Source organism: Pseudochaenichthys georgianus, chromosome 14 (assembly GCF_902827115.2).
Source record: "Pseudochaenichthys georgianus chromosome 14, fPseGeo1.2, whole genome shotgun sequence".
In the NCBI taxonomy this organism is placed as follows: domain Eukaryota; kingdom Metazoa; phylum Chordata; class Actinopteri; order Perciformes; family Channichthyidae; genus Pseudochaenichthys; species Pseudochaenichthys georgianus.
The window spans coordinates 18413584-18485672 of NC_047516.1; the positions used below are offsets into that span (position 1 = coordinate 18413584).

General features: G+C 41.6%; 1 protein-coding gene and 1 pseudogene across 1 annotated transcript; one reads left to right on the top strand and one right to left on the bottom strand.

Moving 5' to 3' along the window:
- Positions 1-21793: 21793 nt before the first annotated feature.
- On the bottom strand, positions 21794-55377 carry LOC117458085 (GDNF family receptor alpha-4-like; annotated as a pseudogene).
- A 6083-nt stretch (positions 55378-61460) lies between these two features.
- LOC117458873 (ADP/ATP translocase 2) lies at positions 61461-63828 on the top strand. Its single transcript, XM_034099575.2, has 4 exons — positions 61461-61675; positions 62532-63012; positions 63098-63238; positions 63395-63828. The coding sequence occupies exons 1-4, from the start codon at positions 61565-61567 to the stop codon at positions 63550-63552; spliced, it is 891 nt and encodes a 296-aa protein (XP_033955466.1). The 5' UTR covers positions 61461-61564; the 3' UTR covers positions 63553-63828.
- The last annotated feature ends 8261 nt before the right edge of the window (positions 63829-72089 follow it).

A 72089-nucleotide genomic window follows, 5' to 3' on the forward strand; every position in this document is an offset into this window, starting at 1 on the left:
TACCTCAAGGCTCCATCTTGGGGCCTCTTCTCTTTAACGTCTACATGCTACCACTGGCTCAGATAATGAAGAACAACAAAATAAGTTACCATAGCTATGCAGATGACACACAAATGTATGTAACAATTTCACCAGGAGACTATGCTCCAATTCAAACACTGAGTAAGTGCATTGAACAAATCAATGACTGGATCAGGGTTTCCGTTAGCCGGTAATTACCGTTTTTTAGCTGGTAACATTTATTAAAAACCGGTAAATTCAAAACCTGCCGGTCAAAATGTCTGGTAATAATTAGGGAGGCTCCGATCGATCGGCCGCCGGTCATTATCGGCCGATATTCACTCTTAATAGTTTGATCGGTGTTCTCTAGAAAGGCCGATCAGGAGAGCTGGATCTGATCGATATGGACATAAACGCGAGTGAAGTATAACCGGACACGAGAGAGAGATCAGATCAGCTGCTGAGTCTGACCGAGACACGCAGCTCTGTATAATCACCTGAAGCCCCGCCCTCTGTTTAGCGAGCTGCAGGAGCTGCATGAGAAACTGACGGGCTGTCAGGAGAGAGAGAGAGAGGAAAAGAGAGGATCCGTTTCTCCCATGTTATTATCCAATGTTAATGTAAACTTTTGAATAATGTACGTTATCTACTACAAGTAGTTTGTTTGAATGTAATAATTATGCTGTTTGTTGTTTGTGGAATAATTTATTGAAAAATGAATCTGAATTTTTCGATCTGTTACAATTATAAACTGAAGCAATATAAAAATGAGCCCTGTGAACTGAGTTTTAAACTGAAGCATATCTGCTCATAGTCCGGTGATTACCTGCTAACGGAAACTCTGCTACACAACTCTTATTATTATTATTGAAACATGACCGGTAAGTTTCAAATTTGTCCGGTAAAATAAATTCTGCCCGGACATTTGACCGGCGAGAAAAAATCCTAGCGAAAACCCTGGACTGGATGTGTCAGAACTTTCTCCAATTAAACAAAGATAAAACTGAGGTAATGGTTTTTGGAGCCAAGGCAGAATGTTTAAAAGTTAGCGCTGAGCTTCAGTCTGCAATGCTCAAAACAACAGATAAAGCCAGAAATCTAAGTGTAGTCATGGACTCTGACCTGAGTTTCAACAGTCACATTAAAACAGTTACTAAATCAGCCTACTATCACCTAAAGAACATATCTAGGATTAAAAGACTAATGTCACAGCAGGATTTGGAAAAACTTGTCCATGCTTTTATCTTCAGTAGACTGGACTACTGCAATGGTGTCTTCACAGGTCTCACTAAAAAATCTATTAGAAAGCTGCAGCTGATTCAGAACGCCGCTGCTCGAGTCCTCACTAACACTAAGAAAGTGGATCACATCACTCCTGTTCTGAAGTCTTTACACTGGCTTCCTGTGTGTCAAAGAATAGATTTCAAAACACTGCTGCTGGTTTATAAAGCACTGAATGGTTTAGGCCCAAAATACATTTCTGATCTCCTGCTAAATTATGAACCATCCAGATCTCTCAGGTCTTCAGGGACTGGTCAGCTTTCTGTCCCCAGAGTCAGAGCTAAACATGGTAAAGCAGCGTTCAGTTATTATGCTCCAAGTATCTGGAACAAACTCCCAGAAACCTGCAGGTCCGCTGCAACTCTGACTACTTTTAAATCCAGGCTGAAGACTTTTCTTTTTGTCGCTACTTTTAATTGAACTATTCATATCTTAGACTGCACTGTAACTTTTATCCATGTATGTTTATTTTATTAACTTTTCTTTTTAATGACTGATTTTAAATGCCATTTTCTGAATGTCTTTCATTTTTTGTAAAGCACTTTGAATTGCCTTGTGTTGAAAAGTGCTATATAAATAAACGTGCCTTGCCTTGCCTTGCCTTGTGCTGAAGCACCTCTTTTCACCCTCTGTCTGAAACCAGAGCCCAGTCTGCTCTGATTGGTTAGCTGGCAGGCTCTGTTGTGATTGGTCAACAACTTAGAGATGTCCCTCCCCTTATCCCCCTTTCACAAATAATTAGTTGGAGCACTAGCCAATAGGAGCGCAAGGGTAATATCATGATGTCATTATGTTACTCAAGTAAACAAAGGAGTCAAATGGAGGGGTTTCAGGCAGGGGGGGATGTTTGGGAGAGAAAGTCCCTCTGAAAGGGTCCCTGGGGTGTTAGCCTTGGCCGACCATTTGTATTAACAAAAACCTAAAAGCACAATAGGACCTCTTTAATTAAACTCCAGTCCATAACTATTTTTATATAAGATTTCTGCCAAGATTGGTTTGGTCATCCTAATTGACGAGACAACTTGTTCACAGTTTGGTCCTGATTTCCATATAAACACATCATCCCATATGTGCAGAAAAAGTGAGAATTTAAGAAACAGGAAATCACTGAACTTAATGCAAAATGCAAATACAAGGCATACTTTTCATAAAGTATGTTTCATGATTTAGCAACAGCATCTTCCTTATTGCTTATTTTTAAGTATAAAATACCAACAGTGTGTGCAGGCTACTTGCTCCTACACTCAGTACTGACATATTTGCATATGGCAGAGAAAACTGATACGCAGGCAACAGAAAAGTAAACGAGAATATTCAAATTGAATATTAGAAAATACAAATGCCTCACACTGAGACAGCCCTGGGTGTTTCAGCAGTCAAAGTGTGAGCATATCAAAATTAGCTTTGTCTTATAAATGTATACAGTAGGAGCTCTATAAAGTGGTGATGGGTTTTAGTCCACAGGTAATTCAAAATATATTTACCTGCCTTTAAAGTGTGAATTCCCCACTGTGTTCTTCAACATGAAATAATATGAACATATCTTCTAATACTTCAGGCTACACCATAGCTGGACTTCATGGAAAGTCCTGTTAGAGTACATTTGTGCATTTATGTTAGTATGTGTCTTTATTTATGACCGGCTGGGTGGAAAGGAATTAGAGTAAGAGGGAGGAAAAACCCACATTTCTTGAAGAAAGGAGGATTTACAGCTTTAAAGCCCTTGGCAGTATCTTTACCTCTGAGATATCCCATCTTCCCTTCTCCTCCACTCCCATTCTTATATCCCTTCATCCCCCAGTAATTCTCCACATTCCCACACCTTTCACTGTGTTCACTCCAACCTATCTATTTCAGCAGAGATGCATCCATTAAGTTGCATAATTTACCCGCAAAGCAAAAACCTCTGCCATTGTGCGTGTTTCAATGGAGAGGAAGTGCTTTGTGACTGTATGCTTTTTAGGTCTGACCACTGGACCTCAAAGGGCTGAAATGCCGGTTGGGAATCAGCTGACATCTTCCCTGAGACGACTTTTACTCCAGAGACAACATCACAAACAACTACATATAGTATGTTTGGCTTCAAATGGTTTGTAAGATTCTCTTAAGGATTTGTTGGTAAGCATCACCGCAGTGAAGTTATTTTCAGGTTGGATATTTGACAGACATTATTCACTCCATTTAGCTCTTTAACCCAGGGACCATTAAAACATTACAGTTTGAATGACACAAAACCAATGAAATGTCAATACCTCTGTGCTACCATGCCAATATTATTGAAACAAATCATAATGAATATGTCCTATGGCACACTGTTTGGCACACCTTTTTTTACCAACGTGAAATGAATTGATTAAGAAAATAGCTTTAATGCCATAGGAACCAGTGACCCTAAATGTATAACAAGGTATAACTATACTGGATTAATATGACACACCTCTTTATGGTGAATTTCTTGCAACAGCTTCCTTGTCATACGAGCCAGTGACTCAAATAAATAAAATATTGCATTTGACTTTAGGGGACACCACTTTTTATTAGATTGTATTCAATTAAATGTTTTACTCTCCATCAATGCCAGATTTGATTACTACACTGGACTAAAAAGTCAAACCTCGTTGTTATTGTATTTAAATGTGTCTCTTTATGAATACATTTGCAGTTTTTGCAGCTTCATGACTGATTGCATACATGACCCAGTGACTCAAAATCAATGCAGCATTGTGTTGCTACACCGGACAAGTAGGACGCACCTCTTTCTATTGGATTTGAGTGTTTTTGTTTTCTGTCTGACACTAAGAAGAACTGAGAGAATGTCGGTCAGATTTCCAACATAAAACTAACTTCATCGCAGCGTACGTTTCTTGGTTACAGCAGCAGTCTATGATATTGTGTATTTGTTGTACGTGCAGTGTGACAATATATTTGGAAGAACACAGGGTTGTCATGTCAGCTCTACATAAGTAAGTGCAATGACATCATCAGAGACACACTCTGCGTGGCATTTATAACTCATAACAGTCTTACTTTGCGTGTAGGTGGCTCAAGGTAGCAGCTTGTTTGTATTTCCATTTATGTGTCTGGGTGTTTTGGGTGTTTAAATATGAGCACTTTAAATTCAAGGTGGATTTTTAACCTCAAGGTGAAATACAACAAAGACAGAGACGTCTGTTTATAAAGATGCTGCTACAGGCTTTAGACTGAACTCACTGCTATAATCGTTGTTGAGACATTTTGAAGAGGCAGACAAACCAAAGGACCCTACTATTCTTTTGGTTGTTTTCCCTTTCCTGTGTTGTAGTGTGTTATATAGATTTGTGTGCATGTAAATGGTCTGCAAAGGCTAAAATGCCTGTGTTCCCTCCAGAGGGAGTCTCTCTCACACACTCCCCTCCTGCCTGAAACACCTCCACTGGACTCCTTTGTTTACTTATGTAACATAATAACATCACTATGGAACACTCACGCTTCTATTGGCTAGCGCTCCAACACATTGTACATGATGGGCTAAGGGGCGGGACATCTCTAAGTGATTGAAAAATCACAACAGAGCCGGCCAGCTAACCAATCAGAGCAGACTGGGCTCTGGTTTTAGACAGAGGGTGAAAAGAGGTGCTGCAGCACAGGTAGTATGAGAAAGATAAATACCTTTTTGAACATTAAAGCATGGAGACATGTCACAGCAGAGGCACACAATACTAATATGTACCTGAAAATGAGCATAATCTGATTTTTAGATTACTTCACATATTATTAAACCAACACTTTTATCTCATGCGTCATGTCTTGCCCAATGACACAGTTGTCAGTAGGTGGGTTGTAACTGCTGACCCTTGGATTTGCCGATCAGAGTACCTCATCAGCTACCACTGCCTCTTGGAAGACAGAATCTTTCTGGCTAAAAAAAAAAGGAAAACATTTAAAGGAGACAAAGTGAGAAGGATTCTTGATCTTGAATGTAATTGGTTCGCTTTAAAATGCTCATTGGACAGAGATGTATTTTATAAATGTATTTGAAAGCGCTGTGATCACACATGAGACATATAGGAAGAAACATGATGTTAGGATTTGTCTGTGTTTGTATTTTTCTTGTCCTTTTCTATCTTTGGGTTTCCTATTTTATTTTGTAAAGTGTTCACCCCCGTTTCCTGCCTGTTTGCTTTCTGTCGGTTTCCCTCTCTGATTACCCAATTGTGTTCACCTGGTACCTATGTGTTTTCTCCTCCCTCCTCACCTGTCTCGTGTTTATGTGATTAGTCCTGGGTGTATTTAAGTTCTGGGTTTTCTGTCTCTCTTTGTCGGGTTGTCTTGTGTATTGGCTTGTCCTCTGTGAGTGTTCTGTATTTGTCAGCATAGCCTTGAAATAAAGGAATTATTTGTACGTTAATCTGCATTTGGGTCCTACCTGCTTCACACACCGTAACATTACAACCCGACCTTAAATATGGGCCCAGCAGATCCTTTTGAGCAGGAATTATTGGATTTTACGTTTTCTTTGGCTACCTGCTCTGATCAATGGATAGGAGCGGTCATGGTTCAGCAGCGAGATGCTGCTCTGGCAGAAGCAGTCCACCTTACACTGAGGAATCAAAGTTTGGTGAAATTCTTACCTGCCAGGCTTTTGGATTACCTCACAATTTGTTTTCCCGATCCTGACAGACCCAGGTCTCCCAACTCCTGTTTTGACACCACACGCATTGGTGTGGTCCGTCTGGCGTCAGCCCCTGCTTCTCACCCAGTGTTTGCTACAGTCCAGGAGCCATTCGCTGGTACTCGTCTGGCCTTTGGAGGTCCACGGAGCCTCCAAACGGCTCCTAAAGGAAGGGGTCGCAAGGCCAGGTTAGCAGCACGAGCCCAAAGAGCCAGGGTTCCAGAACCAGTTCAGCCCCCAGCAGCCATGGTTACGGACCCAGTTCTGGCCCCAGCAGCCATGGTTCCGTGCCCCAGTACCATCCCACATAGCCATGGTACCATGCTCCAGTACCACCCCACACAGCCATGGATCCGTGTTCCGGTTCCCTGCCCAGCAGCCATGGTTCCGGCTCTAGTGCCGGTCCCAGCAGCCACGGTCCCTGCTCCGGAACCGGACTTTACAGCCATGTTTCCGGCTCCAGAACCGGACCTTTCAGCCAGGATTCTGGCTTCAATTCCGGCCCCAGTCCCGGTCCCAGCAGCCTTGGTGCCAGACCCAGATGTGGCCCCAGCTGCCACAGTCCCATCTCCAGTTCCCCCTCGAGTTCCCTCTCGAGTTCCCTCCTTTAGTCCCTCCTCGGGTCCCTCCTTTAGTCCCCTCTCTAGTTCGCCTCTCGAGTCCCCTCTCAAGTTCCCTTCTCTAGTCCCTCCTCTAGTCCCCTCTGGAGTCCCCTCTCCAGGTCCCTCCTCTAGTCCCTCCTCGAGTCCCCTCTCTAGTTCGCCTCTCGAGTCCCCTCTCTAGTTCGCCTCTCGAGTCCCCTCTCTAGTTCCCTCCTCTAGTCCCTCCTCTAGTCCCTCCTCTAGTCCCTCCTCTAGTCCCCTCTCTAGTTCCCCTCTCTAGTTCCTCCTCTGGTCCCTTCTGTAGTCCCTTCTCTAGTCCCTCCTCAGGTCACTTTCCTAGTCCCTTCTCTAGTCCCATCTAAAGTCCCTACTGAAGTGCTGTTGGAGGTCCCGCAGACTACTCTTCTGCCGGGGGTCCTGCCAACTCTTAGTCCTGTGCCGTTGGAGGCCCCGCCGACTACTCTCCTGCCGGGGGTCCTGCCAACCCTTTGTCCTGTCCCGTTGGGGGTCACGCCGTCTACTCTCCTGCCGGGGGTCCTGCCAGCTCCTTGTCCTGTCTCGTTGGAGGTCCCGCCGACTACTCTCCTGCCGGGGGTCCTGCCAAACCTTTGTCCTGTGCCGTTGGAGGCCCCGCCGACTGCTCTCCTGCCGGGGGTCCTGCCGGCCCTTTGTCCTGTCCCGTTGGGGGTCCCGCCGTCTGCTCTCCTGCCGGGGGTCCTGCCAACCCTTTGTCCTGTGCTGTTGGAGGCCCCGCCGACTGCTCTCCTGCCGGGGGTCCTGCCAATCCCGTGTCCTGGTCCTCTTCCGTGGGGGATCCTGCCGAGGCCTGTCCCACCAGCTCCGACACCGGGTCATGCCCGGCCTCCGGCGCTGTCCCGTCAGCGCCTTCCTGCCCGGCCTGCGGAGCGGTCTGGTCTTCGCCCTCGAGCCCGGCCCCCTGAGTGCAGCGGGCCTCGCCCTCGGGTCCGGCCCCCTGACTCTTCCTGCCGCTGCCTTCGCCCCTCCATGGTCCCCACCTTGGACTCTGTCTTGCCCCCGGGCCGTCCGCCCGAGTTCCCCTTTTTGGACTCCGCCTTACCCCCGGGCCGTCCGCCCGAGACCCCTTCCTGGCCCTCTGCCTTGCCCCCGGGCCGTCCGCCCGAATCCCCCTTTTTGGACTCTGCCTTACCCCCGGGCCGTCCGCCCGAGACCCCTTCCTGGTCCTCTGCCTTGCCCCTGGGCGGTCAGTTCAGTCCCATCCTCCTGACCCCCGCCTCCCACCCTGGTGGCTTAGTCATGCGTTCTGGGTTTTCTGTCTCTCTTTGTCGGGTTGTCTTGTGTATTGGCTTGTCCTCGGTGAGTGTTCTGTTCTGTATTTGTCAGCATAGCCTTGAAATAAAGGAATTATTTGTACGTTAATCTGCATTTGGGTCCTACCTGCTTCACACACACCGTAACACATGACTTAATAATTTGTTGAGTTCCTTAGACAACAGGTGCTTACAAGGCAGTGAAACCTTCAAACAAATGCTTCACAATGCTTGGTTATGTATTCAGATCAGGTGAAAGGAGAACGTTTTGAATAACTTGCAGAAAAGTCGACATGGCGCAGAATAACACTCCTTTTAGTTTTCTATCCTGTTGGCCTACATCATAACTGGCTGAAGCTCCTTTTCATCGTCAGTTTTATGAAATTACGGCTCCAAGCAATATTCAGAATTGCACATGATGATTGGACTGTGCTACTGAAAGGAATTGGAAAATTGGAGTAGTTTAGAATATCAATGAAAACTGTTAATCGAAGACAACTAAATATTTCAGCCATGGAAATAACACTTTCTTTTATTCATTTCCTGAATGATTATGCTAACCTAGACGGCAATTCTGACTTTCCTACACACCAACAATTGCATATAGATTTATATTTATTTAATATTGTTACACTCATTACCGACAGATTTTAAAAAGGTACCAAGAATAAAAGCAGGAAACCAGAGGTATTGTCTTTTTGTATACCATCCATTCTTCTTCCTTGTTAAAGCCTGCATTACACATGGAATACGTAAATGGGGGATTTAAATGCATTCTTCTTTAATTGTCATTCGTCACACACATGTGAATGTACACAGCACTGCACACACAGTGAAATGTAGTCTTTGCATTCAACCCATCATATGAGCTGTGAACAGTTTACAGAGTACAGAATACAGAGTAAACCGCCCGGGGAGCAGTGGGTGTCTGATGCGTTGTTCAATGAAAGCTCGGTGTGTTTACACCCAAGAGGTAAACTGACACCTCTCATGGTGCTAGTAAATATGTACATTTTCATTTAAATGTATCTAACTTCTGCCTTCTCATTGCTGCTACTACTGCTTTTATCACTGCTTTTATTTATATCTGCCTTTTTCTTTACTGCATTGAGAGAAGCCTACGGAATTTTGTTAAACCTAAGTACGATGATAATAAAGATATTCTGATTCTGATACCAGTCACTCTCCATACTTGGGCTCTGGACTTTAGTACTTGAACCCTCTGGTTCCAAGTCCACGTCCCTGCTGATTGAGCAACTCCCACCCACAATGCACCTGAGGTGAAGTCTGGAAAAGGTCTGCAACTGTCTAACTCCACACAGGCTTTTTATATGACATAGCCTTTATAAGCTAAATAATGTATTTTTTGGAAGTTTTCTGGTCACATTCTCCATGCTGCAAACAGTTTACTGAAATAAGGTTCTGAATCAGGAGTTCTTATTGGCTAAACATAGTGGGTCCTGCTTTAAAGGTCCCCCTATTATACTGTCTCAGATATATACAACACATGTCTCTGAAGTGTTTGGCTCTAAATACCAAACAGATCATTGCAGCATCCCATAATCCCCTCTGTTTCAGCCCTGTTTCAAAAGTGCTGATTCTCTGTCTGTTACTTTATATTAAAATAAGGAGCCACTCCCCACGCCCCTCTGATGCCCCTTTCACACCAACGCGGTTCCAGGGCCGGTTCGGAGCTAGAGCCTGATAAGCACCAGTTTTTCCTGTTCACACCGCAGCGGAGCCGGCTCTTTCCCCCGAAAACCAGTTCTTACCAAGCACGAAAGAATTGTCGGTCTATAAAGCAAGAACCGCATACGTCCCGCTTACGTCGGAGGGGGGCGAGATTAACCTGAGCTAACAGTTTATGGCAAGTACGGCAAATAAAAGTTGTAACAAGCAGTAGCGCTGAGCAAAGTGACTAGAACGCAACCACACACTTATAAAAAAATAAAACGTTATAAAGTCAGGCAACACTAACCAGGCTTCGTGTGATTCTGTTTATTTGTACCTTACTTTGACCATCTGTTCGCTGTTATTGATCATTGTGGAGAGCAGGCAGACGTTTTGTTTTGTGCTATCGGATGGAATCAATACATGGGCTACACAGGTTGTCATGTCCGACTATCACAAGTAGAATCATAATGAAAAATACGCCGGTAAAATGTGCCTGGAGAAAATGGCTTATGCCATAATAGGATAGCAACAAGTACCGTAGTCGAGATAGTCAGTTTAGCTTTGGTTGCTATGCTAACATCACCCATTTTATAACAGCGTTGTGATGCCAAACAGCCTGCAGCACTGCAGCGGTCGGTAAATGCCGCTGAATCACATTAATAAACAATGAACCACGGCACTCTGGAGAAAAGTATAAGGTTCTAGCTCCCTGTTGGAGAAGTCGTTATTTAATTTAATCTGGCTTCGTATGATTAAAAGTAACACGATCATCGACCCGACGCAGTCCCCCATTGTTGTTGTTGTGCGCGCCGTTGGGGAGAAAATCAGCGACGTAAACTGTGACGTCATGATGCAGCAGCGGCAGCACCAGTCGAACTCTGGGCGGTGTGAACAAAACGGGGGCTGAAAAGAAAAACCAGTTCCGAACCAGAGCGCTAGCAGGGAGCTAGAACGGGAACCGCGTTGGTGTGAAAGGGGCATGAGAGATATTTGGTTAAAAATAACACAATGGTGGGGGAGATTCAGGTGATAAGGTATGGGGGGGGGGGGTTACCTTGGTTGGTGATTGGCTAATGGTTACACAAGCCAAACAATCGTTATGACATCATAAAGTGGCCAAAATCTGATCAGCTCATTTTCAGACAGGTTTTTATATAAATGGATCAGGACAAAAAGAGAGAGAATCTTTTTTCCTGAAACATTCAGAATCTCTTTACACAGAGGGGACACATGTTGATGTAGAAAAGACATTCCCAGGCCTCTTCTCCACTCTGCATCCTAGAACATGAAGGTTTAACAGTGCAGAGCTCTCACTCATCGCCTTTTATGCTGACAGGCCCGCACTGTCCACTGGCAGACTAATTCATTGGCAGTGTTTTATCATGAAGGCCATTCTTGTTCTCAAAACATACATCAAACACTTAATCTTCATCCCCCTCCCCCTCCCCCTCCTCCTCCTCCTCCCTCGCTCTTTCTATCTCCCCTCACTTGAAGCGGACACATTCTGCTTGTACATTGTTGTGGAGTGTGCAATTTGGTGGAGGATGAGGCATAATGGCACACCGCAACCCGGCACCAAATATATATGCAATCTTAGGCAAAGAATAACCATTACTTTTTGAATATGAAATCAACATTTACATTATTTTTAAATCAGAATCACCACCTCAAGCCTAAGAGACACTAAACATCAACACATTGCCTGAGGGCAAATTTTAGAGCACATTTTTGATTTTCTTAATAAGGTTGTGATAGTTGTTCAGTGGACGCAGGGCTCCTTCTGTCTCTGGAGGATCACTGCTGCCTGGGCCTCTTCTCTCCATCTGTTGCCTCACATCTCTCACTATGCACTCTCTCACGGAAACATTTCCTTCACCACCCCATTATCCAACTCTGAAATCCCTTTCCTTCCTGCTTTTTGCCTATTACAAGATCCGCAAAATTGCAGGACGCCCTGTTGAAAAAAATAAACTAAGGCATTAGTTTCTAATTCTCCTTTCTACTCTCTTCACACACAGTTTCCTAAAGGTCTTGCTTTTCACTTTGCAAAAAAATGTGCCTGTTTTTTTTCTCTTTGTCTGTTATTCTGTGGGAATTGCTTCCTCTCATCATTGTGTTTCTTCTCAAGGTGGCTTTATAGCCTGCCTGCGTTATATCCTGGGCTTTCTTGTCTTATCTATCATGTCTGCATCCAAACATCCTCATGTGGTCGCTGCACGTGATCAATATTCAAACTTTTTAGAACAACTTATTTGCAGCACTTGCAATGTGCCAAACTTACAATGTACAGCTATTCTATGTGCAGCACAATCTGTTGCTCATACAACAGGATGAATCCCTAACGTCATAGATAATAATCAAAAACTTCAACTGCATGCTCACCAAGTATATAAATGAAAAATTAACCGATAGAAAGCCAGATGGAATTAGATCGCCACTGTTTGCAGAAGCCCAGCAAGACTTTAGGGACATAAAAAAGCGCCAAACAGCAGAATCAGAAGTTAAAGCCACCAGTGTGGCTTTGTATTGGCAGGGCAGGTAAACATATCCAAACTAATTAAAAGGTTTAAGTGTGTGAAAGTAAAACGTAAAATGAAACTGACAGCATTAGAGTCTAAAGATGAAATAACCGGAGCTGGCCACGGGGCCATTGGGGGAAAGAAATGGATACAGAACAAACACGGGAGGAAGCAGTGAGGCTTCTCACAGGAAACTCTTAGGCAAAGCAGGGTCAGAGGCTGAAATGTGAGTCTTTCGGTATTAAAAACACTACGATGTCTTCCTATGAAAGCACTCAATGTACTTTATTCAACTCGTGTGCTCACCATCCTCTTTAAATCTTCTCAACACTTTAATAGTCACTCTGCTACTCCCCATAGAGAGATATCAAAAGATCCTGGATCATTTGCCAAAGCCTTCCCCACGTGGCAGTCAGCTTCATGCTGACATCACTGAAAACTATCCAGTACAGCACAGATTCAATGACCCGTGTTATTGCAGCCTATGGTCAATAAAATTGGAATTGGCCCTCAGCTGATAAACGTACAATTATCACAAAGTTCGATTTATGACATTACATCTTCACTTCATCTTTCCATGGTGGATGAACACAATGTTCCCATAAATTTGTGTCCACAAAACAAAATCTGCATTTCTCAGGAAAACCCATTTCATAAAAAGAGTTGAACTAGCAGCGGTGTTTTACAGCCTCGCAGGCTTGAGGTGCAGCATTGACATAATGGATATTTAGCACTGCAGGGCAGGGTTTATATGCCACTACTGTACGTATAGAGGAAATCGTGTGAATGTTTTTCAATGTTGGCAATCAGCAGTGAGAGGTGCTTTCAGTGAGCCGCTGTGATTCTGAGTGTTTTGGTTTCAGAGGGAGATGTGTTTCTTTGCAAACAATTGGAAAGTTGTTTTATTATAAGTTAGATTTCTTGGATTTTCTTATGTCTGCAAATGTTTAACCATTGCTTTAATGTAATAGTCAATACAATACAATATAAAATATATTTAAAAATCTATAAACTATCAAGTAAAATGCAAACATTTTGTGAAATGTGCCCTTCTCTCTGGAAGTTGAACTAAAAGTCATGCTTCTTTGTGTCAGTGAATTGTGAGTAGTGGTATTTGTTGGAAGCTTACTATGTAGTCCAAAGAGGTGCATCGAAGAAATAAGAAAAGTCAACAACAAAACACAAATTGTTTCTCATAACAAGTAGCTGTTTAGTTGATGCCATTCGTTCATTGTGACATTAGTGGAAGGGGGAAGAGAGACAGGTGTGAAACTAGCTCCGTGACATTTAGGCTCTGAAAACACACGCATGCATGTTGGGATCATATTGACCTACACTCATTCTCACAATGCTAAATGTTACCCTTTAACCTTTAACCTAGTCATTATTGTAACTTAAAACCAAGTCTGAGCCTTAAAATAAAACTTTAACACATGCAGAGACTCACACACAAGCCACAAAAGAAACATTGAGACTGAAAGGCTTGTGTTTCCTTTGCAGCAGCTGACTTTATTACATCAACACACACTACAAATGGAGGATTGGTGTGTCAATGCTTTCCCACAAACAGTATCAAATTGAGCTCATCAGCCTGAAATCATCACATAAAAAAGAGCCATAGATTGATGATTTGGACATTACATGGACCAGAGTTCCCGTTAGCCGGTAATTACCGGACTACGACCGGTAAAATATGCTGAAGACCGGTAAATCTAAATCTCTCCGGTCAAAGTGTCCGTTCAAAAATAATTTCCGTTTAGCGCATGTGACAGACAAAAGAGTATGTGACAGACAAGAATAGTCCAAACTAATGTCTAACACTTAAAGGTGGGGTAAGTAAGTTTCAAAAACCTGAACGGCACTTTTCTCATTTTGTCCGGAAGATTTAAACTTTAACAGACATGTTGACCGGCGAAAAAATATTCTAATGGAAACTCTGACATGGACGCCATAATAGTTGTTCCAGCACTGAGGCTTCATTCACTGGTGTAATGAGATAAAATGCTCTGTAACTCAGTCGGTGAGACTTCGGAGACGCATGGATAATGAAAAGAAGAGAGGAGATGAACACATTTTGTTGACAGAGAGGTGGAAAACCTAATGGAAAATAGGGACTAGCTCCGCACAGCTAGACATTGGATTGGTAGAACAATAACTACAGACCTTTTTGCACGTCTGAGATAAAAGTGAATCTGGACCTGCAGCCAGTACTTTAGCAAATGAACCCCTTTTCACAAAATTGTAACAATGCATACTCGTTCTCTTAGTTTTTCTTTCTCAGTCTTTCTCTTTAATACAATTGTAAGAAACAAATTGAGCAATGTCATTTCTAAATAATGGGGCAGCAGAACCATGGCTGCGAACATCCTTTTGAGGAGAACAATGAAAGCCCACCATAATAAAATGAAAAGGTACAGCAGATGATTAAAACATATTTCTCATTTATTATCTCTTTTAAGATTGTTTTTGAAGCCGGCAGTCAAGGACACTAAAACTTTAAATGCTGAAGGAGGTGCATACGTTTTATTTATTCATTATGTATTTTCACATTATGTTCTTATTCTGTGAGAGTCTGCTCATTAATCTGCAGAGAGCTAAATAATAGTACCACATTTGAAATAAAACTCAAGGTTCCAGGTTCACATCAAGAGGACCTCTCCTCTTTCCTCACATGCAGTCACCATAAATGTAAGGAGGCCTATTTTCTTTTCAAAATGTCAGCGCACATTACAATCAACATCTACAATAAATAACTGGGGGTAAATAATGATTGGAAATAATTGTGCATGTATCACTTTTCTATATTTTTCTGAGAGATAACTGCTTTAAATTACTGTTGTTAATTTTGCAGAACATTTTGAGTCCATCAATGAACTCTTTTTGTTTGAGTTTTGTCATTTTGGTAAAGTGAGTATTGAGTAGTGGTTGATGCAACCGTGAATAATTAGTCAAATCGACATCGTGTAACCCTATTCGCCCATAAGACACGTTTATTGTGTCCCTATTATGCTCAAATCCCCAAGTTCTCTATAGGGAGTTTCTCTCTCACACTCCAAGCCCAACCCCGAATATGTCCTCTTTAATAACACTGTCTGTTGACACTTCATATGCAGCAAGCACACATAGTCGTATCGATTTTAACATCAATCTCTGAGCAAGAAAGCAAAAAAGCATAAATCCAAAATGTAAAACAGTTACTTCAAATAAAGAGGCACTGTCAGAAAATCTGCAAAGAAGAAGACAACATTCAGCTGTTGACCTCAGACCACTATCACAACATGAACCTCAATTTAAAAGCAATGCAGTATACCTTCAGAAAGTCCTTTTGCAGCAAAAGTAGAGCTGCATTGTCTTTTAAGAACAAAGACTGTATTTGCCTGATTAGTGAAGCCTTTCCGGCTCGAGGTGTGCTATCAGTGAAATAATCCAATGTTGTGTTACATGATGAAAGCTTGCAGACACCAGACCAGGTCACACTGTTTCCCTTTCATTGCTTAATTTATATATTTATTTTCACTCTAAAAAACATGCTTAAATGTTGTCCTTCTGCACAGTCAGTTAGTTGAGAGACCTTTTCTTATTTCATTGATGTCTGCCTGTAAGAGGATTTGTTCTTCAGCACTAAAGAGTTGTTGCTCCCTCGTTGGCTGCAGGCTGGAGAGCAGAATTAAATCTGATTGTTTAGAAGACTGTCAAATCTAAAAGAGAGAGACTTGAATAACAGTTGCTGTAGTGTTTGCTATATCTCTGAACCCATTCAGCTCCTGTTTAATAGAAAAATCCCCAGCACAACATGTGTACTTTAAGATACAATCATCCAAAGTAGCCTACTTTTGTCACTGAAGTTTGGATATACAAAATCTGTTAATATTCCCCTATATCAGGGCTTCTCAAACTCCAGGACAAAAAAATATATATATATTACAAAAAAAGAAAAAATCTGATTCTGATAAATTAAAGTGGACCTATTATGCTATATTGGAAAACATATATTGTAGGGCCATACCTATACAAATATAGGTCTGTGAAGTATTTTGCTTAAAATACCAAACAGTTCACCCATTTTAGCCATGCCTCATACTGCTCATACCCCTCTTTTGTAGCCCTGTTAGAGAAACGCGGATTTTGGGTCCTTAGCTTAAAAAAATAAAAAAGAGGAGGCGGGGCTAATGCCTGATCAGAATTCTACCGGAGATAAAGTTAAATTCTGTTGTGATAAAACGCCATCCTGTTCTTATCCACATCAAAGATTATTTCTGAAACAGTATGGAGCTCAAATGCTTTTTCTCTTGCGGGTTTAAGGTGAGTTCCTTTTTTGATTTCCTGCTTTTTAAACACATGTGTTTCCAGTACAGGTTAGCTCTGATGCCCCTTTCACACCAACGCGTTTTCAGCTCCGGCTCGGAGCAGGAGCCTGAAAAGTGCCGGTTTTTCCTGTTCACACTCTTAGCTCCGGAATCCGGTTCACTTCCAGCTCCAAAAAATTGTCGGCCTCGAGGCAAGAGCTTCGGAGCTAAGAGGTGGCGTCGCTTACGTCTCTCGTCGAGGCGTGCAGGAAACTAAACCCACCTCCCCTGAACATGGGTCGACTGTCATGCCTGCCTACAAGCAGTAGTGCCTATAAACACACTTTATAAAGTCAGGCAACACTAACCAGGCTTCGTGTGATTCTGTTTATTTGTACCTTACTTTGACCATCCGTTCACTGTTATTGATCATTGTGGAGAGAGGCAGACGTTTTGTTTTGTATTATAGCAGCTATCGGATGGAATCAATACATGGGCTGCACAGGTTGTCGTGTCCGACTATCACAAGTAGAATCATAATAAAAATACGCCGATAAAATGTGCCTGGAGAAAACGGTTTATGCCACAATAGGATAGCAATAGCAATTAGTCAGTTTAGCTTCGGTTGCTATGCTAACATCACCCATTTTATACCAGAGAAACTTTCATAACAGCGTTGTGATGCCAAACAGCGTCAATTCAGACTGACACACATTCACTTAGGCTAAGGGGAACTGGGGATATGTATCAGCTGCTTGTGTGAGTCGGACAGTGAATACTTTAGAGCGGCCGCTGCAGTGTGAGCTAACCGGGAGCTAACGGGAGAATAAACTCCCGTGGAAGAGCAGCCAGCACTGCAGCGGTCGGTAAATGCTGCAGAAACACATTAATAAACAATGAACCACGGCACTCTGGAGAAAAGTACAAGGTTGGAGAATTCGTTATTTAATTTAATCTGGCTTCGTGTGATTAAAAGCAACACGATCATCGACCCGACGCAGTTGTTGTTGTTGTTGTGAGCGCCGTAACGCCGTTGGGGAGCAAATCAGCGATGTAAACGGTGACGTCATGACGCAGCAGCGGCAGCACCAGTCGGGCTCTGGGCGGTGTGAACAGAGCGGGAGCAGAAAAGGGAAACCGGAGCTGAACCAGAAAAGCTCTAGCTCTGAGCTAGAAAGGGAAAAGCACTGGTGTGAAAGCCGCATGAGTGTTAGCGAGGCTTGCTAATGTAAACAAAGACGAGATTACGTCCAAAACGCGTCAGGCATTGTTTCTGATAGCAATTTTCTGTGGGTCCGCTGCCGATTTGACGTCAGTTCGGCAGAAAATCTGTATCTGCTCGTTGTACCCCTGTTTTTAAAAGATTTGGGTACGGAGGAAAAGAGAGCAGGTTTTATTTTCTGATGCTGCGTGAGTTCCCCGACGCACCGGGGACACATATTTATGTATAAAAGACATCACAAAGTGCATTTTGCATGATAGGTCCCCTTTAATGTATATTGTCTTGTGTCTGACGCGTTCTGAGAATGAACGTGCATATATTTACTTATGTGCGCGAGCGTGACACGCATTTAAGTTATCCACAAGTTTACCTTGACTTTCTAATGCTTCTATTTGCTGCCATTTTTGCAGAGGTTCAAGGCATTGGCTACAGACAAACAGTGCCATTTCTCCCACTAGTTCAAGCCATGATACTGTATGTATGTATTGAATGTCTGTGTGTATACAGGGGCGCCGTTTACCGACAGGCAAGTGCTTGGACCAGAAGGGGGCCCCCAAATAAAGTAGATTAATCCAATCCAATCCAACTTTATTTATATAGGACTTTAAAACCTCCTGACGAAAGTACATGCATAGCGCGCCGAAACTGCTTCTTAATTTCAGTTTCGTTGCTCCGCTCCGGGGGTGTGGGGGGGGACTTTACTGGCATTGATCCAGACCATTGACCTTGTATAAAATTCACAAGTGGACCTTTAACAAAAACGTTTGAGTACCCCTGCCCTATGTGATGACATTCTAGGAGCAACCAACTGGAAACACAAGGAATTCACTGAAGAGCTTCGAATTGATGTCGACACTGAAGATTTATTGGAAGATACCGTCGGGGAATTGACACAGACATTTGCTGAGAGACCATAGAGACACAGCCTCTGCCCAAATCAACTCTGAAGTTAACTTCCCCTCCCCCGACACTTAACCACTCCTAAGAGCATAATCAACATTAGAAAGCTGCAGGTCCCTGGTGGGGTCAAACTGTCCTGTTATTGTCAGAAGAAGAGGTGGTTGTATGGTCAAATCTAAGACGCAGCTGTGGTTGAAGACTCGGCGCAAAGAAAGGGCTGCATTATCATACCAGAGGAAACAGCTCTCCAAAGGCTTGTGCTGGGAGAGAGAGGCAAGTCAGAGGAGGCTAGAACGATCAGGACATAAAATAAAGGACAGTGGTGCAGGAATGAGCCCTAAAACCCAGAAATGACTCAGTATTTTACTACGTCTGGTCTCGAAGTCAGTGTTTGTTTTACCCCTGACATACACAAGCAAAGACGTTTTGTTCTATGACACAAAACACCCCAATCGTGAATATCCAAAGATTTTTTTTGGCAATAAAAAAGACCTACACTTAAACAACATCACTGCACCACTCTGCAGTCCCAAACACAACATTATAAAATCAGTAAAAACCCTAAAATACCTAAAGGACATCATAAAACATTCACACTGTTACCATCTGGAGAGTTGCGTTTTTGTTATAGACAGAACTCTAGGGAAGCAAGCATTAGCATTCTCCCCAAAACCTGTCCAGCTGTCTGTCATTAAGCCTTATGATGCCCTCAGACTCCTTCATTAGACCAGCATTTCACGGTTGAGCTGTTTGTGTAGAAAACTATCCCCCAAATAACTTTTATTTATCAACTTGTCCATATGCACTGCCCTTATAGCATCATGATAGCAATTGGGTTAAAATATGTTGTTGATCCACCAGATGATGTCTTTAAGACGTGTTCTTTTGTCGATTCTTTATGTAAATATTATTTATGTTACATGCCTGTGTGGAACAAATTCTTGGGAAAACATAAGAACAGCGACAACATTAGAACCTGAAGAGAAACTAAGTGTGTGATCTGATGAAGACTGTGAAGACTGAGCAGTTTTTGCACTTATTATCATATTAATAAGAAAATCTAATTTACCTCAGTGCTTGATGATTCAGGGTTCATGCCTGAGTTCATGTTAACACATCCCGTATACTGAAGAAAAGTACTGTATGTTGACACAGGATTATCTGCAAATGAGTGCACTGATTGTACTTAATTAATAACCACATTAACATAACTGCTTATCATATATTATAAGGACGGTGCTGGGATATTAGGCAGCTGAAGAGCCTCCTGGGGCGGCACACTGGCTCAGTTCTGATTACTGTCCCCTCACAGAAAGAAGTCCCCAGTTTCAACCCAAAAAGAGCTGCACAGTGAGAGCATTTCTCCTCCGTCTCTGCTCATTTTTCCTCAACGCCCCAATCTTTAAATGGACCACCAGTCGTAGGCTATTCCTGCTGTTGCCCTTCAAAGTGTATTAACAGGTCTAAGAATAAGAAAATCATGTGTACTCTACAATTGTTCTAAATACTTAGATTTTTCAATATAGTTTAGGGCTTTTTGGTATATTTGCTGTTCCAGAAAACTGTTGGTTTCCATTCATTTCAGTAGAGTTTGGAATTACATTAGCATGGCAGTGTAACCACATTAATTACAATAGCTAAAAATAACAAGAAATAGAATGATGGGTTTAATGGATAGAGAGAACTGCTTGCCCCCACATCTGAATGGCGCATCCATTGGGAGAAACTATTAAATGTTGCAATGGTGTTGAACAGGTTTGAATTCATAATTTGGACTTCAATTGAAAAAAAATTATCTGAATTTGCAAATCATATTTGAATTATTTCGGGGGAATTTCTTAATTCACAAATGTCAGTTCCTCATAATGACTCCAGTATGTATTGGTTTTCTCAATTAACCAAAACCCAACAATTTTACCAATCTCTGTGAACCTTAATTCCTGATCGGCCATTTGTATATATTTTTTTTGATTTGTTATTTTTCTGTTTTCTGTTCATAATACCATCAGTTTAAATTCAGATATATGAACATTGATGTGGTGTGCCTTTCTATGATGTCTTCTAAAGTGTTTTTCAATCAAGTAACAAAAGAAGTTTTAAATACATACACAAGGCAAATAAATAAGCAATTAACAGGATCCATGTTTTTTTTAAAGTTGGGAGCGACTTTATTTCTTCACCCTAAATTAGCAAAACTCACACATTGTTCTCTTGTTTACTTTCTGCTATTGTTTTAATTGGTTCAGAGATCAGGAAATGATGTATTAGTGGCATACTTTATAGATACAGCCTATGGTAGCATCCCGTGTGGTCAGCTAGCAGCTCTAGCCACCTTATCCTCCACGTCCTCTGCTTGAGCCTCGGAAAGCTTCCCCTTGAGTTGTATTTACACCTAACACTTCATTATATGAGTACACAATGATCACACAATGTGTGTAGTTATGTTGCATTAAAAACATTGTTTATTTAAATGTGAACACTGCCTTTGTTTAACTATCTATTGTAATAGCTATTTGATAGCTTTCCTGCTGCATTTATGCCAGTACTGTTTCTATTACTGTTTTTAAGCGGGTGAATTTTATGTGCATTATTTACGACATTTACAATTTAAGTAGAACTATTTACATATCATTTAAATGTGGTAGATGATGGCAATATCTTTTTAAGCCCTCATTTACATAATTGAATGTCTTTGGATGTGTGATGTCCTTTAAATAGCACTTATTAATTTCTACTGTCTTTCTGTGTCATTTTAATTTGACAAAAACAACAGTTAAGAGCTTTCATCTGCGCTCCAGTTTCTGACTTTCTCTTGAAGCAGTGAGCTATCTGTGGATCTGCGTATAGAGGCACACAGTCGGGCAGAATATTAGAAGTGAACGGGCTAAAAAATGCAAACCACAGATATGTTTTTCTCCTTTTTACTTTCTCCCGCTGCTCCTGAATAGTACGGATGGATAACATGCAGAAGATAATTCCTCCTCGGGGATAAATAAAGCAGAACTTAACTTTGTAGACAGTTGGCTGGATTTGGATATTAAAAACAAAGGCCCAGTGCCCTCATGCTGCACTTTTTATAATTAAAGCAAAGGCTGATGCCAGTTTCTATAACAATTCTCAAATTATTCCACTGTTTCTGCCACAATGGTGTCATTATGCATGAGGCATGTGGATTTTAATTAAAGCAAATGAATGTCTATAGTATCGAAGCTGTATATTTCAACATGTATTTCCAAAAATGTACATAGGTCATTAACTCACCAATTTGCACTGAAATTAACATTACACTTAACATAAATATCAACATGTTAGATGTTCACACAAAGCAGTCAGTGATTGATCATTAAAAGCCATTTTCTTTACCTGACAGACGTGGAAATGTGAATTTTATTCTTCTTTTTACCGAAACGGCACACTGTTCTGCTATGTCACAAAAATTACAGTTATTACACATTACAGTCAGAGTTATTTGGCATGTATGATATGTCTTTTAAAGAAGGTTAGCATGTAGAACATAGTACTGTACAGTGTCTCTAAACTGTATTCTCAAGATACAATCTAAAAACAGTCAAATGTAGGGAATATTCACATATTTTCTTAAAGAATTTAAATTGATGGATGAAGAATAAGCTTTCTTTTCTTTTAAACTCTTCAACTCATCAAAAAAAAAACAAGCCATGTTTAATGCAAGTGTTTACTTGTAGTTTACAAATATTAACAAACCTACTGAAATGTGAAAATACATGTAAACTCACATTCAGTCATTAAGGCCAGAGCTCACTGGATGATATTATTGACACGTGTTTCTCAATTCCGTTCATTTTAAGCTTCATTGACCACTGCGTTGTTACAGTGATGGGTAAAGTGTGTTTATCATTTTAATCCATCAACACATCTCTTCTATAGTGTCTATTTCACATACGTGCACTAGCTTTAAAATATTCTGTCCAAATTGTTTTTTGAACCCACTAAGCTTGCAGTCACACTTCAGAGCTTTGTTAACTGACCTTTCCCTCCTCCACTGCTTAGCTTCCTGTAGCCAAACTCTTCATAAAGTCTGCATGATGTCATGTCGCCCCGAGGTGTGCAACAGCCACCACAGGTCTCCCAAACTCACAGCTTCACTTTGACTTCTGGAAATTCAAAACCAAGTTTGAAGTGGTCATGGATCTGCATTTGCAAAAGCATAGATCATACAGACACTTCATACTTTTCTGCCTTCATACTTTAAGAGTTCAGTCCTCATGTCAACAAGTCATTGTGTAAACAAGTCCAGTAGTTGAGGCGCGATGAAATAATATTCAAGCACTCAAAAATGTTTTTCTTCAATGATATGTCTTTAGAAATCTCCCGTGTTGATGGTATACATATTTCTGTCATGAGAGAACATTTCCATTGCGGAGCTCAGGTAACTTCTTGTGAACTCATCCTTAAATTAGACGAGTTTACCCCTCCACCATACTTCTCTTTACCTACATCCCTTGCAGCTGCGTAATTTCACAAGAAAATGAGCCATAAGAGAAAGAAAATCATTAACATCAGCAGAAGCTATTTCAGGAAGAGAGAATGGCTCAATGTGCTGCTCAACGATGGGAGCAGCCAGCAGGCTTTAGAGTCTCCTGTGTCCATCCGTCTCTCCGCATCTCGCTCTCAAAACATCCAGAGCACATTACGGGCAAGGAGCACTAAAAACACACCTCCTCAGGACAAGAAAAAGAGAGGGGCGATGACAGCAGTACATTGGCTATTTCCACCCCTGAGCCTTACTCCAGACTTTCCCCCGCATGCTGAGCAACTTGAATTGTGCTGTAATTGCTCGTGTTGCTTTTAAGAGCTCGTCATTCCAACAATATAATTTGATCTCATTACTTTTGCGTATGGTTGGATTCTCAGTCTCTCACCCTGGTAGGAATAACACTAAGTGGTGTTTACACAAAAGGAGCACTGCTGCACTCTGCTTTTCTCCGCACAAAGGGAGCAGGAGGCATAAAGATGTGTCATACATAAATGCGAGAAAAAAAACAGCACTTTTCAAAACCATATTCTTCTCCAATGGAGTAGTTTAAGTGCGGAGAAGTTTCTGATTAGCTTGTTTTAAAGTGGATGATGTTACTCAGACAGCGTATGGAGCCGGGAGAGGAAGATCCGAAGGGGCCCACAGAGAAATGGATGTGACATGATTCATGAAATAGAAATAAAAAGCCGTGCTCCAGCCTGGTTGCAGCGGAGTGGACTGGTTATGGTTTTTGTGAGTGTGTATAGTGGATGTTGCCTTGGGCGATGTGCTTCTTTTTAAAAAGAGAGGATGTACTTTGAGTGTGAAGCAGGCTCTAGATAGAGTATTTGCCCAGACCGCATTTCTAAATCCACCCATGCACTCATTTATCTGCTCACGTTTTTCCGCTGTGTTTCATAGGAGAGGACTCGAGCAGATACTGCAGGACTACATATATCTTTCAGCTCTTGAGGAGGCAGTGAAAGGAGAAACAGAGTAATAAACTAAAGGCAGGGTATTTTAAAAAAGGAAGAAGAAGAAATGAAGCAATTTGTCCTCTGTGGCTCATTCTGAGATGGATTTGAAAGTGGTAGTGCGTGTGAAATAAGAGCGGAGAATGAGACGGAGGCTTCAGTAGCTCCAACAGGCCCCGTCCAGGATGAGAGTAGGCAGCAGCAGTAATGTGAGGAAGGGTAGTCCCCGGCCGGCGGCTCCTCGTGTGCTGCCTCTGGCCCCAGATTCAGTGTTAGTGTCCTTCTCAGAGTACGGAGGGATTACGTTGAATTCCTCGCTTTCCTCCTCTTGCTGCTGATCCTCTTCCTCGCTGTCCTCCATCTGTAAAAGCAGAGGAAAGAGTGATTCTACTGTATATGCTGCTGTTTTTGAACAGCAGCATATAGTTAGGTTTGGCGTCTAGGCTTCGGCCTAATCTTTCTTTCAATAACTTTGCCCCGGAGCTAGGGGTGGGCGATATGATGATATATATAGTCGTGACGATATTAGGTCTCCACGATATGCTTTTTCAGAGATATCGTATCTATCGTGATAAAAAAAAAAAACTATAAAAAAAATAAACTGATGTGAAAGACATGCTCTAAAGCTGTCTAGTCAGGATTCAGACAGTATTGCACTTCATTTATTGTCTTGGTTGATTCTGTTGGCTTATATTTTTATTTTATTTGCGTGCATATGAAACGCTAACCATTCCCATTGAGATCATTAAAACTGTCATTTGAACGGCGATCAAGCCTGAAGCCACAGAGACGGACACGATCCCCTGTCTGGCTAGGGTTAGGGTTAGCCAACACACTCTCACTCCATAATCGTCCAGGAGCGACGTTTGGTCAGTGTCCGTGGCGTGCAGTTGTGACGCTCCTAGGCTCCTTCAGCGTCATAAAGGGACGCAAATAGCTTTCAACTGATTGCAATGTATTCCCATCTGCGGCGGGATTTGACGCTCATGGAAGCACGGCATTCGTTTGTGTCGGCTGCCCTTAAAGGTAATGTGAGCGTCCATTCCCATTGGATAACGGAGAATTGTACACCCGGAAGTAAGTATTCCTCTTACTGTCGATTGATTTTACAGTGATATCTGCACTACTCATCGACTAAAAAACACCAGATTATCCTTGTTAATTACACAACATTGATTGGTTTAAATTGTGTGCAATGCTTTTTTTGATGTTTATTAATGTTCACTGCTAGTGCTACCTCAGAAAGTTCATTTTTATACTGAGAAACTGTGCCTTGAAGCCATATCAAAATGTTGAATTGTTCATTCAGGGATTCATTTCAGAAATAAAACTTGAAATGCTATTTTGGTCTGTTACTCCTTTTTGTTTTAGTTTCTGTTACCTTGTAGGTGCTTGTACTGTTAAGTAACTTGAAAAATAACCATAATAACCGACATGAAAAAATATCGTGATATATATCGTCTATCGTGATACTGCTTGAAAAATATCGTGATAATATATTTTTCAATATCGCCCACCCCTACCCGGAGCCCACAGGCGGATGCTGGGATGGTGATGGTTGTGAGGCAGAAAGCAGCGGGACAGCAGCTTTAGAGAGGCAGAGGGAGAGATGGCAATTCTTGCAGACTTTGTTCGATTGGCACTGTCGTTAAAAGTAGAGAAGAGCACTTGTTGGTTCTCAATGATGTTCAATTTATAGTCACTATTTAAGGGCAATTGAGTTTGAGGTTTTCCTTAAATATAATATTTTGTGATTCATTTCAGGAGGAATTCACATTGTAGCTGGCTTTAAAAACGCATCATCTCAACTTCAGTGCTACCTTTTTAACTACAAAACTCAAATGCATCATCTTTAAATTAACTGGAGTTTTTCTCTGCAGCCCAGCAGTGGCACGGCCGGTATAGAAGAACGAATGGGGACTATGCAGCAGATGGATGTGCATACATGAATATTAACCGTAAAGGTTGAGTCTAATACTGCAAACACCTACGGCTAATCCTCAGCCACAATGAGAGGCGGAGTACAGGAGGGTGGAGGAGCTGCTTGGTCCCCCCGATACCTTGGTGTTACCTCCTGATACACAGTCTACTGTTTCTAACACATATGGTGAGACAGAGAGAGGAGGTGCTTACACTGTTGAATTCAGGGAGAGTGTTAACACCGACATGGACCCTTTCCTGGTAGACGCGAGGGGGGGGGCGGAGACGCTGGCACCGGAGTGTTTTCCACAGGAGGAGGTGCGGAGAATCCCATGGAGCTGATGGCGTTGCCTGAAACACAATCAGCGGGGGACATCTTCAATAGGTTCACATGGTTATTCATCCTTGAAGCATCATCAGAGTATTATCAGTGACTTTAAAAAAGCACAGTTAGGGCAAATATGTAAGTACTGTGCATGATTGGGCGAAGTACATTTGAATAGGTTGGATAAACCACATTGTGGCTTAGATCGCAGGATTTTAATATTGTTATGTGGTCCAAGCTGATTTATTTCAACTATTGTGTGGTTTATCTTCACATGTGTGCAATCCAGTTGCTCAATGGGGAAGACCTCAATTACAAAGTGACAACAACAGCGTTTCTCTCTTTTGTTGCTTTAAACTTAAGTCGATAAAAATGATTGAAGTCATGTCCATATGTTTTTAGATAAATCGATATTGTACTTATTGTGACAGGCCTTTTGGTGCATCCATGTCCCCTGAAGGTGAATTGTAACACCTGTGGGGATCTTTGGAGTCTTCATGTACATAAACGTGAGGACAAATGAAAGCTTTAGCGCAAGTTCAATAAGGAAGACCTAACAATGAGTCACTTACAGTACATGTCACTCTATTGCTCTCTCCCCCCTCATTAAATACGAGGGCGTCACCCCTCAGCAGCCAATTGCTGCACATGCTAAATTCCTTAAATGCCTGCTCTTCCTTCACGTCAGTTGTCATTTCAGGTGACCACCCGCCTCCACCCCTCTCGCCTCCTGTCTCCTCCAGGAAAAAGCTAAACCTTCCTCCTTCAGACCGGTCCCACCTACTTATCACCACCACCAGTGGTGACCAGTCTAGACCCCGGGGATTTCATCGGAGCGGTTCTTTCCCCCCTGAATGATTATCCTGCAAACCGGGGCCTAATCTCCAAACACCATTCCATTCTCCTGTTGTATTATCATGGCAATCATTTCATTCATATGACGTGTAAACAATAAATATGTATTCCATACATCACGTCTCTCCGGTTTGAACTGATAGTGAGTTCAAAGAGGGCGCCAAACCAATTATACAGTTGCTCACTATGTGCAGATAAGCAAACAGACTTTTATATCATGCACACTATAGAGTATGTCAGTACATCGGAGACCTCTGACTTCCTTTTGGCTCCCAGCACACGCGATAAAATAATGTCACTGGACCGAATGCACAAATCTAATAATACACAGAATAATTTATCCGGGTTCGCTCTCTATTTTACAGCCAGTCCTTCGCCAATGGTTGTTTATACAGAAGTCAGTGGAGGAGTGTAACAAAGTACTTTGACTATTTTACTTAAGTTTTGATATACATTATATGATACATATATTTGACTCAATTTGGATGGCAACATGGTACTTTTTACTGTACTGCATTTATTTAAAGGGGCCGTTTTGTGCTTTTTCCAATTCAGGTTTTTTACTTCTATTAAATTATGGATGGTATTATTTCTACTTTTCCTTAAGTAAAGGATCTGAGTACTTCCTCCACCTCTAAATGGGACATTTCAATTAAAGAAACCCAACTGTGCAGTCCATAGTGTTACACGGTGCATACTAATTGTTGTTAATGTAAGCACATTCGACAGCAATGGTTAGTTTAATATTTTAAAAAGTGATTCTTATATGGGGTGTTTTGATGCCTTTTTCAATTACTACTAGTTTGGCAACAATTCAACAAGAAGCCTCTTTGTGTTTATAATTCATTGGCTCCACAGAACTTGGAGAAATCTCATGCACATTTGGCAACCAACCAAAGAGTGTCTCTTGCTGCTTACTTATTTATAAGAAAACATAACGGTTCAATAGTTTACCCTCTCAATCATCAATTATGACCCACCTCGTCTGAATTCTGCATTAATTCACATTAAAAACCGCTTAGTTTGAGCAGCATCTCGAGAGATCAATTTAGTTATTCTCAGGTTTGACAGCTCAAAGTGAACTGTTCCTTTGTTGTTATCTTCCATCCATCCATCCGTCTTCTCCCGCTTATCCGTGGTCGGGTCGCGGGGGTAGCAGTTCCAGTAGAGAGCCCCGAACTTCCTTTTCCCTGGCGACATCAACCAGCTCTGACTGGGGGGTCCCAAGGCGCTCCCAGGCCAGTGAAGAGATATAATCCCTCCACCTGGTCCTAGGTCTACCCCTTGGTCTCTTCCCAGCTGGGGATCTGGGGCTGTTGTTATCTTGATGCAGAAAAAACGCTTTATGGTGTTTTCCATTTCCTGTAGTGTGTTATATAGATATATACTGTATATGAATCCCAACGTTTCCTCCAGAGGGAGTTTCTTTCCCTCCTACTCCCCATCAATTGGACTCCTTTGTTTACTTCCGTAGCACAATCACTATGTAACAATCACACTTCAATTGACTAGCGCTCCAACACATTGTACATGATAGACTGAGGGGCGGGACATTTCTAAGTGGTTAACCAATCAGAGCAGACTGGGCTCTGGTTTCAGACAGAGGGTGAAAAGAGGTGCTGCAGCAAAAAAATAAAGAGCTTTTTGAACATTAAAGCATGGGGACACGTCACAGTCGAGGCAGAAAATACAAATATGAACCCAAAAATGATCATAAAAGGGTCCCTTTAAACATTTATCACTCAAATCACTAGATAAAGTTGCAAGAACTATCACATGTTCATTCTTGGTCTATAAACGTTGGTAAGTTTCTATATGTTTACAACACATGACTATTACTTACATGTGATTTCAAATAATATTTAATAGGTTATAAGGCTTTTTGTCTTTGTCAACCCTGCAGGTATATTGTACTGCATGCTGTAACATAATAACATTCGACTCACGTAGACACAAGTTGCCGCTGAACATGTGCATGATGCGCTGACAGCCCTGCCACTCGTTCCCGCTGCCGTCACACGAGCACCACTGGGACACCTCTGTGCTGCTGTTGTTCACATAGTTAGGAGTCATGATGGTGCCTGGTTTTAGAAAGAACACAAAAGTCATATTGCAGCTGCGACTTTATAAACTCTTCCCGAAATATTTTCTTTTGGCAGAAGATTGAAATTCTCAGCACACATCATCATGGTAGATGAGATGCAGTCTAACAACAATTTAAGAGTGTAAAGAGTTGTCAAGCTCTTAATGTGGAAAATTGCATGCCTGCAAGATTATTATTTTAAGATACAGTTTTAAATACAATATAGGGGTGGATTATTATTAAAATATCCTTTCGTAGCACTGATGTCTGGCTTTATGCAGCTGTACTCCTTTAGATTCCTTGCGCAACCAAGTGAACATGATGTAAGCCAAACATCACGGATAAGGCTTTTTTACAAAAACCTCTTTAATTTATTTTTCCTCCATCTCACCGATGAGTCCAGCGTAGGCCTTCAAGCACATGGCTCTGCTTTCTCGCACGCAGCCAGAGGCAGCCAGAGGGGAGGGCTGGCAGTTGTGTTGGAAATCAGCGAAGCGGGATCTGAAACACACACACACACACACACACACACACACACACACACACACACACACACACACACACACACACACACACACACACACACACACACACACACACACACACACACACACACACACACACACACACACACACACACACACACACACACACACACACACACACACACAGAAGAGAAAACAGTTTCATCAGTCAGCACAGAGAAGCAGAGTGTACATTTTAAAGTGTTTAGACAATTCGGGATTAGCTACAAAACAAACACAGCGTAAGCAACACTGTACACAAAACAGAGACATTGATAGCTGTGCTGAGACATTAAAACAATGTGTTGGTTTACCTTTAAGTAGCCTAGTACAAATACACAACCTACTACTCTTCTCTGAAATACAAATGTCAGTTAATTCGATTGTTTAAGCCACTGGTACTGAGGGGGAGGATAACACTTCGTCTCAGAGGTTTCAAGCTACTGTATATATTTTACAAGTAGATTTGGTTGACAATTATTCTAATAAACATGCACACACGTTTAAAACATCTTGTCATCTTGTCATTTGTAGCAGATATAAAACACTTGAGCTGACATCGAGTTGCTCCTTTGCTTTTCCTACGATTTCCAGAAGAAACACATGATAGCCATACAGGTGGAAAAGAAGACGCTCATGTCAGCTGCAGTCAAGGCTTCTCTCTTTTCTTATTTTAAATGTGTTAATAATACTACAGAGGAGGGATTTTGTGTGACCTTCTCAGTTTCAATTTACTAGAACTCTACCATTTTCATTAATAACCTCTGTAACATTTACACAGATTAGACCGGTATTAGTGTAAGAAAGACCTATACATTTTTAATCAGAGTGAAATTAGAGTCACTAATGCCATTACAATCATACACATGAGTAGGGGCATAGCTATGAATTCTGGGACACTAAAAACAAACTGCCCATATCCGTACATCACCGAATATTTTTCGAGTTATAGTGGGACCAGGGCTCGCAATCAACGATGTCCCGGTGTCCCGGGGACCATAACAATTCCTATTGGGACACAAATCTATTTTGTCTGGGACTATTTCGGGACAGTGAAAAAATAAATAAAAGTAAACTTCAAAATGGGTGTTATTTGCAAAGTCATTGGGCTGTCAAATCATAGAATGCATTCTACGTCATCCACTCTGCTGACTGCTGCTAGACTCGCGCCAGTGCAACGGTCACGACAGTTAAAAACAGAAGAAAGAAATGCTGAGGTGGTTGAATAAACAGCCCCCTGATGCAAGCCCCAATTCTGCCGACTCCCGAAACGAAAACATCCCAAGTCCTGGTTATGATGCATCGTCTTCCACTGTGGTAAGTTAGTTGTCTTAAGTGTCAATGTTAGCTAGCGCTAACTAACGCTAGCAACTGAAGTGTGCCTTACAATGCATACAAACGTCCTAAAATGCGGTGTCATGTTCTTTTGAAGTTTGTGAAAATGATGTGAAATACAGTTGATCAGAATAAGAGGTGTAGCCTATCATTTTTGTATTTTCTTTGTCAGCCAGTCAGTGACCAGGCTAGAATCTTTAGCTGCAAAAACGTAAGGCATTTAGCTTTTCATCTTTTTTTAGTGTTTTACTTTTTTTTGGTCAAGAACGTCAGTCAGATTGGGTGACGATTAGAAAGGGGGTCGCAAGGTAATTTTAGTTTGTCAATCAACTCTGGTATGAGAATAATGTGGTCATGTTAAGAGAGAGTAATGTTCCAGTTGTTTTTGTGCCTGGGGGGGGGGGGGGGGGGGGGGATGAATGAGTGAGAGCAAGATGATTGACATTCATGAATGAAGATAGAAGATCAATTTATATTCCTATAGTACTACTGACGACTTGTGAGGATAACTTGTAATTAGAACGGAAAACAGATACATTTATTAAACTGTATTATGGAACTTCTGTTTTTTTATTATCATTCATACCACTTTTATAGCCAGATAGAGAGTTCCGATCATAAAACACAGACCATACAGCCATACCATATTGAATTGAAAAATACAAATCAGAATTCTTCAATGTTGACATGACAATGATAAATTAGTCTGGATATTGAGAAACAATCGAAAAACATGTCTTAAAACAACTGTCTTCCCTTCTACTCTAGGAGAGGCAACAGACCAGACTGATATTCATATGTTTAAAAGAATAAGTATTTTAAACTTACATGGTGGACCAGAGTCTATGGTGTGATGATTAAGTGACAAACAAAATATCAAATGATATGTATTCTGCATAATTGGGGGGGCGACGACACAAATTTAAATTTGGGACACTGCTGGTTATATCCGGGACAATACAAAGTAGAATTCGGGACAGTTGTGGGACACTGAGGAAAAAAGTTAATTTCGAGCCCTGAGTGGGACCACAGATTCAAACACTGTTTATATTTCCCTCCGATCAGTGATGAAAGTGTAAAAAACATGTTTACAGACCTTTATCCCTGAGCAGAGAACGAAGTAAATACCAGAATGTATGCAAGTAAATAAACTGCCAGTCTTACTCCAGACAGTTTGTTATTTTAAAGACATATTTGATGTTATTGTTGTGTTTACATGGCCACTGACCAAAGGCAGGAAGGAGCTGTGTTTAAGGCCACAACAACCTTCTTTATTAAACATCTGCTAAGGTGATTATCGTTCCTGCATTTGCTGTTGAACAACCATATCTTACACTATTGAAGAATACATTTATACATTTATATGTTGAATAAAGCGTGAAAACAAGATATGTTTTTTATAGTTCAGCACTAAACTGTATCTGGTTCTATGTGCCTATGCTATCAGAGTAGAGGGTTAGAGCTACAACTTCAGTCTATTAACACATTCAACACTATCTTGATAACTGATTAATAATTTAAGTCTTTCTTTAAACTTATTTGTTTGTTCCAATTTCTTCAAACTAAGACTTTGCTGCTTTTTCTCAGTAATCTGAATATTGTTAATTATGACTGTTGGTCCGGATAAGGAAAACTTAAAACATGGGAATTTGGGCTCTAAGAAATGGTGATTGACATAGTTATTCTAGTGATTCAACAATTGTTCATGAAAATATTTGGTGGTTTGACATCCCTTTGTGAGTTACAAATCAAACTGGGACCCATTTATCAAAACACTGCCTAAAAATGCAACAACTGTACTCAAAAACTCAACAAAAGGCCTTCAATACTGACGTTTTGAGGTACTAGAGTAGTTCATTGTAATTTATGGTACATGGTCTGACAGTATACCTCGGTGCTTTGTAGGACACTTAAATCTTAATTTCCTGTGTGGTCCCATGCTGAAACCCTCATTAAGGGCACTTGTGTGTCGTTGCCCCCAATCAGCCGTCTCACCTACACAGCTCGTCTCTGGAGCAGTAGTTCTGCAGGCTCAGGCAGTTGGGCTTTCCCACTCGTTCCTCCCCTCTCCCGTTCTCCTCGTAGGAACACGACGGGACGATGGTCTTCCTCCGCCTCTCCCCGCACAGAGTGTCCGAGCAGGGGCAGAAGAGCAGAGCGAAGCTGTACTCCTCGGGCACGCGCTCCAGGAAGCGCCGCAGGGCTTTGTGGCATTTCTGCCGGTTGCAGCTGTTGTCTGTGACTGTCGCTCGCTTGGTGCAGGCCACGACATACTCTGACCGCAGGGAGCCACATTTCTCATACAGGCCACAGTCCTGCGCTGCCTTCAGACACTGGTTCTGGCCATCCACAGAAAGAGAAGAAGCTGGACGGGGGGAAAAAACGTTTATTGGGAAATAAAATCCATGACATGCAGCATGCAGAACTTTAATGATTTGTGATCAGAGCAGTACCTGCCATGATGGAGGCCATACGTGTCATCTCTAAGTGTTTCACCAGATTCAACTGCAGTTCTACATATGGAGACACTTCATACTCCTCATAAGCTGAAACAACAGTACAGAGTATTTATCACATGGACTATGCAATGGAGATTTCAAACACATGATGGAAACTTCTGAAGCAATGGAGACAGGACTCAGAGAGAAACGGGGAGAGCAGAAACACTGATGTATTATTTGGAGCTTCGGCCGGAGAATTCAAAAGACATGTGCTGTGCCACGAGTTGATACAGCGGTTGCCAAACCAATTCTGAAGATCTCTACCCCAGACCCATGTATTTAGCTAGTTCTGAGAGAAGAATCAGCATTGTGCATAACAAGATAAAACCATAACACCTCTATCAGCAGACGCCAACAGGCAGGAACAGGGTGACAACACACTCAGCACACAGCACCCAAGGTTGCAGGTGCTCATTGTACAAACTGATAAACTGGGTCAAAGTTATGGGCCTGGGAAAAATATTTCCCCAACAGTAGATACTAGGGGTGTAACGGTACACGTACCGAAATTATTCGGTACGGGCCCTTCGGTTCGGTACACGTGTGTACCGAAGTGTACCGAACGAATATAACGTTAAACGTAAAAAATTGAGAATGTGAACAACTTCTTGGAAGTAATCTCAGGTGCTGCGTCGCAGCATTCAGAGTAATTTGCTCCCATTGTGTTCAACGCGTCATAGAGCAAACAAGTCATTTCATTGGACGAGCTGGTCAGAGGGATGCGTTCAAATGTAGTCAGTGATTTGAGGAACTGTCGAAATGGCGAACGCAGATAAAGTTGAGCTCGAAAATCCTCCAGCATCATTGAAGTCTCCGGTTTGGGAACATTTTGGTTTCGCAGTTACGTACAAGGATGACGGACAAAGACAGGTGGACCGAACCAAAGCCGTTTGTCGGCATTGTTCAACTACAATTGGTTACGCGGCTGGCAATACATCAAGCTTGCACACTCATTTGAAAAGGCATCACCCGAACGTGAATATCACCGGTACCAAATGACTGAAGTGCAAACCCAACTCCCGCTAGCATTTAAGCCTCCACCACTCGCAAAAACATCAGACCGAGCCAAAGCTATTACAAACGACAAATATCCTTATGTTGCCATGTTAGCAAAGCGCTACCTGGCTGTGTCTGCTACCTCTATCCCTAGCGAGAGGGTGTTCTCCACAGCAGGAGACGTTGCTAGTGCCAGCAGATCTGCCCTTTCGGCAAGTACATTTTTCTTTAAAAAAACATGAAAATACAATGACAAGCAAGTCCTAATGTCAAACTGGCTGCTTAGGTAGTACAGTTCAAATACAGATGATTTCAGTTAATCGAAAAGCTGCACCTTAATGTTTATTTTATTATATTTTATATTTATTTGAGTGAATATTCACAGTTTAATAATAATTAAAAACCCAAAACTAATAGTTTATGTTTTGTGAGTAGGCCTACTAGTACAGTAAAGTTCAAATACAGATTATTTCAGTTAATCGAAATGCTGCATGTTTGTTTTATTATATTTTGTATTTATTTGAGTGAATACATTATTCACAGTTTAATAATAATTAAAAAAAAAAATGTTATGTTTTGTGATAATTTTCTGCTGTACCGAAAACGTACCGAACCGAACCGTGACCTAAAAACCGAGGTACGTACCGAACCGAAATGTTTGTGAACCGTTAGACCCCTAGTAGATACCAATGCTGAACCCACCTGCAAATCTGGCCGTCCAGTAGACCTTGAGGCAGTGCTCCTCCCTGCGAGAGCCGCGCTGACACTTGCAAACCTGCAGCGGGCGGTAACGCTGCAAAGAGTTCTGGGCCTCCAGGCACTCGAGTCGGGCGTCTGAGCCGAGAGGAGACACGGCTTCCTCCGCCGCGCAGTACTCCAGCAGCCGATAGAGCACTATGCAGGACGGCTCCTGGGCGCAGCGCTGCTCCGCCACCACACAGTCTGAGGAGGCAGACACTGGCACACTACCTGCAGAGGTGGGAATTAGTGCAGTACAAATACTTCGTTAAGTACATATTTCTGGTATCACCCCTGAATGGTTTAGGACCAAATTATATTAACGATCTCCTGCAAAACTATGAACCATCCAGGAGTCTCAGGTCTTCTGGGACGGGTCTGCTCTCTGTTCCAAGAGTAATAACTAAACATGGAGAAGCAGAGTTTAGCTATTATGCCCGACCATCTGGAACAAACTCCCTGAATCCTGCAGGTCCGCTGCAACTCTTACTACTTTAAATCCAGACTGAAAACGTATCTTTTTGCCGCTGCTTTTGATTGAGCTGTTTATATCCACACTGCAGTATGGCTTTTATTCATGTATTCTATACCTGTAGTGTTTATTTTATTATCTTTGCTTTTTTTATGCCTGTTGCTAAATGACATTTTATAATGTGTTTCTGCTGTATTTCTTCTTAAATGTCTTTTATTTTGTTTTGTAAAGCACTTTGAATTGCCGTGTGCTGAAAGGTGCAATATAAAGAAACTTGCCTTGCCTTGCCTATCAGTACTTTACTCCACTACTTATTTTTCTGACGACTTTTTACTTTTACTTCTTACATTTTCAAAACAAAACAGATCATTATTATCTAGAGCAGGGGTCTCCAACCTTTCTTCATCTGAGAGCTACTTTGAAAAAACGAAAGTGGCCAAGAGCTGCTTCCATCACATCGCTTACATGTATTCACATAGCCCTCATCAGTTGAATTAAGCTATACTTTTGTACACGTGTGAAATTGCAAAACCTAAAGCTTATTACAAATCTTAACTTCACATCAAGGTCCAAGAAAACGAAAATGTCTCACATATTATTATGGCCCTCATAGTAGGCCTAAGTAAGTCACTGCGAATTCACATAAATGTCCTTAATCACCACCTGACAAGCATCGTATGCACTTATGGTCAAATAAGTGCATTCACTCTTTTTTACAGTCAGTGAGATGAATGGCACTGCATGGAGTCCACCATAGAGGTGTATGCTGAAGTGTACCCACTTATGGTGCATTTCCACTGCAGCGGGTAGCCCCGTTTAAGCGTCCTGGACCGTCCTCAAGCGGCCAGGCCAGTTTTTGGTGGCATTTCCATATAGCCTAGTACCGGCTAGCGGGTACTTTTTCTCTCTTTTTCCGGCCCCATAAAATCGTGGTTCTATCAGACCAGGCCAGGGCTGTGACGTCAACACTCGACTGCTGATTGGTCAGAGAGAATCGTCACAAGATCGCGCGCGAGATCATCCCTCGCCTCACATATATATCAAGAAGCAAGCTTGCAGCATTTTGTAAACGGAGGAGCTACAAAAATGGCAACGTCGAAGAAAAGCACACCGTGGTCGACCGAGGAGGTGACGACGTTCCTACATCTCATTGGGGATGATAAAATCCAGCGGGAGCTCGACGGAACAACGCGAAATGTGAAAGTGTTCCAGGATGTCTCTGCACAGATGTCCGAGCGCGGATTTTCGAGGACTTTCCTGCGATGTAGGGAAAACGGCAACGGCTTTACTGGAGTCCCTGCAAGGTACGCTCACTTCTAACAAAGAAGTCTATTTTATCCTTACATTAATGTTCGACAACCCGTGCTTTTATGGAGCCCCGAAGAGTTACATAGCTAGCTAAGGCAGATAGCCTAGGCAGATAGCCTTAGCTAGAGCTATTGTTTGCTAACACCATATGTGCCATTGTTTACGTTCAGTTTTTCTTTTCTATAGTTGTTGTTCCTATTTAGTATTGTGCTGCAGTAGTTTGTGGAATTAACAAGTCATTTTGCTGTTCTAGATGATTACATTGGGACTCGTGAGGAGGAACATTCCCGAACAACGGTTGATGGCAGTGTTCCGTCCACATCGTCATCGAATCCAGAACGGACCCCAGCCGAAGAATCGACACCGACTCAACCACCAACACCGAGTGCCATCACGACACCGCAGCGTGTGGTTCTAGGTAAGAAATAGAAATGGCAAAACGACTGGAATTGTTTTTTTGTTTTTTTAAACCGTGGATCATCCATCGTCAGTAATTAAAATAAGCTATATCACTGTGTGGAAATGCTCTGTTACAAGTAAAGTCTTAGCTAGTAAGCAGCTAGTACAGTTGTGTGTGACATCCTATCATATACATATATTTATATTCATTATCAACAGGCTGGACATAATGTAATTCACTTTCACAATCATTGTAAACATCTAGGGCCAGAACTTTCTTTAGTTCACCTTTCTGTTGTTGAACATGAACCGGAGGATGGTCTTATAGCATCCAAGTTGGCCATGCAGTTCCTGAACGCCAGAAAGGGGACGACATCACGACCAACGCGGGATGAAACCAGGGACTGGAACCACCAAAGGGACAACTTTCCAAAGACTGGTCAAGGTAACCGGGGGGCATATGACAGGGGACCCTCTGCTCAGTCAGGGACTAAACCTTTTGTATGTTATCATTGTCAGCAGCAGGGACACAAAGCGTCAGATTGCCCCCTGAAGAAGCCAAAACTGACAGGACTGTGTTATGTGCCCAGAAAGGGTGAGGAGATTGACTGTCAAGACAGGGAAGGAGGGTGTAAAGTGATCCCGGTAAAAGTTAATGGTAAAATGATAACTGCTCTCCTTGACTCTGGAAGCTCCATGTCATTCGTTAGGAAAAGTTGTGTGCCTTGTGCTATTGACTACAACCAGCAGACAGATGTGTTATGTGTACATGGTGATTGCAAGCCAGAACCACAGGTCGAGCTTACAGTTGATGTAGAAGGCCAAAGGTATCTGTTAAACGTGGGGGTAATTGAAAGTTTACCTGTTGAGATGCTGTTGGGGAGGGATTTGCCTATTCTATATGATCTCCTTAGCAGTACTAAACATGTCTGTGAACCCTTGTCAGGACAGAACATGCATGTTTCTTGTTTCGTAGTGAGACGGTCACAGGCAAAAGCCCAAGCAAATCCTGGTGTCCAGCCTCTGCCAGACTTATGTGGTAGTCTGTGCAGTGCTGGAACAAAAGCACCAAGGAAAACACGTCGGCAACGGCGTTTAGAGAAACACGCTTGGTCACCTGTACCTGGTGAAATGCCTGGCAATGCTTTGTCAAATGTAAAGTGGGAAATACCAGAGAATATGACCATATTGCAACAGTCTGATCCCTTGTTAAAGTCTTTGCTAACCAAGGTGTTAAACTCAGCCAATCAATCCGCTCTAGTAGGTGGTGCAGCATACTTTCTCCACAATGACCTGCTTTATGAGGGGGAAGAGCAAGACGGCAGGAGATTAGTTGTGCCAGGTAGCTGTAGATCCCTAGTACTACACCTTGCACACACACTTCCATGGGCAGGACATCTAGGTCACTATAAGACGTATCTCAGACTTGCCTCTAGGTTCTTTTGGCCTTCAATGTACACTGATGTGCAGAAATATTGTAAAACATGCCCAGAGTGTCAGAAAACTTGTCCTCTCCGCAAATCAAACCGAGCACCCCTCCAAACCATGCCGGTGATAACAACCCCATTCAGGCGGATTGCCATGGACATTGTGGGGCCCCTGGAAAAAAGCTCAACAGGATACCAGTACATTCTTGTGGTATGTGACTATGCTACTCGGTTTCCTGAAGCTTTTCCTCTCCGGTCTATAACCACCCCAAAGTTGATCAGTGCTCTTGTTCAGCTGTTTTCTCGTGTAGGAATCCCTGAGGAAATTCTGACGGACCAGGGAACCAACTTCACATCACGCCTGATGGGTCAACTGCATAAGGAGTTGGGGATAAAAGCTATCAAGACGACTCCTTACCACCCAGAGACTGACGGACTTGTTGAAAGGTTTAACCAAACCCTCAAGAGGATGCTAAAGAAGTTCGTATCTGATACTGGAAAAGACTGGGATAAGTGGTTACCCTTTCTACTCTTTGCCTACAGGGAAGTGCCTCAAGCGTCCACCGGATTTTCCCCGTTCGAGCTACTCTACGGCTGGCCAGTCCAAGGGCCCTTGGATCTGTTGAAACGTAACTGGGAGGAAAAGGTAACAGACAAAAAGGCAGAAGGGCAGGGTATTTTGCAGTATGTCCTCCAGATCAGGGACAGGTTGGATCAGTACCGAGAGGAGGCCAGGCTCAATCTAATGGATGCCCAGAAGACTCAAAAACGATGGTACGACCAGCAAGCACGCAACCGTGAGTTCAAACCAGGTCAAAAGGTTTTGTTACTCTTGCCTTCTTCCTCTAGCAAGCTACTGGCCAAATGGCAGGGACCGTTTGAAGTGTTAAGGAAGATGGGGCCTACGACTTATGAGATCTTGCACCCGGAGAAAAGAAAAAAAAAGCAGACTTATCATGTCAATCTCCTTAAAGCATGGGAGGAAAGAAGCAGCCCTCCTCCCATCACCTCACTACTGGCCCGCAGGGTGGTTGAAGAGGATGACTCCGAAGGGGTAGTTGGTGCCTGGAATCAGCAGCCAGCGAAGGTCGATCTCTCCCACCTGGATAGTAAGAAGCCAGTTGACTTGCAAGTTATTTTCGATACCCTTCCCCACTTGTTCACACAGAAACCAGGCCGGACAGGTGTGTTGCAGCATGTAATCCGAGTAAAACCGGGGCAGAACACAGTTCGGCAGGCATGCTACAGAGTACCGGAACGTTTAGTGGAGGCATTGAAGGAAGAAATCCGCTTGATGCTCGAGCTGGGAGTAATTGAACCATCAACCAGTGAGTGTAGTAGCCCTATTGTCATTGTACCCAAGAAGGATGGCTCTCTCCGCATTTGCATTGACTTCAGGAAGCTGAATGCCATCTCCTTCTTTGATGCCTACCCAATGCCCCGGATTGAGGACCTGCTGGAGAGGATTGGTCGAGCCAACTACATCACTACCTTGGACCTCTGCAAGGGGTATTGGCAGGTCCCCTTGGAAAGCCAGTCCCGGCACCTCACCGCGTTCAGAAGCCCACTAGGCCTCTTCCAGTTTACTGTGATGCCGTTTGGTCTACATGGTGCCCCAGCAACCTTCCAGAGGTTAATGGACAAAGTTCTTCTGGGGTGCGAGGACTGCAGTGCTGCCTACCTGGATGACGTGGTCATTTACAGCAGGACCTGGAAGGAACATCTCGATCACCTTCGTCGGGTCCTAGGTGCAATCCATGCCGCAGGACTCACACTCAATCTACAGAAATGTGAGTGGGCTAAGCAGGAGACTCGTTACCTTGGGTATCAGCTGGGGAACGGTGAAGTCAGGCCACAGGTGGACAAAGTTGAGGCCGTCCTGAACAGTCCGAGACCTCGTACCAAGAAACAAGTACGGTCCTTTCTTGGCCTGGTTGGATGGTATCGACGTTTCATTCCTCAGTTTGGCACTCTAGCAGTTCCATTGACCAACCTCACGTGCAAGGCTGCTCGGAATCCTGTGGAATGGAATGAAGAGTGTGAAAGGGCTTTCCAGGAGTTGAAGAAAAAACTGTGCTCGTCTCCGGTACTGCAGAGTCCTGACTTCAAAAGACGCTTCCTGGTTCAGGTGGATGCCTCTGGAGTGGGCATCGGTGCAGTGCTGGCTCAGGGAGAACCAGGAGAGGAACGTCCAGTGTTGTATCTCAGCAGGAAACTTCTGCCCCGTGAAACCCGGTACTCCACCATCGAGAAGGAGTGTCTGGCAATCAAGTGGGCATTGGACAGCCTAAGGTACTACCTACTCGGGAGGGAATTCGACCTACAGACGGACCATAGAGCCTTGACGTGGATTCAGACCATGAAGGACCGGAATGCCAGGGTGACTAGATGGTATCTTGAACTACAACCATTCAAGTTCTGTGTGTGGCACAAAGCAGGCAAGGAAAACGTCACCGCAGACTACCTGTCAAGGCTGCCAAACATCGTTGATGTAGGAGAGGAGGGTGGTAATGTGAAGAAGAAGCCTTCATCACAGTTGGCATAGGGGCATGGTAAAAGGCACACTGAGGGTAACACACATTTGATCAAATATAACCCAAGTCATTGTTTGTTCAAACCTAATTTATTGGAAGTCTTTTTGCAAGTAACCTGCTTACCCTCTCCTTCAAGGTTGTGAAGGCCAAACAGAGCCACAGAAAGAAGCAGCCTTAAGTAGAGGCTCAATCAGTGGGAACACCTGTGCGCAATTGGAGCATACCATGTAGTGCATGGGCGCGGGTGGCACTTTTCTTGCAAGTATAAAAATGTTATTGTTTGGGGCTTCTGTGGTCAAAGAGATAATATGTTGACCTATTTTGATGTGGTGTGTTTGGGTAATTTGTCTTGCATTGTGAATGTGTTTGTAGATTAGAATGACATTGGTTAGGGGTATAAATAGTGGATTATCCTATGGGGAGGGGCTTAACATGTATAAAACCCTGGCCACAAGTGTTTTGATGGGGAGTCTGACTGTGGCTGTAGAGCAGAGAGGTACCAGGTATGTGTCCTCAACCTGTATGTATATAGCAGGGTTTTGATTTCTTCCTGTACAATCCTTGTTACTTTGTGTTTTTTCAGCACGTTGGTGTTAATAAAAGCACCTAAGGATACATTTTTGGTGACTCTAGCCATCTTATTTAATTCCTAGTTTTTTCATCGAACCTTTTTATAACAGTTTATACATGTTATTCTTATATCCTTGTGTGACCTGTACCTGTCCTGTGTGTTTTCCTTATTGCTAATTATTATTATCTTATTGTCACCCAGGCAAGAGGAAACGAGGAGGAGAGGATCGGGCCCAGCAGGAACGGCACCATGACTGGGCAGCCGACGTGGCCCGTCTCCTCCCTGATACTTCAAAAAACCTTAATAGTTATTGTACATATTATATATTTTTTATCTAGTTAATTTTTAAATGCAACATTTGTACTTCCTTGTTTATTTATTTTCTTTAAAATGTTCATTTTATATTTACAATTCCATGTATATTTATGCTGGCTGCAATACAGTTTTACATTTTTTATTTGTATTGTTTAATGGCATGCCTTTTTGATACAACATTTGTATTTTTATACTGCCATCAATAAAGTACTTCTTTGACTTATCTTATCTCTTGTTGATAATGAATGGTACCCAACATAAAAAAATCATAAACATACATGTATATATAAAGCAATAACAAACACCATCAGTTAGGAAAAAGCCCCTTACTTTTAAGAGATTTAAAGCAAGAAATTGAGTTTGCTAGCTTGAGGTCCTACTCTAAAACATTATTACATGTTTATTTTGTAATGGTATTAAGAATACATGATAAATACATGTAGAAATTGCTCAATTGTAATACCCTCGTTCTACTAGACTCAAACAACACATTCCTTATATATTTCAAAGACGAGAGAACAAAATAAACCTATAACCCATTCAAGCAAGCTTTTAACATGTCTAGAAGAAAGATTGAGGTTATATTTAATATATTATTTTATGTTGTGGATACTTTAGTCTCCATCCATGTTTACAATTGTCCACACTATTTTACACTTGCATTTATGAATATAGTTTTGCTGTGTTTTACACTTTAGTATTTATGTTTATAGTTAGCTTTGATATTTGCTTAATTGATTAGAAAGATTTTCTTTTCATGATCTGATATTTCCTCAAATGTTATTATGGGGCAGTACTTACTGGTGCTTGAAATTCAAATATTCAATTCAGATAATATTTGTTTAAAACATTTGACAAACACATGTATATGAAAAAAAAAGGATTTATTTATGTTCAATACAAGGAATACAATACAATGCTTGCTGTGATCACTTTCCTTCTTGCTGTGATAACAAGCCACACACCAAGAAACAAGTAAACGATCGCTTCCACATCCTCCATTGTTGTGTGTGTTTTGTGAGTTGTGTCGCATTGAAGATGACGCCACTGCAGTTTTACCCAGCGTCGCTCCGACCAAAAAGCTGATCGCCCCGCCTACACTGCGTTGCTACCCCAGGTCCTAAACTGTAATGGAAATGCGCCACGCCCTCGGCCGGCCAGCGAGGCAGCCCGAGGCCTGAGCGAGGACGCTTAGGGATGCTTAAACGGGGCTACCCCGTTGCAGTGGAAATGCGCCATTAGGTTCAATCAGTCATTTAAATGTTCAGTCACTGTCATTTAAATGTTCAGTCACTGTCAGCCTGTCACTCATTATTTCCAGGGAGGGGGCGGGGTTTGGAGGAACGGAGAGGAGACAGTGATCGCGGAAGCTTTCCTCCTGCCTTCACAAAGTATTTATGAACTGAAAATAGCAAGAGGACATTCATACTCTGCAATCCAAGACTTGATTAAATCCACCAAAAACCTGACATGACGATAACGAGTGTTTTTCAAAAAACACAAATCCCTCCCTGTGTGTCTCTGAGCCGCAGCGACACAGACTGATTCAGAGCGGGCATTCTGCTGTTGGTTCTGGACTGCTGTTGGTGGAGAAAGCAGACTGCTCCGTGTGTGGTGTCGCTGTGCCGCTGTCACGTATGTTCCTTGATCTCTGCGTCACCGGCCAATTTGATATTCGTGTAATTCTAAAATCAAAAAACGTTATTGTCCAGCCGCGGCCGAAACATCAAGAAACAAGCTTACAACGCTATAATCGATAATCGAGCGGCGAGCTACTGAAAAGCTGCCCGCGAGCTACCGGTAGCTCGCGATCGACGTGTTGGAGAGCCCTGATCTAGAGTCATTGTGGGCCTATTGATTTGAACACAATCTGTGTGCCCATCATTTCCTGGTCTTCTCTAAAGAAGAGGGTCCAATGAAAACGTTGTCATTTTGCCGTTGTTCAGCATCGAAACATTCATTAGCTAACAATGACATTATTGTTCTGTTAATATAAAGGGAGGTCAGTTACGCTTTAAAACTGTTGGTAGTTATGGGTACTTTTTACTTAAGTACATTTCGAAGCCCATACTCCTTTACTTTTACTTGAGTAAAGAAGTTTAGTCAGTACTTCTACTTTTAACAAAGTATTTTTAAACACGAGTATCTGTACTTCTACTTGAGAAAAGGATGTGTGTACTTTTGTCATCTCTGACTACCTGGAGGAGGGGTTGATAGTGTCAGTACTGGCTGCCAACATTATCACCAATATGTGCATTTGTGTATGTGCAAAGGTTTTGGTTTATAGTCATCATCCAGTCGGACTCTTTAAGCTAATTAGGCTGTGATTACAGTACACCAGAGCTAGGGAATTGCTCTCCACCGCACTGCGACTTACTATAATGTCCAACAAGGAGGATTAAAATGAAAGCACACAAGTGTAATAGAGTGCCAACGTGGGCGAGTCTTCAGCGTCTCTTGGATAATTTAACAACACTATGGTTAATTATGATAATGAACTGTTTCTTCTTCCTCCTGTTGGGGCTCCTAGTTAACACATAATGATTTATCTACACAGTCTTACAGTTCACTTTTTGCTTATGTACCATATATATACATATATATATATACCTCACGGTGTCTCAACATTCGTACTAAATAACCTGCATGAGCAGCCAGTCACCTCACATCAACATTTATTATAAATCAAAAGAGATTTTATAAATCAATGATGCCAAAACGTGCTGTCCTTCCTCTCTGCTCTGCAATCTCCTACAACTCTGTTAAAATGATGTTAGTTTTGGTGCGACAAATAAGAGCTGCTGAATGAGAATGTTTTGATTTTTTTGTTTTATCTGTTCAGTGCTTCTTAGAAAAGAGGCCATCCAATATTTGAGGGTACGCTGCCCAACCCCTTTGCATTCACAAGCTAGTTGAAAAATAAAGGTACGACCCAAAAGGGAGGTAGGGAATTTGTTAGTTTCCGGGATTAAAAAATGAAGCCGTTCAAAAGCCAACTCTCAAGTCTTGGAAGCTTCTTGGATCTTCCTGCAAGGACTTGAACCACCAACAAGGGAGCATTGCCAAAAAAATATCTTTTCATATTTCAAAAATAAAATGTTGGCTAAAAATAATAAACCTTCCTCAAGCAAGTGTGGAGTTTATTTACTTTCACCATACTGGATTACATCCAAAGCTCATAGCCTTCTGGAAAGAAGTAAACATGCAATAATTACTTTAAAAACCTGTCAAGTGCTGGCAAAGTGTTGGCAGCATTCAAAAAATAGATAGTTAAAATGTATTTAAAGATTTCAAAACACTAATGTGGCATTTAACATGTGACACATTAAGTGATATGTTCTCATGGATGTTAAAGCACTGCTGTTATTGTTGTTAAGGACACTTAAACAGCGGGGGGGCAAACATTTTGCAGCAGGGGGCCGCTTCACTTAGAACAAGCTTTTTCACCAATGTCAGACACTTTCTCCTCATGTTATGCTAAAGAGCCCTTTATCCAGCACAGTTTACACAAAACCAACTGGTTTCCAATATGGTTACATGGCGTCTCTTTTTGAGATCAGGGAGTGTGTGGGACAGAAACTCCTTCTGGCGTGATTTTAGCCTTTGCCAGACCATTTACATGCACAAAAACCGACACAACACACGACAGGGAAGTTAACCCCCCCAAAAGCATAGTAGGGCCCCTTTAAAGTTATCACAAAAAGTCTGCTTCACGTACAAAAATACTCCAATTGAAGATATTGTAGAATTGTGTTGGCTGTATATGTACTTAAAACAATTCAACCCATTAAGTTTTACAAGGGGTCATTGAGAAAAAATGTGTTGCTTATCATCAAACACATTCCCTCTAAAGGAATACATTATTCAGGAGAATCACAGCCATGCTGGTCCACAGTGATTAAGAGCGTTCTGATTGACAGCGTTCAGTCTAAAAACATTTCATATTAATGATTGTTGCTCCATGTGCAACACAATGCAGGAAGGCCAGAAGGCAGCCAGAGGGAGATGAGAGCATTTCAAGAAACTAATGTTCTCAAATGTGACACATAATTGTCCCCGCAAATTACACTTCATGCATTGTCGAAAAGGAATATGGCATGGCTGTTTTATCTTTCTAATTTGCTGTATCTTGTCACTTTTTAACTTCACAAAAGAAACTGACTGGCAGGCATTTAAGAATATGTTGTGAAACTACAAATGAATGGAGAAGTGTTTGAACTCTCCTGTTAACAAATATCTGTACGTATTTTATCCTCATATGGACTTGTGCTTCGGGACATTACCATATACATCACACACACACACACACACACACACACACACACACACACACACACACACACACACACACACACACACACACACACACACACACACACACACACACACCATGTATACATCACTTCAGGGGACATTACATTGACTTACATGCATTTCCTGGAGACTTATCCTAACCTTAACCATAACCAACACATGCCTAACCCTAACCCTAAACCTAACCAAGTCTTCACCCTAAAATTAATGACCTCCAATTTGACCCCATAAGGGAGGCGAGTCCCCACACGTGACTATGTAAACAGATTTAGGTCCCCACAAGTATAGTAATGCTAGACCACACACACACACACGGCATTGTGTTAGATTGGTCACACACTTCGATTAAGCTCCTGCTGACTGGCGGCACAAAGCGTGGCAATCCAATTCTGCAGCTGCATGTTTTGCAATCTCAGGCTCCACATGAGGTCCATGTCTCACTTTGGCATTAGACATATCATAAACAGAGGCTCCGCTTCAGCGCCGCTGCAGGAAACCTGACAAGACGACTGCTTCGACTCCAGGGGTTTGAAAAGGAAAAAACACTAGTGTCACAAAAAGCAATAACTCACAATCACAGATTCCCAAAGGTGTGTAAAGGTGATGATTACCTGCCTATCTATGGATCGTGATACTTTGATTATTATTCTAAAGTATTCAATTCAGCCATGTTTAGCTGCACTTTAAACAGCCTTCGTGTAATCTCCTGTTTGGGCAGAGAATTAATTATTCATTCTCACTGTTTGCTCCTCCTGGCTTAACAATGATAAAGAGAGACTATCAGCAAATTTAGCTTCTGAGAGCTTTGATTTGTGCACACACACACACACACACACACACACACACACACACACACACACACACACACACACACACACACACACACACACACACACACACACACACACAATCTTGTGTAGTAGACGGGTCATATTTATGGAGCCCCTTAAGGGGTCATGAAAAAAAAAAGTCAGGATAACAGGTTAGTTAAGATAAAAACCTGTTATCCTGACTTTTTTGTTTGTTGAGAAAGTTACCGGTGCGCCAAGGAGGAAGTGGAGCGCACAGGAGACGACCATTTCATTGCAGACTGTTGTGTTTACGTGGGGAAATGACAGTGCATACATTATTTGAGATATATTTCATACTCAGACTTCATTTTAAGGACATTTCTGCCAGGGGTGTGTGCAGGGCTGTCCCTGGCCGACTTGAGGCCCCACGCAAAGTTAGATGATAAGGTCCTCTGTTTCGCGAGCGTCGACGGGGGGGGGGGGGGGGCACACACCTCTACATACATCGAACTGCCCGATTACTCCACCTTTTATTAGTTTTATGAAGGAGATGTCCGGTCACCAAGGGGCATGATGGGCGGACTGGGACTAAAAATCAGCCCGGGAATCTCACCCAGCCCAGCCCACATACACTGTCAACGGGGTTGGGGCTAGTGAACTGTCAACGGGGGGGAGCCTCGCTGCGGGGAAACGGTGGACCGAGTGGCCCGACCGGCCCACTTCGGTGCCGGCCCATCGGGATTCGTCCCGCTGGCCAGTCCGCCACTGGCTCTGTGTGTATGTGTTCTGAGTGTTTGTTTCCCTTTAAAACAGCTGCGGGCAGCAGATAGCCTACTCTGAGAGTCACAGACATTAATTCATAGATCAAAGCAGACTGGTTTACAGACTCTCCTGTTTTGCCAATCCGGTGCTTAAACAAATAGCTCTACACCCCTGGCCGAAATGTCCTTATAATGAAGTCTGAGTTCGAAATATATCTCAAATAATGTATGCACTGTCATTTCCCCACATAAACATAACAGTCTGCAATGAAATGGTTGTCTCCTGTGCGCTCCACTTCCTCCTTGGCGCACCGGTCACTTTCTCAAAAAATGTAAAAAATAAAGTCGGGATAACGGGTTAGTTTCCCGTGCGCACGAGATACTAACCCGTTATTTTTTTCTCTCTCTGTTTTTTTGTTGTTGTAATGTCCCTTTAGGGGCTCCGTACATATTCATTTAAAAAATATGATTCAACATCATGATGATAGAGAAGCAGTGTGATCACATGTTGCTGTTTGAGATGCAACACATCCCCAAAGTAAAAGTCTAGGTTGTGGGATTTGTCAGTGTGTTTTAAGGAAAAAAGAAAAGTAGCGAGAAGCGAGATGAATTAATTTGATATGTGAACCGTAATGGTACACCCTATTGATTTCTCACTCAGGTGATTAATAGAACTGGTGCGGCAAAGCTGATGAAGGTTAACGCCATAAATGATAAACCACACACACACACACACACACACACACACACACACACACAGATATTCATGTATAAACTTGTATGGTGAAATTTCTCTTCCGTTGATTTCAAATGTGTGGGATGGGTAGTAGAGCATCCAGATTGTCGGGCAATAATTTGACTTGAGAGGAGACCGGGGTGTGATTCTGATGTGAAATGTGTTCACAGGGATCGTGTCAGGATGGACATTTTGGAAATAAGGCGTAAGCTTGGAGGAGGAAATGGCAGAAAGGCGTCAAGACGGAGCTAAAGTGAGACTACAGAAACACTTGTTATACTTCTGTTACACACATTCAACTGAATTACAGTCATTGATAATGCGCTATAATAAATGTAATAAATGTAAGGAATTAATTATTAAACCAGTGGCATTACTGAGTGAACTGTATATGCATGAGTGTGTTCACATGCACATTAACACTTCTTATAAAGCCACATATATGGACTTAAGTGAAATATGGTACCAGTAAAGAATGTTTATACCTGTCAGTTTTCCCCTCAAAATGCAGCTTCAGTAATCAGTCAGAAAATCAATTACACTTAAAATGAATCAGCAAATATTTGTTCAACCAATTAATAGTTCATGTCATTTGCGACTAAATGTACTCCTTTAAGATCTCGTCAGACTTCAGTGAAAGAAAACAAGCTGTTTGGCCAAGTTTATAGTACAGTGTATCCTAATATTTCATAGATCTTACAACTAATTGATCAAAAAGATACAGTTTAGCTTTAAAGGGGCCCTATTCTGCTTATTTTCAGGTTCATATCAGTATGTTCTGCCTCTACTGTGACATGTCTCCATGCTTTAATGTTCAAAAAGCTCTTCATTGTCTCGTACTGCCTGTGCTGCAGCACCTCTTTTCACCCTCTGTCTGAAACCAGAGCCCAGTCTGCTCTGATTGGTTAGATGGCCGGCTCTGTTGCGATTGGTCAACCGCTTAGAGATGTCCCCCCCTTAGCATATAGCCAATAGAAGCGTGAGTGTTACGTAGTGAGGTCACTATGTTACAGAAGTAAACAAAGGAGTCCAATGGAGGAAAGGGTAAACCCAAAAAAGCATAGGGCCCCTTTAATGCTTAATCCTGGTTTATTGTAAATGCATGTATAAATACTATATGAATATTCCCAATATGCTGTGCAGCAAATGGAGTGCTAATGTGAAGCTAATTGACCTCACTAGACCATACTGGGAACGAGTAAGCTACCGGACATATAGAGCACATGTTTGTTTGTCAAAACAATGGTGTTCCTGCCAATGACTGATTTAAATTTTAATTTAAGCTACTTCATTCATTCAAAAATATATATATTTATTAAAAGTTGGACAGAGCAGATGGCAAAAGAAAAGGGGGGTCTTTGTAAACGTTTGCAACAGAAACTAGTATATTAGGTCCAAGTCTAAAAATAAACAAAAGACAAAACTCAAAATGGCTGACCCCATTACCTTCCAATAATTAAAGTTAGATTAAAAACATGGCACCATAGTGTGCCATTAGCGCTTATGGAGGATCTCTGCACTGCTTATAGAGAACATCAATTGTATATAAAAGGTAAAGAGACATTTCAGTTTCCTATGTTTTGATTATATCAGAAATGATGTGTAATGAACTAGACTTCCACTCTATTTGTGTAGCAGTGGACAGATGAGTTTCTTCTTGACGGATAATCTTTTGTGCTTATTTAAACCTGTGTGCGCCCTTACTGAGTTATATCTGCTGAGCTCTAAATTGGCACTTTCCAACCAATCAGTTCACTGTCTTGCAACATTAGACTTTCTAATAACGTTAAAAATAATCTTAGCAGTTTGAACATTTCTCTCTTTGTTATGAGATAAGTTCAGGCACTGCCCAGGGCACCTCGGTGGAGAAGCTCTGTTTAAAGACACAGTATGAGTTCTGTTTCTTTTTTCAGAATGTATTTTCTGTTAAAAAATGAAAGGCAGGTTTCCGTGAATAAAGAATCCCTGAGCAGAAGACACATTTAATTACCTTGGTTTCTTCTTTTCTAAGGTTACATTGTTCAGTTGGCTTGCATAATATACTGAAGTACTTCAACTAGAATGAACTCAGATTAGGTCACTGATTACATTTTACAGGAAACTATTGTAGGAAGACATGGTTAATGTTACCCTTCCAACCCTGTCCTTTAGTCAGACATGTTTTCCTGAACCCTCCACTTTCTTTCTTTGAGTATGTTACTTTCATTTCTTCTCAGTGTCTCCATGATGCTGCACATGCCAGATTTCATTTCTGCCATTTTCTCCTCACTTTATGTCTATCCAACATCTTTCCATTAGAAGCTCCTACGGCTTTCTTTCCATCAGGACCGCAGTGATGGCAGCACAAACAGAAAGTTCACTTCAAAAGACAACTTGATTTCACTACCCTGATTTCACAAAAAGCTACAATTTCAGTTAATCGGCTTAAAATGATGCCTTGTCTGTCGTCTTCTTAAATAGTGATGGCAATAAACCTGGCAAGCGTGTAACATAATACAGCGTAATGACAGAGGACAGGGATGAGGCTGGACTATATACTTTACCTAGGATAAAGAAATTGCAAAGAAAAACTCGATGTGACTAAAATAACAATAAGCAAGCTCATCACTTTTATGTGGTCTCTTCTAAGGAAACCGACAATCACAAACCCATTTGTAGGCAGCATATTGCCAAGGGCCAATCATTGTCATTTTTCATCCGTCCAACAGATGATACTTTCCCTCTATTCCCTCCTCCCTCCTCTGCTCCACCTTCCTCCTCTTCCTTCTGATTAAATCCAGCTCCACACACTGACCTGGATCCTAAATTGTATCTGTCAGATTGTCATTGTTGCAATCTGGTGTTTTGTTGCGTGTTACCTGCCTGCCTGCTTTATTTGGACTGTGTAAGAATATCTCAATAATAAACCACTGAGTTCATCCTGCCGCCTCCTCAACTGTCTGCATTTGGGTCCAATCCCTGATCCAGTACGCACCTCACTGTGACAGTCCTCATTATAATGGCATAAAGATAGGGACAGTTCAACTAAAAGGGAAAAACTCTGACCACATGACAGACAGGTTGTTGGCTACGGAGCAGAGTGTGATGACTGAGAGCTGAGAAAAGAAGAATAACTTGATTATGCCTGTACTTTAGGTGCTTTTAACACGTGTAGGTTCTTACAGCGTATTGTCTAGAGACAACTCACCAAGTGCGTGCAAAAATCAGTGTTTCATCTTCTGAATCAACTGTTGCCAAGTGTATTCAGTACATGATGGAGGCCTTGTCTAATGAGGTGCTCCATCGTGCAGCCACATCACGCAGGAAAACACCTCTCCTCTGTACTTCAGGTAAAGTACATACTTGCATCAGCCAGTTAGGGTGTGTGGAGCTGTGTGAATATTTCAGGCTCCTGCCTCCTGCTACCTGGTGCAGTCCAAAATAGTTTCTCTGCATTACAGCGACACACCTATGTACAGTTTCCATCCTGCTGTGGTGTTTCCTTGGTGCCATCAAGATGCAGAGCACTCAACGCCAAATAAGGAGGCAATAACACACAGTTATATTAATTCACATTCATGAGAGTGAGTAGATTTCAGGTGTCATTCACAAACCCACATTTTGATGTTGAAGTTATCCTCAATTTTGATTTATAAGTCAAATATCACATCGGTGAAATAATTGCTTATTCAGAAAGAGTATTTCATGTTATTTTTGTATCTAAGTAATGTCCAATGGGCACGCACGTTGCCAATTTAATCTCTGTGTGCTGTCGTCCTAAACGAAAACTGAATTACAGGCACAGGGTGCATAAAGACAATGCCTCAGCAGAAAGAGGGAAGAGTCCTCGGCACGGTGGGAAAGATAAAGAGGCAAAGGATTGGAAAACGTGTGCATGAGGGCGCTCAAACCCCTACACAGTGCGTACATCAAAAAGTCAAACCCTTAAAAGAAAAACAGCTCGTGCGTGTGAATATTAACTCAATATAGTCCTGTGTAATTTAACACAGCCGGAGAATTAGCTCTAATAAATCTATGACAACGGTGGCACGGCTCAATTGCGTCCACTAAATGAAGCACCAAATATAGCAGCACTCTATCACCAGGGGTGATAACAGAGCAGCAAAGGGTCAACGTCAGGTTTAATAAGATTCAACAATAGTCTGCTGTCCATTGATTTATCTGACAAAGGTACTGTACGCTGATCTCATGCATAATTCGTAACCATTACATTGGTATTCATTTGGAAAAAGATACAGATGAATGCATTTCAACAATAGAAGATGAGAGGGATAGAAAAAGTGAAATGTCATCTGAGTTTTAGGGTCAAATCAGTGACACGCAACTCGGGGAAATGACAGTTTATAAAATATGTTTTATGATGCTTTCTATGTTTTCTTGGTGTCAAAGCGTGACGTCATGCAGCAGCTGCGGGTTTTTCTTCATATATAGTTGATAGAGAATACGTGATCTTTACAGGCAGGTGCAAATATCCTCTTTCTTTTTGGATGTTTCAATGTTGTGACGACACATTAATGAGAGCAGAGCTCAGTGGTGACAGACATTTTGGGAAGGCTGTTACCTCTAAGGGTCCAACTGAGGGCCATTGTTTGGATCACGGAGGACAAGGCAATAAGAGATATATAACAAGGTAAAATAATATTGTTTGAAATGAAATACAGTTCTCATGGGCTATATACGTATATGTAACTGTGGACCTAGAAAGAAAGTCATTCAGACTGAACACAAAGTAGAAAATAACAGATCTATCCAACAGATTTGTCAAAAAAACAACCTGACTACTCTACTGAGTTCTGCTAAGATTTCACCTTTACTAAATGATGTCAATTAACCACATTGAAATGTCATCAATGGCTTTGCAATCAGGTATATGAGTAGAGATCAACATCACAACAGTCTGTCTAATTTGTCTCTGTCTAATGACTCAGATCTCTTTTAAATAGTGCTTAAAGATACCTGCTTTTCTGGGTGTGAGTCCCCCTAAGTGCCGGCCAGGTGGTTTGACACATACATGATAAACTGGGTGCCTGAGAGGTTTGACATTCACAAGAGAGATACTAATCTCTAACGGGCATCCTCCCCTGATAGTATCTGAATTGTGCTGGATGCAGTGAAGCATGCATTTCCTGCACTACTGAAATAATCCCAACAATTACAGTATTTACATTGAGTTGTGTTTCATCTGTTCAATGTTAACTATGGATTAGGATACGACCTGCAGACAACCACAATCAAATAATGAAAAGACATGTCTGATCCTGCTTGAGCACTGAATAACACTTGTGATTAAAAATGACATATAGCAGATAATCAATAACCACAGATCAACAAGCGTTATGCTCCACTGGGAGATGTATTATCCAGCCTCAGCCACATGATTGAATTTAATAATTATAACTCATTTTGTGGTAGCAGCAGATTCCAAATGCATCAACTGTAATGTCAAATTTCACCACGTTTCCCTTTAATCACCATGAGACAAAGCCTTTTTAAATCAGGGACACTACAAACTGACACAGTGAAGTTATGAATTTTAACTTTAAATCTCTCATCCTTTCAACTTCTAATGCACAACTTGTGTAAAATGTCGATGAATCACAGATGTGGCAGCCAAATGCTTTTAATGTAAAGGAGTACATAATTTACTTTAACTGCATGTGTGATATTTCCATGAACTGGAGACAGGGTAATCAATATGGGAAGATGAACAGCTATTTTTGGAACGTGGCCAAGGTAGATAGCAGACCTGGACCTATGATGTCATCCAGATGTAAAAGGTGTCTGCTACAATAAACCTGGTTTTATGGACCGTTTTAATATTTTCTTTAAGGTCCTTTTACAAAGTTTCACTGAAACCTGGAATAGTACATCTCTGTCTTATTCTTAAACGTGCAGTCATTCTTTATTTCCCTCCTTTGTTTTGAGCCACACACAGTTCTTAATGGCTTAATAACAATCCATTTTTATAGTCATCATCATATTCATGAATGGTTGAAACAACTGGAATTCATATGTGCATTATTATTCAAGTTCTGGCTACTGAAAGACACCTTTGGAGCCCCACACTACCAGATTCAACAGACTAAATGTATGATAGCCTACAGTTTAAAAGGTGGCTGATTCAATAACAGAGATGCCAGCTGTTAGAAATAAGAAATGCAATGCTCACCATGGGATAAGACGTTGAGCAGGAGTCCGATGATCATCATCCTGTCCGGTGACATTGGAGAGTTGGGGTCTGGGGAAACTCGCACCCGGCTCTACAGCTCAGTGACCCGTCTCCTGCCACATCCAGCCTCCTGCTCTGCACGGACCGAGGCAGATCGGATGGGCTACCGCACAAAGTTGGCTAAGCTGGAGGGAATCAAGTTCTCGTGATTTGTGATGTCCCATTTATTGTTACGGATCCCGGTTTTATTGATCTCTGTTGGACGCGTAACATTTATCCAACAAAGTTTCTCTGCCGCTGTTGACCAGTCAGTTCCAGTCACACTACAGCCTCAAAGTGCGCGTTGTGTCGCATTTGGACTTGCTTCTGGTTGCGTCGCAGCTCCGGAGTTGTCCAGCAGCCAGAGTTGAGATCAGTGCGCTCAGACTGCGCGGCGCATCTCTGGTTAGGGCGCCGTGTGATTGGCCCCTGTAAAGACTGAGTATGCCCATGGGGTGTTAAAATGTTTCCTGTGGGAGAACAGCTGTGCTGTTTTAGCCATTAGTCCAGACTCCAGGCAACACCATTATGGAGGTGTATACCACTATATACTGCATTACAAATATATATGTAGGCCTAGTTGGTTACATGCACACAATAATCTCTCTTTAATCCACTTATTTGAGCGAACTCTTTGTTTTTTATTGTGTTTAAAGGATTTAAAGGTGTGTTCTTCTAGGCTATATTGAATCAACAGATGGCTTTGACCTTCACACTGAACTAATAATATTAATAATAATGAGTTTTTATCTAACCATTTTTATTTTGAGCTAAAGAAGTAGAGAAAGACTTTCCTCTATTTCCATATGGACCCATTTATATGTGCCATGTTTTTCATTTTGGTTATAAATATTGGTTTGTTTTTGTCTCTGAGGTGCCTTTATGTGTCTGCTGAGGTGAGCTTAAATGTTAAATTAAATATGTTCCCCTCCTCTGCCTTGAGACTAGTCTGCAGCCTCACAGCCTTTTCTATTCACATCAGCTTGCAGCAGGACTGGGACTGTGAAATCTATATTTTTTACACTTTGCAGCAGAGGAAGACATTCAGTGAGAAACATTACATGTTGGGGTACTCACAGTTTACAGTGAGGTTTCCTTTGTTTTGTTTTTGTTTATGAAAACAGCTAACAGTCGAGTTTGTGCCTGTACTGTATGGTAAAGGCTTCTATCCACTATTTGCTATACTCTTCTTAGATGTAAACACAAAACTACATTTGGGAGTTTACTGAAATAGTTGCTTGCCCTTAGAAACACATCAGATTTGTTTTAAATAGTGCACACAAAATATGATTTAACCTGCCAACGCCTCCTCCCGCTAAAACAAACAAACAAAAGCAGATTCAAATTGTGCATAGTCAATGCCATTGTCCTGTCAGACACTGCAATTAAAAACAGCATGGGATTAGTGGATTCATTTAAAACCTCCCGTTCAACTTGATGCTCAAGTGGCAGTTAGAAAATAGGCCTTACAAGTGTATAGTATAGTGAGTGTAATTAAAATGCACATCCAACGAAGCAAGAACAACAAAGCCAGGCCCATGCTTTCAATATAAACATGGCAGCACAAGTAGACATGTCAATGCATTTGGCCTAAACATTCTGCTTAAGAAATACTGCAGGATGAGTGAATTATGTTGTTTCACAGTGTGTTCGCTGTTAAATTGGGTTTCATTCACCATCACAGCAGCTCCTCCATGTGGTCAACCCTGTGTATTAAATAAGGCATGCATATTCCTGTAAGTTATACAGTGATAAAAAAGTGTACTACAGCCACTGTTATAACAAAAAGTATTGTGTATGTTGTTTGGCCACAATAACATGGTTTCGTATAAAAAGCTATACATTACACCCTTGAGACAACTTTATAAAACATCTGTCATTTAATGAGGAACGTCATAGGTGTGTAGTTTGATGAGGCTTGACATTAAACATTAGTGCTTTTTTTTTTTAAACTTCCACAGCAACATAAGATCATGTTGTTGAATTCAGCACAGCATTCGATAAAAGCCTCCCCTATGAAACTGGTTGGCAAACTTAGCACCCTGGGCTTTTACTCTGCAACGAGATGTCGGACTTCATCACAAACGGACCTCAGGCAGTATTGAATGGTTGTCACATCTCCTCCACTCTGAACACCGGAGCCCCCCAGGGCTGTGTGCTCAGCCAGCCCCCTCCTGTTCACACTGTACACCTACATCTTACACCGTCCAACTGAGAAAACATCAATCTTGCAGAGGTGTGCTCTGTGAACCAACCACCAACCAACCACTTTCAGAAAAAGCAGGTTAAGACCCTATGGTTAAGACCTAGCACCTGTCTGCATCAAAGAAGCTGTGGTGGCGCAAGTAAAGGTTTGAATTTCCTGGGGGTCAGCATGACTGTAACGGAGGTGATCTTTGGGGCCATAGATCTCGGCCTCCGTTACGAATTGTGTAGCTTTATTGGTGGCGAAATGTATGTAGTGTGTGCATCTGTCTGTGTTTTAGTTTGTCTGTCTCTGGCCGTTTCTCAATCTCGAGGAAACTGGCTTCCAAGCCAATATTTCAAGGATACTACGTCATTGAGTGCCGCCGAAGTACTGTTCCAATCTCCAGCATACTGGAATTCCACCTAGGCCGCGTCCTTGGTTTGGGGGTAATTTCGAGGCTGCACATGGGTAGACTTCGCGTCCTTAAAATCCCCACAATGCTTTGCGCACGGACCAATTTCCCCTAATCTGTGGCGGAAAATGTACGGCGGGGCCTCTCATATGACGCACACCTGCACACTTGCTAGCCTGTTCCACTCTTCGTTTTCCGAATGCCAGGAAGGATTCTTGCCTCACTTCTGAAGCAAGTGACTCGGAAGACATGTGCTACCAAGCAAGCATCCTCGCGATTGAGAAACGGCCTCTGTTTGCTGGTTTAATGTTGAAAAGTGTTCCCCTTCCCCCATGTCTGTTGCTGTTGATTGTGTGCACCTGGTGCCCTGTGTTGTCTCCCCCCCCATACCTGTTTCTAATTGCTGATTAGTGTGTGTGTGTGTGTGTGTGTGTGTGTGTGTGTGTGTGTGTGTGTGTGTGTGTGTGTGTGTGTGTGTGTGTATTTAGGCTCTGTTTTCCCTGTCTGTTAGGGGGCAGGTAGTGTGTGTGAGATCCTTGTGGCTGGTGACAGCAAGATTGAGGCTGTGTCCTGGGATCGAGTTTAATAAATGCCCACACCGGGTTATATTTTTGGACTGCCTCTGCCTCCTTGCTTGGTCGGGCCGCTCAATTGTCAGCTTCACAATGACAAACCACTTGACGTGGCCTCACATAACTCCATCCTGCTGAAAAAGGCTCAAATAGAGTGTTTTTAAATGCTAAATACCCAGCATAATTGATATTAGTGTGAAGAGGTGAATGAGAAAAGCCCCAAAGAATATTAAAACACAATGAACAGCCTGTACAACCTGCTGCTATATGGCAAGCCATACAAAGTGTCCCTTGTTGTCGTACCAGACCACAGAGCAGAATCTTACATCGGGCTGTTAGACTCCTCAACTCGTCCTCCACACTCCACAATAAAAAAGTGTTTTATTTATTTATTTTGGAGCATAAAGGGACTGCAAGCAACTGCAATTTTTGCCAACAAAACCTAAAAAACCTTTAACCTAATACCATGTATGTTTTTATAAAGCTAAGCTAGTGGTAGGCTCTAAGAAATTAGAGCTTTCATAAGTATATGGGGTAGCCTGCAAGGGGAAAGTAAACAGCTAGTGGGGGGCATCCCCTGTGAGAACAAAATAGCCATAAAAGCCCACATTTGGTTGTCTGTCTGATTGTAATGCTAGTATTCCATCATATACATTTAGATTGTGTTAATTGCCGACTGTAAACACTACTGTAAAGGAGAAGTTCCAATCTGCAAATATTTATAAACATTTAAAACCAACTCATTATAAATATTTGTATATTGACACATCCCCTTCCCTTTTTGTAATTGATAAAGCCATATGGCTACATCGGCAGTTAGCAGGTGTATTAAGAATGATAATTAAATGTGTTACACACAAAGCAGGAGACAATTCCTTAAGACAGGACAACCAAAAATGTAAATCATGTCAAATGTATCATAACAAATCTTGATTATATATCATTGCTGGAGGTTCTAGTAGGCTGCATAACCGTATAGCTAAAATATGGGGCATCTGACAATAGTTTGCTTGGTTGACGGCATACATCTTTGATTGAAATGGCAGCATGAGGCTGTGGAACATTGTGCCCATTGTGAAGTCCTGTTACTTTGACAACGTCGTATTTTTAGGATGTGCTTGTATTGCCTCCTGGATATGGCTCTGTTGTAAAATATCAGGCCATACTCTGTTCGGCCATACTGAAATTCAGCACTTTCCGGGGACTTGTTAATGCAAGATACTACGCCATATAAATTGCTGCCATTGGTGTTTTCTGACGAGGCTCTCTCGGGCAGGTGCATGATACACAATACACGTAGCAGTTATGTTTGTAAGACACCATACTGCATCGCCATGTTAATTTAAAACCGAGGGGGGGCGTTAACAGAGGTTATGTTGCAGGCGGATCATTGGGTGGGCGGTGCCCATACGGATGCTTAGATCCGGGGTGTTTCTCAATGTCAAGGAAGGATCCTTCAGAGCCACTATTTCAAGGATGCTACGTCATCGAATCCCGCCGAAGGACTGTTCCAATGTCCAGGATCCTTGGAATTTAACCGAGGACTGAGTCCTTCGTTGCGGGAAATTTCAAGGCTGCTCATGTGTATCCTCGGTGGTCTTAAAAGCCCCACAAGTCATTGCGCGCGGCACGCACCAATTTCCAAAATATTTGGCGGAAAATGGCAGTACACTTTTAAATGTAAGTATGTTCAGTGGCTTAGTAAATGTGCACATGACTTTTGTTTAAAGTTTATAGTCCGTTTGAGTTTTGCCTGTGTGAACGCAAACCGAACCTTCTGAAAAATGAAACAATGGAACAAACTGTCGTCTGGTGCGCACCAGAGAAGCGGACTATTAGGTTTGAATGAGACCTTAGAGCGTTTTGCACCTAAATAAATAATTTAAATGAACCTTGTTTTGACTTTGCCTCTTTTGTTGATATTTATGGTGTATGCTACAATGTGCACCAATATGTGTAAAAAAGGTTTGCAGACATCAAGTATGATATGAATACAAATTGTATTATTGATTGGTGATGGTGATTTTATGATTTTCTTATGGCTGCTTATCCTCCAGGACTTTTTCAAGGGTGCAAACAGAAGGAGAACGTTTTATGTTAGTTTAGTGGTTCTGTCCTGGAGAGATGATCATTTTACAAAATACAGTTAGGCTACATCTTCGATCTTCGCAAATCAGTTATGAGTCTTCAAACAAATCACGCTCAATTTAAGGTGGGGCCTCTCATATGACGCACACCTGCACACTTGCTAGCCTGTTCAATTATTCGTTCTCCGAATTCTAGGAAGGATTCTTGCCTAGCCTCTGAAGGACCTGACTCGGAAGGACATGTCCTACCAAGGAAGCGTCCTCAAGAAACACCCCCAGCCTCGGGTCTATTGGTGCATATTGATGACATCCTGCCGCCCTCTAGTGGAAAACTTAAACCAAGCCAAACTGGATGAATGAGACTTTTATTTTTGAAATGTTAGCACAAATGCAGCACTTGTATCTATGATATACAGTCGTATAAATAAGCTCTCGCCCCCCTACAAAACAGAGTCAAACCGATGCAAGCTCCAACCTTTCAACAGGTGCACTCATCAACGTGTGTGCCCAACAGAGCAGTAAAATACACGTGACAGTATTCCTCAACAAACATTTCTGAAAACATTTACCTTTGCATACAAACTATAGGCTAGTTTAGCAAGCAGCACAAAATAGACTCGAGTGAAAAACGCCCACAAGCTAAAACAGTTCTGGCCTAGCCTGTTAGGCTATGTAATAGCTGTTAATTCAGAGGAATGCACCACACTGAAAAGCAACTATACAAAATGAATTAATGTTTTTGAATAGTCGTCACACAAGGTAACAAGTGTTAAATACTAGTATATAGTCATATGTTGTTAGTCATTGAGGCCTGTATGCCCCTCGGAAGTCCTTGAAGGCTTGGTGACCCTGTGACTTTGCTCCAGTATTAAGAGCACACATGTGTAAGCGACAAGCCTCTGTCTCCATTGGTCAATGGGCGTTACTGTCCGTGAGCAAGCTGCCAAATAAGAACAAGTACGCAATAACTAATTTGGTTTTCTGTCTAAATTTAGTTACTTCACGTGTATTTACTGATACCAGGATGGGATTTACTTGCCCGGGACACATACAAGTGCGCATCGTGACGTAATCACCATCTCTGCAGTTTGATTGGCGGAGAGCCGCGTGACTTGGAGGGTTTGGCCACCGTCCTCAAATCACAGTTCTCGTGGTGTATCGCGATCAATCGGGTTATATAAATACGCAAGGCGGCTGCACAATCGGCCATTTCGTCTGTGTAGGCCATCAGTCGTATAGTGCAGTCGGGGCTTATTGAGTTTACTGGTAACCTGAGAGTCACATCAAGAACATCCCAAGATGAATGAGACAGCGGTATCGTTTGCCAAGGACTTCTTGGCTGGTGGCATCTCCGCCGCCATCTCCAAAACAGCCGTCGCCCCAATTGAGAGAGTCAAGCTTCTCCTTCAGGTAAAACTACCACTAGCATAGCCGGCTAGCTTGTGTGATCTTGCTAACTGCTGATAGACAAAGTTAGGCACTTTTCTCTGCCGATTGTCATCTCCTATCCACAGACACAGCTTTAAATCACCCAGTAGCATGTCATACTTTATAATGAATGAAAATGTTAATAGTAATGGATGAAAGGACTTGAGGTCATCATGGGATGGGGAAATGACCTACACCAGCCTGTAGCTAGCGCTAGCTTCCCACGTTAACCTTAGCCGGCGTAACGTTAGCTAACAAAGGACAAACGCTATTGGAGCTACCGGGACATTGTGTACAAATGGACTGTATCAGCTCAATTGTATTAACAGCTCAACTGTTTTATAGGCAATTGAAACAAGACAGTATGTGTGTTATTTAGTACGCTTTATTCCACATTGAAGTGTTTCCGGTGGCTAATGTACGGATGTTAGCCTGCGTTTAGCGAGATGTCTGCAGTGAGGGCCCGGGCGGCGTTAATTCAGTCGGGCCGGGTCAACTAGTTTTATATCCTTTATGTTAATCCTACTACAGCATTGTTTGAAAACCTTCTTATGTGTACCCTAGTTCACCGTAAGACATAACTTTGTTAATGTGGATTCATATTTTCTTTCAAATTTTTGGAAAAAACGTTTGATAGATGATCTTCAGATCAATCCTCATCATTTACCTTCTAATCCCCACTGCTGTTAAATTACACTGAATGAAGACTTTTTAAAGCAACTTTTACACGTCTAACCTGCACCAAGGTCACAACAAGGAGGCTATGTGAATGACATGCTCAACACTTGATTATCTTCCCCATTTTAAAACCCTTTCCCCCCATTTTTCATTATTCCAGGTCCAGCATGCCAGTAAGCAGATCACCGTGCACTACAAGGGAATCATGGACTGCATGGTCCGTATCCCCAAGGAACAGGGCTTCCTTTCCTTCTGGAGAGGTAACCTTGCCAATGTCATCAGATATTTCCCCACCCAGGCCCTGAACTTCGCCTTCAAAGACAAGTACAAGAATATCTTCCTTGATGGCGTTGACAAGCGCACCCAGTTCTGGAGGTACTTTGCCGGTAACCTGGCTTCCGGTGGAGCCGCTGGAGCAACCTCCCTGTGCTTCGTGTACCCCCTCGACTTCGCCCGTACCCGTCTGGCTGCTGATGTTGGAAAGGCTGGGGCCACCAGAGAGTTCAACGGTCTTGGAGACTGCCTGACCAAGGTGTTCAGGTCTGATGGTCTGAAGGGTCTATACCAGGGCTTCAATGTGTCCGTGCAGGGCATCATCATCTACAGGGCTGCATACTTTGGAATCTATGACACCGCTAAGGGTACGTTGAATCCGCATTGACTTGCAGATCAGCCTTTTTGGTTGGTGACCTTCCAGGTCTAATGTGTTTCCTTTTGGGTTTACAGGTATGCTTCCAGACGACAAGAAAAACAGTATATTGGTGAGCTGGATGATTGCACAGAGTGTGACAGCAGTTGCTGGCCTGACCTCATACCCCTTCGACACCGTCCGTAGACGCATGATGATGCAGTCCGGCCGCAAAGGAGGTGAGTCTTTTAGCATTTACTGTTGTATCCATGTTACGATTGTGTATAGAAGCGTGAATACAAGTTGATGGATTAAATGCAGAGTAGCAATGCAGCTTAATATTTTTAACATGCAATGCCTGTATATCTATTAACTTGTCTTTTTTTACCTTTTAGCTGACATCATGTACACCGGGACCATGGACTGCTGGCGTAAGATCGCAAAGAATGAGGGTAGCAACGCCTTCTTCAAGGGAGCACTGTCCAACGTGCTCAGAGGCATGGGTGGTGCCTTCGTGCTTGTGTTGTACGATGAGCTGAAGAAAGTCCTGTAAATTGTCCTATTGTCACGTCACTGTCCAATTTGGCTAAATGTAATAACTCTCCATTTCAATGGACTCTGCATTCTGCCTTATTTATGGGAACAAATCTATAGTGTCCCACCCTAGTTGTGGGCAAAGGTTGTACGTTGTGCATCATTATTTTAAACGTTCCACCCCCTCTTTACCACTGTCATTCCTGTTAAAGATTATCTGATACCTCCTCCTCCTGTCATTCACTAGGTTTGTATGGTCCCAACTTGAATAAACCTATTCTGGGAACAAACTATACCAACTGTGTCTTCCACTGTCATTGCATGAGAAACACTCGATACTGAATTGCTTGAAGTGGATTACACCCAACAGCTATATATACTCACGCTTATCTCTTCCTGAGCCTTCCTGTTTTGACTGCTCTCCACTGGGATTGTAAAGAACAGCACCTTAGTGTTGGCTCCTTTGAAACAAGGCTCAACAGGCTGCTGATAGTCAGCGGGAGACGGAGCATTTAATGCTTGTTAATTTTGTGGTGATAAAAGTTACTGATCCGGGGAGGTTTCTTAGATGCTTTTTCACATATTTATTCTTCAAGAACAAGCGGGGGTAATGGATTCACCTTGGGAGACATTCATTAGTCAAATATTTTAATCGGGAACATTATAAAGAATCGGAATACCTTTATAACACAGGGGACATTTACATTGTTGCAGCAGAAAAAAGCCAAAGACAGATTCATGTTAAAAAGGAGTATTCATATTTCCTGATGGGAATTCAGGATTGAAATGCCACAGTGCAGAGTTACACTACATGTGACCGGCTTGAGTGTTACTATCAATACTAGTAGAGAAACTTGCAACACACTTTATGAATGAACTGTCTCCTCAGCTGACTTCAAATATTTGCAACCCTTGATAAAGCGAGGTGAGAGATAACTGTAGTAAATATTATGCTAGATAAATACTCTACTAGTCAGATCTGCTGAGGGTGGTATTTCTAAACAGACACGGCCTTATTACCTACAATGTCGGATGAAGGAGAAGCCCGCCAGCGAGACATTTAATCTGCGACATGTTACAGCACACATGCGGAAGTGTCTGTCAATGTACACTCCTACGTAGCTAATCTCTACTCAGCCGACACTGGAGCCTGACAGCAGGGGGCGTCCGAGGCAAATACGTGTGAGTCCCTGCCAACATTCCCCTGTAGAGTGTGACACTTCACTTAAAAACAAAATGAGTACTGCGCTCTTTATAAATGATGGTTTAGAGATGACGCATAGAGTTGCATCATAAATTACACGGCACTGCATTACATCTTTCAAAAATAAGCCAACAGTCTGTTAAAACTAGTTTATTAGTCTGCAAGGAACATTTTGTACCTGTGCACTTATTTATGTGACAGGCTCAAAGATAATACATTTTCTTTGGTTGTCATTAATGATCCTGTACAAAAATTAATATTCCATTCAAAGCAATATGTATAAACAAATATGTCTTTTTTTTTTTTTAATTAGGCTGAAACTGTATTTTTCGGTTATGATGACTTAATGTGGATTTAGCCATGAATTATAACCGTTGAAAGCTATGAATAATTAAATGCTTCAGGGTAAACTAAATAACCACTGAGAAAAAAAACATATTTTCTGAAAGACAAGCTCATTTTGAATTCATAAACATTTATAATTTATTGCACCAAATACACCTTTTAAAGAATTATTTCAAGCAAACCAGAATCAAGATTTAAGATACAATACATCTTATTTACCCCCCTTATCTCCAGAAACCCAAAGTATGTATAGCCCTTGAACTTAACCTTTACCAGAACATTTCATATTCAAAATCCACTGTGGTACATACTTACCGGCACTGTAGGATTTCAATATATTCTCAATGATAGGCAATCTTTTGTCATGCCGGTGATCATTAATTTTTGTTTATTTGTAACACGTCAGCACTCTCAATCTGAGTATCAGTATGAGCTAATATTGACTGTTCAGGTTGATGCAGTTGGCCAGTCAGTGTTAAAATCATATATGTGCCAATACATATATCATGTGTGTGTGGTGTTATGCCGCAGAGGACACGCAGCTGGACAAACCACGTCTTCCCTTCCTGGAAAATGTTTTTATTTTTTATTCAGAGTTTACACGTTAGCGGCATCAGTTTCCTCCCACACTTGTGATTGAAGTGGATTGCACTCTTGAATCGGCGGTAGGCGTGAAGTGAAGTGTGACTGTGATTGTTTATTAATCATTGTCAGACTTGTAATGGACTGGCAGCTTGTCCAGGGTGTTCCCTGCCTTCTGCCCAGTGCATTCTGGGACACGGTCCAGCCTGTTGTCACTTCCAACTGTATTTGTTATCAACACACAAGCAGGCTAATATTATCCACCGGCTTCATTTGAGCTAATTCAGCCCATTTATTTGATTATGATCTATTTATGTGGTTTTATGGATTCAGTTTTGTTGGCAGAGGAGAGGTCATGCGTGGAAGCCTTATCGGTAAACCTTTTTATCGAGCAAAGGTCACGTCACGAATGATCCACCAGGTGAAAGAAAAAGAAAACAGCAACAAGACTTTCTGTGAAGTACAGGAAAGTACTAGTTTTTATTCCTTCATAATCAAACTTCACAAACAGCTTGAACTTGTACAATACCTCAGAGAGTGAAAATTACAAAAAAAGTGCTGGTAACATTTACAAAAATCATCCTTACTTAGCAACAATCAGTTTATTCTTCCACACTTTTTTTAGTCTTTTGTATTAAGGCTTAATACTTCTGTATAAAGTATATGCAAGATAAGTCTTCACAGTTTTTCGAAAAAAGTCACAATATTATGTAACATAATGAAGCTTTTACGGCTATTTTCTTTATAATAACAAATACACGTCACTGGTAAATATATGTGAAATACAGGGCTTGTTGTAAAATGGCAAGTAATGATACTGTTTGCTGAGATAAATTGATTCCACACACTGTTATAGGAAAGTTTTGACATACCATTGCTATAACTGAAGGAGGAGGACAAATAAAATGATAAGCATAAACACTTGGGAGATCGCCTCCAAACTTTGGCACATCCCATGAAACAATTTCACAAAATATGAGATTTATTTTTGAAATCAAACATATGGAAGAATAGCTAAACTGGCATAAAGTGAAAACATGCTGTGTAGTAAGGTGCTAAATCAGAGATATTACATTGCCAGCCTTTCCCCCCCACATGGACTGACATGGATAAGGTGCATTTGTAAGACTCAAAGCATGTAGGCCTTTCTTAGATGTCGACAAAATATGTAATAAATACAAGTTTTTAAAAACAACCTAAATTCATTTGACCAATAGTTTCGAGGCGACCTCGTTTACTCATGCGCTCCCATGGATTCAGAGAAACGGATTCCTCCCCTGCAGTTGTGTATCTCTCTAACTGTGGTATGTGAAAGTAAAAGCTGTATTGTTTTCGATGGCATGTGTTATTTGCTTCCCCCCCCCCCCCCCGTTTTTATTTTATTTTATTTGTTTTAACTGTTGAAAGTGTGACAAACTTGATGAGTAAGGAGATGGAGTTGAAAATTGAATGCGAAACTAAGCCAAGATATATTCACAAGATCCTCTAAGCTGCACTGGTTTACAGGTCAACAGACGAGAGCTCTAGCCCTAGACTTACCAATTTCACCCTCATGCATACTGTACGGTTAAAGTGACGCAACAAGCTTGCTTAAATAGTCTACATCACAAAAGCAATTTGGTTTTAGTGCAAACACAATTGGCTGGCTTCAGCTTCTCAATAATAACGAGCTCACCAAGGAGATTACAAGAAGGCACATACTTATGCTTCCTCTAACACGCAACATATTTAGACAAACCGCAACATCTTTCAACAACACCACGAAGCGGTGAAAACAGGAAAGCTACTACATCCAGATACAAATTGTGAAGTTTTGCTGTTTGTGAATTATTCAAAAATGTACACTATCAAAGAAATAATGACGTCAGAAAGGACTGCTGTTGTGAAGACCGCGTTGGAACAGGATGATACAGATTCTCTAAAGTCGCCAGTGACGCTGTGTTTGTACGACAAAAAGGTGCATTTGGATTTTTATTTCCTCTCTTACGAGTGTTTCACTTTAAAGCATTTTTTTGTAACATCCCATTAAAAAATAGCACTCAAAGTGACCGAATATGAAGACGAGTGTTTTTCAGGGAAAGGCGAGCACGACAGTGGACAGCTGGGATTAACTTTTGGTATTTGTGTTCATCTTCAAATGTGTCGTTGGATGTGTGATGAAGACAATTTGACTCGTGGGAAATCATTCCGTCCCTCATACATCCCGTCTCTCACTTTCAGAGCTGCTTGATTTGTCCAAAACAATCACAGGAGGAAACAGCAGTTGTAATGCCCCTCAAATCTGGACACTAATATTCAGGGTACTGCCGGGTAGAAAGAGAAAAAACACCCTGGTACGAACAACAATATGTGAATGTGCATGAAAAAAAGAAAGATTTCTGTACCTTTTAATACAAAAACAAATCAAAAACTTTAATCATGATTTACTCAGCATGGGCAACAACTATGGGTTCAAAAATGTGTTGGTGAATTATATTGCTTTTGATAGAAGAAGACCAAAATAAGTCTAGTGCAAATCTATTTTCTGGTTTGAGAAGTGGTGGTTAGGGTTCATGAGACACAGCTGTCATTTCCACACTAACATACACAGTGATTCAGATTTTGGATAGCTGTCAAGTGGTATCCCTTTACGAGAAAGTACTCCTTCTTATTTAGAAAAAGGAAAAATAAATCTGTCACCGGTGGATGCCATGCAGCAATTTTGGTAGGAAACCCCTAATAAATAGTTCCTATTGTATATAACCCATCACTCAATGATTGCAATTAATCAGCACAAAGGAAATGTCATAACTTCTTACATCTAAATGACTCCTATTTTGAACGGGAGGATGGCAGTGGCCATGTTATTTAGTCCCCCCCCCCTGTACAGCTGGGAGGATGTGCTTGTCTGTCAGCTGGCGTCTGTGCAGTTATGTCTGTCAAATACATCTCTCAACTTGGAAATGTTGGAAAACTCACTCCAGTCCAGTGTTTGACAAATCATATTATAAAAACGTCCTTGCACATACAATAAAAAACAAACAAACTTTATCCCCTCTTTCAAAACAGCAGTCAATACATTTCAAACAAGCTTGTTTCATAACAATAATAATAAAATACAAACCAACTTGGAGCATAAATTATCAAAAACAAACTGAAAACACATTACTGCAGCATATATTTCAGGTTGCTTAGTTGTGATGTTAACTACCTTTACTACAACAGCTCCACTTCTGCCAAGTTCATAACTATATAGGAGAAGTCTTTTTTTTTTTAAGGGAAAAAATAAAATATCAAGCTAACGTATAGGTCTAACAAAATATACACATATTTATAAGCACATCTCATAGTTCAACTCAAGTGCAGGTTTACAAAAAGCATCGACATAAAAGATATGGCAGCAGAAAGCCTGAAAGCCAAATGAAAATAAAACCGAAGCTGCTTTTATTAGGGCACAGTTCATTTGGGTTTGTAATGCCAATAAGTGAGAAATTCTGGTACAAAACATCGCCCGAATTACAGTTATTCAATTTCCTATTTTGAACACACAGGATGAAAAATATACAGCAGGTTCACCTTGATTTAGACCGTTACAGTAATAAAATATCGTCCAATTTAGCCAAATGGTTTACATTCCACTCGCAGAGGATGTTCTCTTATTACAAAAATATATCTAATCACTATCATAAATATTTGGACCATGTTATGATATTTTTAATTTGTGATAATTTATTTTCATCATGAAGTGATGGGCTGGCTCTGATGCTTTTTTGAGGGTAATGTTTGCTTAGAAATCATGAACACCTCAGCTGGATTGAAAGTATCTTCTTTCGTTTTTTTGGCTTAACAAACAACCTACAAATATGTGCAAACTTAACATCTTGGTCCGTCTCAAGTAGAAATGGCTAAAGTCACAAAATCAGATTAGTATTTTAGGGACAGCCTAGAAAATATTAGACAGTGCCAAAAATGTCATAAAACTGCGATCACAAACCATTTAGATAAACTCCAATGTGAAGGGGAACAGGTCGACACTGATTGGCTACGTGTGTGTGTTAAAAGACATAACCCATGATTACTGTGTTTTGTCAGATGCAACATTTACAATCTTATTACATGCCATAGTTTACATCACAGCTACGGTGTCGGATTCATTTTTATGTTTTGTTGCATTTCTTATTTAAAAAAAATCTATTTTGGTCTACAATAGGCAATGGAACACAACACTATAAAATCAAGAGACACAAACAGTGACGCGTTTTCACAATCACCCGCAAAGAGAAGAACAAAAATAAGCTGTGGCGATCCAACCCAATCGTATAGGAACCCTCCCCAAAATACACAGACAGAAATTATTTTCTACATAAAACTTAAATTATCTTTTTCTTTGGTTTATAAAAACAAACATTGTCTAGTACAGTTTTTTTTTTTAGTTTTTTTACTTCTAATGATTGGCATGGCCCCCGTTTTAAAGGTTTAGGTACATTACAGTGCTAAATGTTTAAATCTACGTCTGTGTCCTTTACGTCAGGCGCTGGCTGAGACAGTGACCAACATCTGTTTGCTGTTTTCTTGTGTATTTATTGAAAAGAGACAGAAACAGAGCGATAGCATAGTGCATGTTGTCTAAAGAACCGGCCCTCAAGCTGTGCTCCAGACCAAAAGTGTTGAATTAACAGCGAGGTGACTTTTTAAAAAACTTGGGAAATATACATTTTACAAAATCGTGATGTAATGGGCAATGTTTGCTACTACATGACCAAGAATCCAACAGATGTGTAAAGCTGTTAAGTGCTGGAAATCCTCCTTAATGATAATTTAAGTGTGATAAATGAATGCCAGACTAGGAGTTGGAATGCTCTGGACTTGAACAGGAATGCATGTTGTTAGTTAACACACTTTAAAACCAATCGTCAAGCTGGACTCAGCCAAAAGGAAAATACAGTGAGTGAGAAAATATAGAGGGACATTTAAAATATAAAATTCGCTCCATCAAAATCAAAGTTCTCCCCTACAGGAAAATACAAATGTAGACAGGACTGCATGCTTCCTTTGGACTGCCGGATGATAGTGAGGATACTTATTAAAAACCTCACCAGGGTGAAGTGTAATAACTGCATGTTCGGAGAAAGCGTCATAGAGATAATAGATGTTGTTATAGCTTAGGCTAACGGTGTCCTACTTATACACCTGAACAGCTGCTTCACCGTTTGTGCGTAAAGCTCAAAAATAAAAAATCTGGATGTTTGACGGTAAGATCTGAGCAGATGCTGTGTGTGTGCGTCATAGTGTGACGGCTGGATGACAGGGACTAGTTATATCACATTGCCTACTTTACTAATGCTTCATTTGATTTTATAGTAAATGTCTATGAAACTAAGCCTTCAAAATGTATTCGTTAATCGTAGCTGTTTTTATGTATTATGGAGGATTTAAAGATGAAAAATGAAGGCAATCACTCGGTTTTGTTGTCATTGTGAAATATTTCAAATTTTGCAGAATCTTTAAAAAAAAGTTTTTCTTTTTCTTTCTTTCCACTTTCTTTCTCATTTATCAAAAGTGTCTTTTTTTCTCTCCTAAATTTGGCGCAGTATCTAGGCTGGAGAAGGTTACAGAGGAATCTGTGGTAATTAGTTCACAGGGGACAAAATAATAATCCATCCCAAAAACCTTTTATCTCGGAGCCACTGCAGTCCTCAGACTTGATTGGTGCCTTTTTATTCTACTTTATGTTCATGTTGTTGAACAAACCACTTAAATACATTTGAATGCAGTGTGTTCTCTGTTGTCAATTTGTAATCTCATTTTGCAGCAGTTACAAATATATAAAATGACCACTTTCTTTTCCTCACGTTGCTCATTGCTTGCCTTTTACAATTGTTCAAGCTGCATGTAAACAACAATGCTGTCAGATACGATTAAAATGTTACGGTGTTTGTGGGGAAATTGGGCATCGGCCTGTGTTTGGAAAAGCCCGTCATCAAGGTCAAAGTACACGAGTGTAAATAACTATCATAGCAGCTGCCGGATCCTACAGCCTTTGGACTTTGCAGATGGATGAACCTACTGCCATGATTAAATACGTTAATACAATCTAAAGAGTGGCAATAATTACCAAAAACAAATCCAGATATTAGATTTGTGTCCAATGTTTGCGTCAGGCAGTGTTAACTTCCCCTGTTACGGCTGATGTGTGTCTCCCCCTACTGGTCACAAAGAGCCACTGCCCTTTCCCCACAAACATACAGTTGATGTCTTATTAGCAATTGACAACAACTAAAAAGAGCAATGAGAGAGCGCAACGTGAAATAAAGAAAAAAATGGATCATTACATTTTAAGTTGTCTTAAAAACAAATCTTGCTTGCATTTTCAATCTTTGAATCCTCCATACTGTATAGATGTAAGATAAAAAATAAAACTTGCAGATGTAGCTTTTACTGTATAT

Coding starts and splice junctions, on each gene's coding strand:
- LOC117458873 (XM_034099575.2), top strand. CDS start 61,565: ATGAATGAGACAGCGGTATCGTTTGCCAAGGACTTCTTGGCTGGTGGC. Junction 61,676..62,531: donor GAGTCAAGCTTCTCCTTCAG/GTAAAACTACCA, acceptor TCATTATTCCAG/GTCCAGCATGCCAGTAAGCA. Junction 63,013..63,097: donor AATCTATGACACCGCTAAGG/GTACGTTGAATC, acceptor TTGGGTTTACAG/GTATGCTTCCAGACGACAAG.